Consider the following 68,791-nt stretch of genomic DNA (forward strand, 5'->3'; position numbering starts at 1 on the left):
GGATTTGCGCGATTAATGAAAAGATATAGTAGGTGAAAAGGTAGAAGAAAAAAAAAAGAGGCGAAACTCACACAAGATCCATGTGGCATGAATGGGTTTCGTTTTTCTTTCTATTGTACCAGTATCACAGTTCACGGTTTAGTCTGCAGGTTCTGAAATAAGATCCACGCAAGAAAATTTGACTTTTTCCCTCTGTTACTTGGGCATTAAATAGGAATCTTCTTGCTTGCATTTATGAAGATTATGACGGAGCTTTGTTTCAGAAACATTAATTTCAGGGTCTGATATAGAAACAGTGCATGGGAAATGAGAGAAAGCAAAGCTTATAGGTTTCCTTCACCATGCAACCTGAAGTCATATATACATGTATAGTAAGGATTTCGATTTTGGTACTGCATAGAGAGCATTGAGTTTAAGGGTATTTGATAAAAGGGTTAGCTATTTCATAGGGTTTTAATTAAGAGGTACATACCCTTTTAAGAGATGATCAAGAAGGGGCAAACAAAGACATTAACTTGAGGTTCATGCAACCTCCATAGATGAACCAATTGATTGATGACAGAAGACAGAAATTAATACAGGTGAGATGATGTAGAATCAACTTAGCGTGCAACGGAAGGCAAGAAGAGAGCAAGTTGTGATTGCGAGAGAGATCCAACACAAAGGAACAAGGCAACAGGTTTTGTTAGCTTTCATAGTGGCAGTCATATGTGAGAGAGAGAGAGATAGTGTTCTTGGAAGATACCTCAGAAAGAGAAACAGTGGGAAAACTGTGCACCCAAATGAGTGTGGGGGTGAGATTTTGGAGCCCATACCAATGTCCTTTTATTGGGTACAAATAGAAACCTCCAAGATGGAGGGCTAGTACTATATATCATGGATTCCTCCACCAAAGTCTCAATTTTTTTTTCCCTTTGTTAGTTTGGTGTCCATATGAACATGAAGTGGCTAGAAAAGTTGATGTGGGTGCATGTGGGAAGTCTTATTATTAGGCTCTGAGCATAGAAGAGCATCAAGCTCTCCTCAGAGCGTGGAATCTAGCTATTTTAAAAGAAAGGACGTGTGCTTAACTATGGGTTATGAAGTAGGGGGTATTATTTTAGAGGGTAGGTTTTTAATTAAATAAAATGGTTTGGCGCTTTTGAAAGCAAGAAGGCATGTGAGGGGGCAATTAAAGCAGGAAATGGGAGGGAGCATCATTTGATTTTTGAAGAGAAATGAGGCCAACGTCGCTCTCTTTGGTCAAGCGTGCATGATGTGGGGTTCTCGTCCCTCTTCATCATATTCCCTTCCCCTTTATACACAGAACTTCACCTTCCTCCGCTTTACTTTTCAATCCAATGCGATCCCACAGATCTTAACAGACGCTTAAGCTTCAAAAAACCACTCTCAGAAAATCCCACACAATATATTAATTAACATGGCTGACATCCCTTAAACCTACCCATCTTCTTAGTTTTCTAAATTATGAACAGGGGAACTATATATATATATATATATATATGAGAGAGATTAGTTGGGAGAGAGCAGATAATGATGATGTAGATGGGGGAATGCACATATAATGAAATAATAATTGAGGATGGAGTATTGTATGTTAGGTGATATCGCATTAAGAATGAGACACATAAATAGTTGGTCGTACGTACAATTATGAGTTATAAAAATGGAGGGAAGGAATGAATGAATTGATTGGCACGCACGGCATGGGGTGTAACCTGAGAATGAAATCCGCAGCTTTGGGTTGCTTTGAACTCTTTAAAAACACAAACATGAGGCAGAGCGTCACACATAGATATATAGAGATTAAAAACCACAAAGCATTACTTGGGTAGGTAGTATTACTGGAGGAGATGATGATGATGATTATGAAAATGAAAACCAGCGAAAGCAGATACCAGGTCACACGCAAGACCGCAATCATGTCCTACCATTTGCCCTTTTAATTATTATATTTCCCTGATTCTAAATATAAAATAGGTCAATAACCTGATTTTGTAAAACCTTAATCTGTTTTTCTCTCATATTTCTTATACTCATGCATAATATAATATTATGTGCAAATGATACATATTTTGTGAATATCGGTTATATTTATTATAATTAAGTATTTATTTAGCTTTTTTAATTTATTTAAGTTAATTAAGTAACTTTTATTATAAGAAATGAATGATTAATTGGTAAGAATATAACATGTTTTTACCCCTAATAAGATGGACTAGAATTTCACTTTCTAAATGAAATTAAAATCTCTTAAATAGCTTTTATAAATTTGTTTTTCAATTAATTTACTCTATACATGAGTAGAATTTGGAAATCCAATTCTCCGCTATTTATTGCTAAGGCCTAAAGGGATGCACACTAACATAATTTTCTTTCTTGAAGTATTATATTTTATAGAGTTGCATCAGCACCTTCCATTAATTAAGTAAATAGTGTCATCGTGGGCTGGATCACCCACCCAAAAAAAAAAAAAAGGCAGTATGCATGGAGATTCCACAATTACTTTGTTTACTTTATATGCTGCCTTTAATTTAATTGTTAGAATAAAATAAAACTGCAGTCTTCCAGGAAAGTTTAATGTACTGAATTATGAACTTTTATTGTCATATTAGCAATAAAACCACAATCTTACGTTGGCAATGAAATCACATAAATCATACTAACTTAAAAGAATCGGTCTAGTGATTAAGGAGTATGTGCTCCTTCTTAGATATAGGATCTGGTTTTGGTGGATGTGAATTGTGAAAGCCCGTGCAATTAAAAAAATAATAATAATGAAGGGCTAAGTTTAATGAGTAAAATTAATGACAAAGTCGATGCACACAAAACACTTGGAATTAAGAATCGAAAATATAATTACAGCACATTAAACTAATCGCAAAGCCTCCAGCCCCGTGACCTCATACCCAATTGTTAAGTCCGGCGACCTTCTGGATGTTACCGAATTTTCCACGCCTTCTTTCATTTTTCATTTTTATGTTATAATTATTCTATCCTTAATATAAGATCTATTTAACTAATTTAGTTAGATTAAAAAAGTCAAATAAGTTAATTAATTATAAAAAATATGATGTATTTTTTCTAAAATTCCATAATTATCTTCCTTAATATCTTTTATTTCTCTCCTATTTGATTATGGTTAAAGGAACATCATTAGAATTAATTTAGAAAAAATTAATAAATATGAAAAACAGGTATTATATCTAGAACCAAAATCAACTTAACAACTAGGTCATATATTAAGATCAAGAGAAGTAATATTCCGTCCAATCTGATTGATTTTAGGTCTTATATTTTGCGCTATTAGTGTTGCCCAAACACAATTCATGATTCCAAAGGTCAGTTATTTTCAAGTCTTCACTCAAAATTGGAAAAAAAATAATTTAATTATAACAAGCATAATCATAGCTAATGACCTTGATTGTTTTTTGGTTTCAATTAAGAAAAAGCAGAAAATAAATTTTTTTTTGGCATAGTATACGTATTAGAAAATTAAAATTTTCTATGCAAAATGACTTTAAGAAAATATAACTGAAGTCAATAAATATATAAATATATATAAGGCCGGGATTACTTCTATAAGTTAAGTAAATCAGAGAACCAAGCCAGGTTATGAGAATTCCATATAAGGAGTCAAACGTGAAAGAAGCGTTGACGTTTTTGGAACTGTTCTCTTCTATTTGTGGGTGACCATGAAAAAAACTATGGTACACCCCACCTCCATTATATATCAAAGTCATCCATCATTTACGTGTTAAAAGAGGTAGCTAGAAATTTCCGGCAACGACCCAAAAAAGTCAGAGACACAAACCTTATTCTTTTTATAAAAAATCTGTAATCAAATGTTTTTGTCTTTATTTTCTTCTTCTGTATGTTTCCACAAACATGCAAACTAATTATTTAAACTGCCAGCCTGCTGCTTTCTCAGTTGTAGGTTTTAGCCTTTTAGGTTTCTGGTCATATCATATATAATCATACCACATTACTACTATCTACTGCTTCCTATTTACTTTTTGTTTTCCTTCATCACCACCTCTCACCCAGTTCCCCCACCCCCTTGATTATTCAGTTTATTACGCTATTTTTTATCCCTTTTTTCTCTCTTCTTATGTCATCTAACACGCTTTAACAATTAAAAAATGGCAACCAAAAAAAATTACTCCATATCCTAAAATTTCAACCAATATTAACCACGCTGTAATGGCCTAGTAGTAACCTCACTTGTTCCCTTAATCAAGTGGTGGGGGTTCGAATCCCACTCTTGAACATGAAAATGCTCCCGTGGCCAGCCGTTTGCCCTTAAGTGGAGGTCCCCGTAGTGGAGGGATTAGTCACTGTTACCAGCGGTAGATATCCTAAAATGCTCCATATCCTAAATTTTTTTTTTTTTTGCTTACTACTAGTAGTGAGCAAAAAAAAAATTTCAACCAATATTTGTTTGTCTGATAGTATATAGGAAGTAGTATTAGTTAATTTAGTTATTTGTTATTATTTTTTAAAATTATTCTATTTAATCATGTGTATTAGGTGATTGGAATTATCTTTGGTTATAATTCATACCCATCAATAGGAATGTTTTTAAAAAAATAATAGACAAAGTAAATTGAGATCTTATATTTAATATAAAATCTAACTCATCAATTAGTTCCTAACCTTTATAAATTGAAGGTACATTCACATGAAATTCTATACGAAATTAAGATTCAGGACGTGGATGAGGAAAGAAATAACAATCAAATATTGAGCCTTATATTTAACTAATTAGTTTCAAAAAATGATAAACTATAGCGTCACTCTCTGGGGATAGAAAACAAACAAAGCGAGTTGTAAAAGAACCGATGCCTCGTTCCAATATCTCGAATCTCGGTTGAAATATCCCATATCTATATCCATCGAAACTCTTGAGAATTCTCTTGACTTTGTTAAAAGACGTTTTGAGATCGAGATTGGTGTGGTTAATTAATAGGAGTTAATATAATAATCAAACCCAGAACTACCAAACGATTCCAAGTTCCATCTATGGATTTTCACACATTGAGAACAAAGAAAGACAAAAAAAAAAAGTAAATAAAAAATAAAAACACACACAGCACTCATTTTTTACCAAACAGAATGGATATGGAGATGTAGTGGGTCTTTGGAAGGAGGGAAGAGATCTGTGTTTCACCAACTCCACACCTTCAGAACTTATCCATTTCACCAATACCCATATTTCCATTTCCCTATCCTCCCAATCATGCAAATATAAATCATTGTCCCTCCTTTTTTTCCTTCTTCCCTTCTCTTAATTTGTCCCCACTCATCATATTTATATCGGCCTTCTTCTAGCTTGATTTGCAAAACTCTTCACAAGTATTCCAACTGTCCACCTGCCTTATCCCCTCCGAATGCATAAATATATCCAGCTGAGACGAGTTTCGTTTGTTCAGATTTAATGATTGAACCAAATAATATAAAATTTGTTTTTGATGAGAAACGAGAAGAAGAAGAGTAAAGGTAGAAAAAGGTGGTTGATTAGTGAAGAATTGAAGTGGATGGAATACCAAATCCAATGGACTGTGTCTGGGATGGCTTTTAGGGATTACCATTCTACAACTTCCAGTAGTATTGAAACCATGATAACAACATATATCTGATTCTAACACATTCTTTAGACTTTGATCCACCTATTTATATTATGGACCAACGTGCCTAGCTAGCTACTTCTCAAAAAGTCAACTAAATTTCGATCAATTTTCACCACCACATTTTAAAAAAAAAAAACTATGGATATATGATTGAAATTTTCTTTCCTGTTAGGAGGTCAAGAGAATCAACATTATTCTCGAAACAACATGCGTCCAAAGCGGGAAAAAGAGAAGATCCACCACAATGAAAGCTAGATTTTCCCATTCCTTTTAGGAAAACAAAAAAACATTGTTAGTAATGTTCAAAATATACAATTTTCTTCTCGTCTCCGCTAAATATTGCTGATTAAGCGCAGGCTTGGATCTCTCCCCAACAATTAAATTGAAATTAAATTTTTAGCCTTTGTCACGAGCCAAACTTGATTATATGTCAATTATATTATAGATCCTTGCGTGTCACCCACAATTTCTTTTTTCCTTTTTCGCCAAAACCAAGATTCTAGTGCATTTATGTGTACTTAGCCTGCTAATTGTTAATAATAAAAAAAGGCCAAAAAAAAAAAAAGGCAGCATCAATCTCTTTTTTTATTTTCCCGGGAAAAATTAGAAGAATAATGGAAAGCATGTGAGTCCCTCTTGGAGTCTTGGTTTGTGGGGAAGAGCAGAATATAATTTTAACTAGAAAAGGAGAATATGGAAATATATTATATTCTCGAACTTTCTACTTGGCTCCCATACAGCTACCGTCTGCTTCCTTTCATCTTTAATCTTTCCCCAGGCGTTTCCGTTTCCTGTTTAGCGCGAAGTTGCAATTATATTTTCCTAAATTTTCATACAACTCGTAATTTTGATGTAAATGTCTCTGTTTTAGAAACTTTTAAATGTAACTAAAATGCTCAAGATTGCAATATGAATTTTTCAGCAATTTGATCCTTAAAAAAAAAAAAAAAGGGTTTGACCAGTGAGCGGGACGTCCCCTGTGGTCCGTTCAGAGGCCCCACCCTCAATCGAAAGAGAAATAGCAATTCTGATCTTCAACCTTGGAACGCTATAATTAGTCCCTCCTCTCTTTAAACTTCAAAAGCAAGCTCTATTTTAATATATAGGAAAGTTGAAGCCCCAGAATTCAAGTTCCTCACATCTTATACTCAGTTTTCTTCTGCGTGACCCTCCCTATTTAATTCTAATAGGAATACAAACAAATGCCTGTGATCCGACCCCCTTTACTCTCTCTCTTCCTATCTTCTTCGTGATACAAGGCCTCTCTCTCTCCCCCCCCACCCCCACATACTGTTCATACACCAGCCTGACCCCCGGCTGCTCTGGTTTTGCGTCTTCTTTCACTGTTCTTTTCCTTTTGAATGCGAATAATTTGCGTCGGAATATAATATGAGAAGGCCATTTAGATATTTCCGCAGATACGACTACTTCGATGCCTTGCCGGACGATCTTGTGGTCTCCGTTCTCTCCAAGCTCAGCTCCACTGCTTCTTCTCCTTCTCATTTCATCAACGTTCTCTTAACGTAACTTTTTATGCTCTTAAATCATGTCTTCTACTTCTTTCCCTTTCTCTCCCCATATTTTCCTTTTTTTGATTAATTAGTCCCTATTTTCCTTTCAACAGATGCAAAAGACTGAATCGATTGGCCCTTCACCGTCTCGTATTGGCCAAAGCTGGACCGAAAGTATTTACCGTGAAGGCCAGAAACTGGTCGGAATCCACTCACCGGTTTCTCAAACTCTGTGTCAACGCCGGCAACGTCCACGCTTGCTACGCTCTTGGAATGGTAAGTATGTATATAATTCATATCTAAAAATACCTGTTACTTTCTTTTTGTTGAGCAAGAAAAAGGGCACATGCTGAATTTTTCTTCTGGTTTTTATGGTTGCAGATCCGTTTTTATTGCTTACAGAATCGAAAGAGCGGGCTGGCTCTTATGGCTAAGGCAGCTATGAAGTCTCACGCGTCGGCACTTTACTCCCTCGCCGTGATACAGTTCAACGGCAGCGGGGGCTCGAAGCGTGATAAGGATCTTCGAGCCGGCGTGGCTTTATGCGCTCGAGCATCTCTCCTCGGTCACATCGACGCGCTACGTGAGTTAGGCCATTGCCTTCAAGATGGCTATGGCGTGCGGCAGAACATCGCCGAGGGGCGGCGGTTGCTCCTCCAAGCCAACGCGCGTGAGGTTGCCTACGTCATACGCTCCGTCTCGCAATCGTCTTCGTCTCCCTCCCGTTCCTCCTCTCTGCTGACGTGGCATGCTCACCGGTATCAAAACAGCCCATGCTTGGCGGATTCGACGTCTTCGCTGAGCAATCCAGAGGTCCACCAGCCGAACTGGTTTCTAAGAGAGTGGTTTGAGTCGGGTCGGGGAGTGCTGGCGGAGGGTCTGAGACTGTGCGCGCACATTGGATGTGGTCGTCCGGAGACGCGGCCTCACGAGTTTCGCCGGTGCTCTGTTTGCGGAAAGGTGAACTACTGCTCGCGTGGATGTCAATCGCTCGATTGGAAATTACGACACAAGATGGAATGCTCGCCGGGTGAACTGTGGATTGAGGATAACGGCGGCGTCGGTGATGGTGGAGGAGGACCAGCAGAGGCTGACGGAGAGGGTGGTGCGGACGTGGCAAATAACGTGGCCGTTGGATGAGGGAGACGGAATCTTCCGGCCGAATTACAGGGGGTACGGTTTTCCTTTCCCACCAGATGGGGCAAAGCCCAGTTTCTTGAGAAATTCGTTTGACAATTTGTCGTATTAATCCTCACAGTAAATATTAGAAAAAAAATTGTTAGATATTCTGTCTCGATTAACCCCACTGATCCTGCCTTCGTTTTCTTTTGCCGTCTTCTACGAATGTATGGATCACTCGGCAAGATAGTCAATATGGAAGTTATTTCCCTTCAAGGATTCTTGATGGATTTAATAAGTGCAGTGGTGCTGATGAATCCTGATGGAGACGGATTCCCCTTCCTAGTGCACGCACTATTGTGCATATTTTGGTGAATAATTAAAGCATAAAATTTAATTTTGTTATTTTATATAAGCTTTTAAATTGGTTTTTTAATTATGAAAAGAAAAATATTTTTTTCAGTTCTGACTTAACACAGCAAGTCTTACAGGATTATTGTCATTTTAAAAATAAAGCTTAATGTGTTGCGTCTTACAGTATTTTGTGTAGCATTTAAAATTTGAGCATGCGTTAACGATATTAGCATGAAATGATTTGAGAGACGCACTAAAATAAAATATGAATTTTGGGAATATGAGGGAATGAAAGTGTTGAAGAATTTAATAATTAAAACTAAACATTTTAATTTGCCATGAAAGCTGTGATGCAACGTGAAGATTCATAGAACTTGAGAGGGGTGAGTAATTTTAACGTGGAAATGCTGCATTATACGGAGGTCAGAAGGAAAAGAAGAAAAGCGGGAGCTGATGTCGTGTTGCGTGGATAGAGGAAAGGATTTAAAAGGGGAGAGGATAAAGTAGAAAATCCAAAAACGACTGTTTGGTTCGATTTATGCCCATTAGCCGCTGTGGTTGGAGTCGCACTATCAAACCAAGATCTCTTCCTTCTTGGGCTATGCTTGCTCCACGAATTAACGCCCCCCATTATTTGTCTCCTCTACCTGTCCTTTCCGTGTTTTGCCGTGTTCCTCAAATTTGAGTCTCACTTTGTACTATTTCATTTCAAATTACGACTTCTTTGTCTTGTCTGGAAGCCATGCCTTTAAATAGCTGCATCTTATTGGTTCCCAAATTTCAAATTTGTGAGACTCCCAGGCCATCTCCAGCACCTGTCGTTTTTCTCTTGCTCAACTAATATCATTCGTTGTTCTTGCCAAAGAGACTGCCCCACAAGTTATTTACAGCCCTAAAAATATTAAAATAAAAATGAAAAGGTCCATAATATTCTTTTCAGGATTTTTGTCCTAAAAAAATTAAAAATCTTGACAGGCTGTGAATGGAACGCATTCTCTTTTTCACATTCAGTTTTTTTTTTTTTTTTTGGTGTGTGGTGAGATGTTCGTTTTCGGCTGCATGATGAATAATAGATGCAGAAGTTGAAAAGTGATCATAAAAGCATGATGATCCTAGCTCATTATTGTTATTCTTTTCTTTATAAACCTTAATGATGAGTAAGCCGATTTCAATTCGATACATTTTTATCAAACAAAAAAAGAATTCCATGCCCTCTTTATTCAATTTCGTCATGAATATTTGAGGCTAAACTGAAAACTCATGGGCCGAAACAAAAGTTCAATTGCTTTCATGCATGCCTCTTTTAACATTTTTTTTTTAAAAAAATAAAAGTCCCAAAACCAAACGAAATCTTCCTTCCTCTAATACGTATCCACGTGTGAAGTTTTTAACTGTTATCTTATCTTATTCAGATAAGAGGCTATGGCGCTTCCGTCCATTGCGATATAGCACGTCCACTCTTCAACGCCATTAAACTGATAATATCCCTTCTTCAACCTTCTTCCTCCCTCCTTCCCTCTAAAAACTGCAAAACAATGGCGTCTTTTCAAGCCTCACTGCAATCCAATCACGTTCGTCCCGTGCAAATCCCCAGAAGCTTCCTCTCCCAAAAGCCTGTCCTCAACCTCTCATTCTCCGGCACCAATTTCCCTTCTCTCAAACTGAAGTTCCCCGGCACCGTCACCAACCGCCGATCCAACGGCGCCCTCGGAGCTAAGATGTCGGCAACCGCCGCCGCTAGCTACGCCCTCGCCCTCGCGGACGTCGCCAAAGCCAACAATACCCTCGATGCCACCACCTCCGACATCGAGAAGATCGAGGAAGTCTTCTCCGACCCTCAGGTGTTCGGCTTTTTCTCCAACCCAACTATCGATCTGGAGACCAAGCGCAAGGTAGTGGATGACATTGCCACCTCCTCGAGCTTGCAGCCTCACACTCGTAACTTCCTCAACATTCTTGTGGACGCCAAGAGGATTGATCTGATCAAGGACATAGCAAAGGAGTATGAGTTCGTCTACAACGACTTGACGAACACAGAACTCGCGGTGGTGAGCTCGGTGGTGAAATTGGAGGCGGAGCAATTGTCGCAGATAGCGAAGCAGGTGCAGAAGCTGACAGGGGCAAAAAATGTGAGGATCAAGACCGTGATTGATCCGAGTTTGGTGGCCGGATTCACCGTCAGGTATGGGAATTCTGGATCAAAGTTGATTGACATGAGCGTGAAGAAGCAACTTGAGGATATTGCGGCTCAGCTCGATTTGGGTGACATCACACTCACTGTATAAGCCTATCTATCTACTGTTTATGGTTCAATTCGATAAGGCGTTCCCATTCTTTCTCCCTCTTTCTTTTTGTAGTTAAAAGCGCGTCTTTGTGAAAACAATTTCTGGGTTTTAAATGGTGAGATTTTGCTGCATATACTACTCACTGCATGATGAAATTGCAAAACTGGCTCCCTGTACTTTTATAACCATATACTGGAAACGTGAATATCTCCATTATCTCTGTGAAGGGATTCCTCTTTTTAATGACTTTAGACAGACGTCCGAAGATTGCTTAAGTAGTCACCTGTCCCACCGATTAACTAGTGAGACTTGCATATTGGAGGGACATAGCATCTGGATGTTTAATTTGTTCACTTTCGTGTGTTTGTATGTTTGATTTTCCCTCACAACCATGTCTCATAAATTATGAATTAATTGATGCGAGAATAATATAATTGTGATAATATTTTTTTAATCCTTTTTTAATGTTTAACTTCTCAGCTTAGAGGAATACGAAAATCGCTGACCAGAAAGAGAAATGCTCTTTTTTCCTTGTAACCTGGAGAAAAATTGCGTTACAATAATTAAATACATTTTGTCAGTTGCGTTCTGTTTTACTCCATTTCTTATCGTTCAACCAAACACTCAAGAAATGAACATCTAATAACTCTGCATTCGGCGCATAATTAGTATTGGGAAAAAAGTAAATACTCCTCCGGTCCTAATTATAAACCCAATTGACTTATTTGAGGAGATTAAGGAAGTAAGTTAAGTTGGTTATTTATAATAAATAAGTGTTGTCATTCCTAAAATATCCTTGCTAATTAAGTATATTGGCTAAAACTATCATTATTAGAAGGATTATCTTGGAAAAAAATGCATAAATATAAGAGACAAAATGGATTGGGTCTTATAATTAGGACCAAATAAAAAGTCAAATTGGATCTTATAATAAGGACAGGAGGAGTATAATAGTGAAAACAAATTCAGAATTCTCTTCTGCAAAAGCTAAGGGTATGGCTCAAACTTGGGCTTAGGGCCTAGTTGCGGCGGCCCGCTACGATGGATTCTTATTTTGCTGGTGCTGACTCTGGATTTGTGTTGGAGCCTGTGCATTCCCGAAAAGAGAAGCTCCTGTTAATGAAGAAATTCAGATTTAACGTGGGACAGTTACTAGCCAACAATGCCTGCTTTAGAAGAGCATCAATATGTAAATATTTGTTTTTGGGGTTCAAAAATACCAATGTTATACACACACACTCCATGCAAAAGGGACATAAGAAGTGTGGCTATTTAGGTCTTGTTTGAAATAATTTATAAGTATTTTATAAGTAGTTTTTTAATCGTGATTTATAAAATATAAAGTAAATATATGTAAAATTTTTTATCTTAACTTACACGAACGTGATTATTGATCATGAATCCAAACAAGCCCTTATATAGTGTCTGCAAGATGATAACAGCTTTTTTTTTTTTTCCTCGTGATTTATAAAATGTAAAGTAAATATACGTGAACGTGATTATTGATCATGAATCCAAACAAGCCCTTATATAGTGTCTGCAAGATGATAACAGCTTCCCCCCCCCAAACTGGGCCTCCCACGCTCATAGGCCCAATTACGAACTACTGGTCCATGGCAATATGCCTCCACTTGTTTCTTGCTCGGTTCGTCTGTTTCTTTTCAGTGAAAAGTAAATGTGGGGGCCTATTTTGATGGAAAAGCCTGATATCTATCGTTGCGGTATATTTTAAAGCAAATAAAAAGGGAAGGGTTTTATATAAAGTGAATCCTGGTGTTTAATAATAATAATCATGATGATGATGATATTGGTTTGAAAGGTTGGCAGGATGCAGGAAGCGACCATTTACATATGATTCCACCATCCATCAACACTTAGGTTTTCACGTTTTCACAGTGAAGTGTGAGGATCAGGAAAAACGGTGACAAAAACAAAGTATCAAAACATGTGGGTAAGAAACAAGGAATTTGGTGGAATTTAAAAAAAGCATAGCTTTTAATAAGGTAAACGATGGGGAATAATGACAGCTGCAGCATGCCAACGGCACATTGGTTGAGCAATGAAAAGTCATCAGAGTGATCGTCATTCGGAGCATGTATTCTGGCTGCTCAAGTTCCCAAATTCCAAACGTAACTTCATTAAATTAAATTATACTCATCTGATCCTTAATATATAGTCTACTTGTTAAGTTAACTTGGGTCCTAAATATAAGACATATTTATTATATTTATTAATTTTTTTAAATTATCCCTGTGGATAGAGAGAGGGATATCGAGAAAGATGATTATAGTGTTTTAGAAAAAATATCATATTTTTTATAATTAACTAACTTACCTAATTTTTTTAATTTAATCAAATTAGTTAAATAGGTTTTATATTAATGATTTGAGGAGTATATATCTCCTTGTGTTGTAACGGATTCCATGTGATAAGAATATTTGGGAATTGGTCATGTCACGATTAGCCGCCTTCAAAAATATTGTTATTATAAATATGAACAGCCTACACTTTATATTAAAGATCGGAGATAATACTTTATTTTACTCACTACCATGTACTTTTTTGGTCCTTATCTCTTTTTTTTTTTTTGAAGTCTAAAAACCATCAGGTGGAATTTCTAGCACCACATCCTCCGATCATTTTGTTCCCCATTCCTCAGTTTCTACAGAGTAGGATGATTCATAAGGTCATGGAATGCTATGGGGCTGGGCTAATCAATGGTGCGTTCGGCCAAGTTTGAACTTTGAAGTGTACGCTAATTGAGTTGACCGCCATGTATGTGGCGTCCGAGATGAGTTCTTGTGGGCTTCTTGCTTTGTCAACTATGAGAGGCCCCCCACATTGCCCGCGCACATAGATATACATACACAGTAGTACTCAAACATATTTTCCGTTTTATTTAAAAATATTTTCAACATGTTTTATTTAAATCTTATTAATTATGTCCCAAAAATTAATAAATTTTTAACTCCATTCCTATTTAACAATAATTATCGGCTCATTTAAAAATTAATAATATGAATCATAACTAAGATGAAAAAAAGCACTCTCTGCAGTAGAATGCAAGGTAAAAGAATTTGTTGAAATTTGTTAGAGATAATAATTGTATAAAAATATATGTTTATTTATGAATAACATGAATATGAATGAGAAAGAACGTACCTATAAAAACACCTCTCCCAACAGAATTGCGTTAATATATCAGATACTATTGGATATTGAAAACATACTTAAAAAATAGTTAAGCCGGATAATATATCAGCAATATTGTTTAGATATTGTTAGGCCTGCATGACTTTAACTAGTACTGGTCTGTGCTGACTCCGGGGCTATTGAACATAAATACCCCGCACAAATTTAAATGATTCCTTTGATTTTGCTTATTCAAAACATTTACACTTAATTTATATTTGATTATCAATAACAAATTCGTTCGGATACTGATATCGGACGGAATCATTGAGCTAGATTGTCATAGTTTGCCACCTGAGGCAGTGTTTCGGAAAGGACAGGAGAATCCTGGAGTATAATTCTATTATCCTTCGTGCTCGCTCCTGCGTCCCCGCGTAAACTGGCTGACGCGTGGATTGAATTGAAGAACACTGTAGAGCGAGGCATATAAGGAAGGGACCGCACTGTTCTTTTGTCTATACATCTTCCAGTCAAACTCGAATAATTCGCAGAATCCAAACGGCATATTAAGCTAGATAGCTTACAGTTTACTTCACTCATTCATCTGAGAATTTCTTATGAATATGGGAAACCATCCTCCTCTTTCGTTTGAGTTCAATATGATCCTGCTATTGCTGTGCCTGGCCAACTTGAGCATCGCTTTTGCTCACATTAATGGCTTCGGTGAGCAGCCTCTCTCCAAGATTGCCATTCACAAGACTGTTGTTTCTCTTCACAGTAGCGCCTCCCTTAGAGCTTCTCCCTCACTTCTCGGCTTAGAGGTACCGTTTAATCACTAATTCCGCAAGCACTAAGTATTTCGACGTTTCCTTAGCTACTGTCATTGCTTTTCTTTAGTGTTCAGCAATCGTCTTCACGGGGCGATAACTTATGAGTTAACGCAGATTAGATGATAAAGTGGATTTTAACAGGTCCTTGGTTATATTGGATTCTTATTCGTAAACCAGTAGCTTCATTGCCTTTGTTTCATTTGAAATTCCCAAGTTTTTAGGTTAGGGATGTTTTAGTCGAATACTTGGATTTTATGTCCAGATTTTGTGATCCTCCTTTGATTTATATAATTGCAGGGTGAGGATACCGAGTGGGTGACTGTAGATCTTGATTATTCTAATCCATCGCCAGATGACTGGGTGGGAGTTTTTTCTCCGGCAAATTTCAAGTAATTCACTTTACATGGACTCGCTAGTCACTTTAATAACTATACTTTCTAAGCACTGTCATATACCTGTAAATGATTGAGTTCAGCGGTGGGCAAATTATAGTTGTTGAAGAGAACTAAGAGAAAATTTGCTTTTCATATGACAGCTCATCAACCTGTCCACCTATCAATGATCCAAAAGAACAGACTCCATACATATGCTCTGCACCAATAAAGGTAGGTGCCATAACTAAGCTTACAGATTGATTTTAACCATAGTGCATTACTCACGTGATGGATTTGAATCCTTGTACCAGTACAAGTTTGCGAATGAGACCAATCCAAACCATACAAAGACAGGAAAATCTTCCCTGAAATTCCAGTTGATTAACCAGCGGGCAGATTTCTCATTTGTCCTATTTTCAGGAGGACTATCAAATGTACGTCCGGGTTTTTTCAGTTGTTTCTTACATTTTTTTATCTCCATTCTTCTCTGACTACGTTTTGTTTTGTGCGGTGTGTTCAACAAATTCTCAGAGTGTAATTGTTGTTCTTAACACAAGCCTATTTTCATTAGTATAGGTTCATGCTTCTATCATATGCTAATTTGGATTTTTTTTTTTTGACAACTGCAGCCTAAACTTGTTGCCGTTTCCAATTTCATATCATTTGCCAATCCTAAAGCACCTTTATATCCCCGCCTTGCTCAAGGAAAGTCTTGGGATGAAGTAAGTTTATCCTCACTTTAAGGTCCTTGGTATTTAGTTCATTGCCTTTATTTCACCTATTGAGGTGCTGATATCATGTTGAAGTTCCTCTCTATAAAGGCATTATAAAGTCTTAAAAGTTACAAGCAAATCAAAATACATTACCGACCTTTCTGATAATGTAATGATCTGAATTGTTGAGCACACTCCTGAACAAAGAAGAAACTTTCTGAAAGGAACGTATAAAATTTGTTGTTAAAAGTTGCTGATTCTGACATGGTATTACATGATGATTTGATTATATTTCGTTTTACTAAGTATCCAAGAATTTCTAGTTGGGTTATGCAGTAATTTCAGCATTGTGAACCTAAACAGGCTAAACATTTTCTTGAGAATTTTTATCTTCTGCAGATGACCATTACCTGGACAAGCGGTTATGACATAACTGAAGCCGTTCCTTTTGTTGAATGGGGTCTTGAGGGAAAACTGTTATCAAAATCTCCTGCTGGAACATTGACATTTGGTCGTAACAGCATGTGTGGTGAGTTTAATAAACTTGTTCAATGGGTTGGTTATTAAATGCATGAAGCTGATTTACCTAGTATTCTAACAAAAGCTTTGAATGATATCCCTCACCACGTGGACGTTTATTCATAGATGGCATTTCTGTGTTATTTGATCCACTTAGTAGTTTTAAGAAAATTTGTGTAGCCTACTGAATTCTTTCCTAGCTTCCTTAATCACCTTGGTCAAGAGATGAATAAAAATCATTAATGAGCGGATTTGTGACTATATGTTCGAAGCTGTAAAACTCTAAAATATGGCATAGTTTCTATTTTATTATTACCTCTGGTTCTAATTATAAGACCTTATTTGTAGTCTACAAACGAAGTCTTATAATTACGACCAGAGGTAATATTTTGAAAAGGGCTCTCGTTCTTAATGAATTGAGGTTGGCTGATGGTTTGTGCAACTGTGTTACATAAAATGTTTTTCTTGCTACTCTGCAGGTTCACCAGCACGAACTGTTGGCTGGCGTGACCCTGGTTTCATACACACAAGTTTCCTAAAAAATCTTTGGCCAAATTCTGTGTATGACCTAAAATACTAGCACTCATATATGCTTCTAACATTATTGGAAATCAGTATTATTCTGATTTTCTTTACCAAAAAACTTTGTTTCAGGTACACATACCGATTGGGACATCTTTTGTCTAATGGAAAATATGTTTGGAGCAAGAGCTATTCATTCAAGTCATCACCTTATCCTGGACAGAACTCTCTGCAACGTGTTATCATATTTGGTGACATGGGGAAGGTAGTAATAAAATATAGATAAAAGTTAACGTAAAGAACCTCTTATTCTTGAATCTCGGGACATAGAATAATTGATAAGCAACTCACCGGAGACTGTCATAAATAACCATTCTTCATAATTGTTAATTTATGGCAATTTTAAACTTGATAAACTGGAAAAGCGTTTAATTATTTTTTTCCCCCTGGTTATATCAGGCAGAGCGTGATGGTTCAAATGAGTACAGCAATTATCAGCCTGGTTCGCTTAACACCACTGACCAGCTTATCAAGGATTTAGACTATATTGATATCGTTTTCCATATAGGAGATATAACATATGCGAATGGTTACATCTCACAGTGGGACCAATTCACGGCTCAAGTAGAACCTATTGCATCAAAGGTGCCATATATGATTGCAAGGTTTGTCCAATTGTCACTACCTTCTTCCATTGACATGTAAATAAGATGGTTTTATCTAAAGAGCTGAATAATACTGTTTATCTAATCCTGCAGTGGCAACCATGAACGCGATTGGCCCAACTCAGGATCTTTCTATGACACCATGGATTCTGGTGGGGAATGCGGAGTTTTGGCTGAAACCATGTTCTTTGTTCCTGCAGAAAACAGGGCGAAATTCTGGTAATTTTCATTAGTTTCTTGCAGAATACGATTCAGTTGTTTAACTAATTTAAATGTAATTTAATAGAGCTGTACATGCTTTTTGAACAATAAAGGGAGTCTAATGTCGAATATATGCAGGTATGCTACAGATTATGGCATGTTTCGCTTCTGCATAGCTGACACTGAACACGACTGGAGAGAAGGATCAGATCAGTACAAATTCATTGAGCATTGCCTTGCAACAGTAGACAGGCAAAAGCAGCCCTGGTTGATCTTTGCTGCGCATCGAGTGCTTGGATATTCATCTGATTATTATTATGGCTTAAAGGGCTCATTTGAAGAGCCCATGGGAAGGGAAAGCTTGCAGAAGCTTTGGCAGAAATACAAAGTAGATATTGCGTTTTATGGTCACGTCCATAACTACGAAAGAACATGTCCCATTTATCAGGTAAGCACGATAGCCAAAAGAAAGAAATAGTTTCTGAAATCAAACCAACTTGCAGTTATTTTCTTCACTCTAAAATGTTTCAAGATGTGTTCTCTCTTTTGTTTGCTCAACTTTTTAACAGTGACTACTAACTTGGGGATAAATGCTCGTTCATTTTGTGCATTCTCATACACTCAGTAATAGGTTTTGATTATCTTCATGTCATTTGCCTGACAATCCAAATATATGTGCAGAATCAATGTGTGAATACAGAAAGGTCACATTACTCTGGAAATGTTAATGGAACTATTCATGTTGTTGTTGGAGGAGGAGGGAGCCACTTATCTAAGTTCAGCCAAGTAACCCCAAGTTGGAGCCTTTACAAAGACTTTGACTTTGGGTTTGTCAAATTGACGGCATTCAATCACTCTGCTCTCCTCTACGAGTATAAGAAAAGCAGTGATGGAAAAGTCTACGATTCTTTTACCATTTCAAGGGATTACAGAGATGTCTTAGCATGTGTGCATGATGGCTGTGAACCTACCACCTTAGCTACTTAATTTGTCTTCTTACATACATTTTTTTGTACAGAAGTCTTCTTATATGCACTTCTTTTTTCTTTTTTTTTTTTGTATAAAAATATTGCAAGCAAGGTATATTTTGGTGTGAAGCAAATAAAGTTTATCGTTTCCTCTTCTGTGCAAGATAGAGGTTTGGCCTGTACAATTCCTGTTATACATTGATGGCCATAGCCATTGGTTAGATCGAATACATGCTTATGTTGCTGCTCCCAGAGCTGAAATAACCTTACAGACACCTCTGCTACATATACGGGAACCGACGATTTCTAAAATTTAACTCTATTATCTAACGTCAATAATAAGAGCAAAATGGAATAGAAGCTTGAATTTCGCAATGGGGGAAAAGAAAAAAGAAAAGGTACGTTGACATCGACTTTATCATCTGATTTATTTTTTCTGTTCTTGACCAGAGATTTTATCATCTGATGAGTTATGCTCCTTGGATTTTTTTTTTTTGTTAAATAAGAAAACCAGATTCAAACTGAATCAATGATTACATCAGGGTTATCCGAGACTCAGATTCTTTCTAGCTCCTTCATAGGCAAGGAAATGGCATAATATCCTGGCCAAAGTGTCAGTGAGTGGCGTGCCAGAAAGTCCGCCGCGTTATTGGCCAGACGAGGGGTATGCTTCACTTGAGATTCCGAGAACAGTCCACTCTCTGTTTTTTTAGGTATTCACCAAGTCGTCACATCAGTAGCTGTAATATTCAAACTCACAATGGATTATGAGCGGACGCCCTAGCAAGACCAGCTCTTGTTGGCATCCACTCTCTTTCCATCAGCCCTTTGACCTCACAAATCAGAACACAATCTGGATGTCGTGTCTCGACGCAAACTGCTTCGATTGAGTTCGTTCTCAGAATTAGGGGACGTTTAGCCGAGTTGCTCCGCGTGAAGACTATCTCCACTGATGAGGTTCTGTAAGAAGCCCCCCCTGAAGTTGCCTAAAGAGGCTCTCACAGCCTCTTTATTGACGAATTTCAGAAGATGCACCATCCACACGTTCACGCATACCCAATCGATGATCTGGTCGTTTCCAGGTTTTTTCGTTGCTTGGCAAATTATGGCCCTCTCAATGCCACTCACCTTCTTTCGTGCATGATTACGTGACTCAAGAGTTGCTCTCGCCTGCGCCAAGATGCATTGAACTGCACTTTGCCCTCAAATATACGTTCATTTCCAAAGGTGGCAAAGGATAGTAAAGATAGCGTCCTAGCTAAGTTAGCCGTCTCCCCTAATAATCTCTGGGTGCTGATATTTTTCTGGGTCTGATCGGAGTGGTTAGCGTTCAAAAATGCTTGGTGTGGCGATGGGTCAACTATGGACCTCCAAAGCCTCTCAGTGATGGAAAAATCACAAAGCACATGCATGGTATCATCAACATTTATGTTGCACCATCAACAAAGGCCATCCACCAGTGTGCTGGACTAATGACATGAAAGTTTTGCATCTGTATGCATGGGGTGATTAAGCTTCCATTTCCATCTCATTTGATCAGTCCCGTCGACTTGTTCAATGCCATTTCTGACATTTTCCCATGCACTTTTGATGCCCGACCAGAGATTAGAACCACTTCTTTTCTTGTCAACTCTCGGAAGCGTACTGGCCCCACATCGACATCTCCCGCCCAAAACCGTCGCCCGCGCTTTGCCTTATTTACCAAGCCTCAGCTTAAGGGTGAGCTGGGTTAAAAGTTGCAGCATAATGGGGTTTTGTTAATAGAGCAGGCCTAGCAAATCGCTTTCCTCTTGGTCAAGTGATGCTATGAATGTGACGATTATTCATGAGTGTGTGTGTGTGTGTGTGTGTAACACTAAATCTAATATAAACAATTTTACATAAAATTTAAAGACATTTGTCATACTCATTTTTATCGTTTCAGTCCTAATCACTACCCACATTCTCTCCATATATTGTCAAGGAAAAAAAATTATGTCTTCTATCCATATATTATTGGATATATAATATCCAAAATTTAGAATCCAATTCAACTTAAAATTACATATTATTTTCACCAACAAAAATTTTGTAATAGGATATAAATGACATTTTTATCGCTCGATCAATACCATCATATAAGTAAAACTTAGTTCAGGTCCTCTGGAAATACCATTTCAGCAGATTAAATTACATCTCCAATTTTAAGTCCAGAGTTGATCAACAGTAATAGACTGATCGCCGAAACGAATTACTATCCTCATGCAAGCTAGAGCAAGCCAGAAACTGACATAGGATATAATATAAAAAAATTTACAATTTACGATCATAATAAATTTCGAGCATCTGGGATACGATAATTGCTAGAAGGCCCGCAGCACCACAATCTCAACCAAAGACAATATATACCAGCAACAAAGAACCCCCGGGCTGGTGGATCACCATCTTGCTGACATGAAATTGCTCACCGCCTGGGTTAATAATTATATCTGCAACTCTCAAAATATGACTATGAGCTATCGCTTCTTCGTATCTGAACATGAGTGGCAGCTTGCAAATTTGTAGGATCCTCCACTATGGAAGCCCTGATCACATAAGCAGCACAATGAATTTCACGTATCTATTGTGTTGTCAATTCTCACTGATCACTACCAAGTATCAGCCATCCATCTCAATATCACATGGTTTGGCTCCTTGATCAACTGCTGCGCTGACAGATGCCAGCAGATCATCGATTCTTAGGGGAGAATGCCGAACACTGTACTGGAACATAACCTGCAAGTGCAAATCGAATTAACATTTTAATCAAAATCTCCACCAATAATGTCGAAAATGAAAAATGTGATTGCAAATTAATGGTGGTTCTTAATTTAGTGAGTTTATGCAAATAAGCACACCAAACATAAGGGGCCTATGAATCAGACTGTAAATCAGCTTAAGCGAATGATCCAGCACAACAGCCTTATACTTTCATGTCGCGCAACAATTCGGAGCTGGGAGACAAGTGTTGTTATTTGTTGCTAAGTTCACAACTTAAGGGTGCAGTTGCTTTACTACTTTTTGGATTTCTGGTAGAGCACAAACTTGATAAGCAGTGACAAATAACTGAAACTGAATTATGTTATGGCTGCAAAGAAAAGATTTTGAACTCCTGTCATTGATCCAAACTGAATACTTCATTAACATTCCCTTACTATTACATTTTCCTGTATCAATTTGCCCATCGATCTGGACGAAATCATCAGATTCAATAATAACAGGATGTGGAATCTACTTAAGAATGTCATCAGACGTAGCCCTTTACAAACCTTGGAGAAACTATCAGCAGAAGCTCGAGCTCGATTGGCCTTGCCAAGATAATGTAGATCAGCTTTCTCAAGCTTCCCATCAACAAAAACCAATCCTCCCTCTCCAATTGCAAATCGTACCAGACATCCTGATTTTAGTCCTGACTGAAAATTGAAGAAACTTAAATCAGAAATTAATTGGCAAAAGATAATGATGGGAAACAGTCCCTGTGATGTCTAGGACGCATACTCCTTCATTGCCCTATTTCATGGCAATCTGATGATACTTCCAGCAAGGACAACCAGAATAGTAGATTTTGTAAGGGAAACATCACTGAACAATAGAATTTCATAAAGAAGCCTCTCCCAAGCATACCTGTTCTATAAAGCTTCCATCCAAGCAGCCAAATACCGTTGGAGGATCATCTGATGTAGTCAGTCTCCCATCCTCTTGTAGCTCGAAAACCACCTAGTTTAGAAAATAAGCACGACCGATTAAGCAAATTTCAATTTGATGTTGCAGTAATTGTGTGCTTTGGCTTCCAAATTCAATTTGCCCAACGTCTAAAGAGCATAGACAGTTGCAATGAAAACGAAGCAAACAAAACCAAATAACTAACTAAAAGCATTGATATAGAATCACTTCAGAGGCACAAGCATATCCGTTCATGTGCATACACAGCTCAATCACACAAGGGCCAAGTATCCATAGACGAATATTTATTGAAATAAATAAGAAGTAACAGAAGGAAACTTTTGACAACACCTGTTGTTGGCTTGGAACATGGCCTTCATTATTTGTGTCAATAACATATTGACTACAGTTTTCATCCTTCCAAACCAAAGCTAATGGTGTAATTCCTGTCTGGTAATGCGCGTGCCTAGGAAAGAAAATAGATCAAAGGACAGTACTAAAATCGAGTCAGGAAAATGAAAATAACAAGAAATCTTAGAAACTGAGAGCTTCTTAGCAATGAATACTATCTTTATGCTAGGAGCATCATGCACCTGTCTCCAACTCCAACTAAAGAGAAATCAATAAAATCTTACACAGAGATTAACCTAAGAAGGAACAACACAAGACTAATCCACTTATCCACATATTTAGCAAATTTTGCAACTAGAAATGGGGGAAAGGCAATAGAATACTAAGGTTCCTCACACCAAAAATTTACATATTTAAAGGAACCAGTTCTTTCTATCATTAATTTTGATTTCTACTTCTACAAATTAAGTCTAAAGGATGCAAGGTAAACATTTCAACAAGACTCAGTGACTAACTATAAAGTAGTTATGCATATGTTCCAATTGCACAACCTGATGAAAGCATTTTCACCTAGGTCGTCATTGATAAAATACTTTTCTAGCACTTTGCTTTATAGGTCTACTTCCACATGAGAAAAAACTAGTGTTGAAGAGGAGTTTTACTTGTTATAAAAGAGAAGGCCGTCTTTCACATATGGTGCTGCTTCTGTATAGGCTGCATATAGACCATTGTGGTCGCAATTATATACTGGAACCAGACTGAACTTGTACTTGTGATAATGTGAAGGCGCGTTGCAAGCACCACTCTCTGCAAGCTTGGAATTCAACCAAAAAAACCTGAATTCCGCCGTGCAGTCATAAAGAGAGTAGCCCCGCCAGCAGACCATGTCAATTACATAGTAAGTTTGATCGAGCTGTGGGTCAAAGTCACAGGTCACCAACAGTATAATTATAACAGAAATTTACTGATAGATACAAAAAGGCTAACCTCATGAAAGATGCAGTCCAATATAGAATAAGATTGAGCAGAACCGGAGACATCCTTTTTCCTTGCCCCGTTTGGAAGAGCAGACGGGAAACGATGCAGTATAGATCCATTCCTTAGCCTACTGATAGTTGTTCCGTTACAGGAAACTACAAAACACCGTTTACCTGATGGCCTAGCAAATACATACCTGGAGAACAAAACTCATTTACAAAATGGGGCGTAAGTGATCAATTATAAAACACTTCTCAACGCTAGAAGTACAAAATTCGGACGGACAGACTGACTGAAATGATCGTTTTAGAGCGAAAGGGGCGGGTTATATTAAGTAACGAAACTCAGATAAGATTCATAAGAAGAGTGAAAAAATAGTGAATGAATACCAGTCTTGACTAAGTCCATCAGGAATATCGATCATCCATTCAGGGTGCATAAGCTGTTTCGCAAACCATTTCCTCGCCTCTGCGCCTTTGAGCTTGGAGGCCCGAACAACATCGAAGTCCTTGGGCGAAGGCTCCTGTTCACTCTCGGGCTCATGACCCGGATGGGATTCGGGTACAGCTTCAACCTCGAGTTCAGATTCTGAAATAGGTGCTTCAAGGGTTTGGGAAGCAAGAGAGAAAGCAGTGGAAGCCAAACAGCGAGCTTGGTGCTGAGCATCGCGGCGATTTTGTGCCTGCCGGAGAAGCGAGAGTTCCCTGCGTCTCTGTTGATCGGAGATGACCGGCCTTTTGAAGGGACGGCGGATGTCATGCGGCGCCATGTCGTCAAATGAGATACAGCGCTCCCTCTATGCGTTCCTTGGCTGCTTCTTCACACAGAAATGTGGGCGCCTAGGCAGGCTTGAATTTTGATGTCTCGGAAATAGGGATGAAGGTGAGAATGGGATGGAAATGATGATTTAAAATTAATTTTGGGATAAAGTGATATTTAGATAAAATAATAACATTAATTTTATTTTTTACAACCATCATCATCCCCGCCTCGGTCCGCCTCATTCATCATCATCGACGTCCGTGGAAGGCTGGGGAGAGAAATTGAAATTAAGGACCAATGGGGACAAATCAATGGGCACTACGCAACAAACTCAGATTCGGATCAAACTCATAAAAGCACAAATGAATAGACACTTAACCCACATTCAGAGAAATCCACAAGCCAGCATAAACCATATATGCAGGAGAAAAATACAGGAATTGGAGAACAAATCTGACAAACTGAGTTTTGGTCTTGGTCAGGATCGAATTTAAAGGATGTTTTATTTTAATTCTAATTTTTTAGTTAGAACATAAAATTACAGTCTTATTTATGCGCCGTTAGACTTTTATGCCCGACAAAAGACTATCATGAAAAAAATGTTTCTTTTTTAAATTAGAAATTACTTTCAGTAATAATTATAAGAATTAATTGTCTAATTTAAGACAATTAAAAAAAAATTAAGTTAGTTATTTATAATAAATAAGTAGTATCTTTTATTAAAATATCTTTACAAATTAAATGTATTAATTAATATTAGTAAAAAAACTATTTTAAAAAATATATATATAAATACGAAAGAAAAAAAATGAATTTAGCTATTAGAAAGTGTGTTTTCAATGCGTGCTTGTAGAGCCGCCATCCGATAGCGGGGAGCACCGTCCGAGGTCGCTGCGTAGAGAAGAAATCGAGGGGGTGAAGACGGTGAATGGAGCAAACTGTATGGGGTCACTTGCCGCTACTGGTGAGGTCTAATTCCAAAGATTCCGTCGAATACATTCTTCAAGCTCTATGGAGAACCCGGAAAACCGGCCTGGACGCCGCCGACCGCCGTGTCATCCTTAACATGCTCCAGCTCCCCAACGACTCCGACCTCGACCCTGTACCTAGCCCCCCCTCTCTCTCTCTGTCTCACCGCTTACTTCGCTAATTTACAAGCGTAGTTATGCTAATTTCTCGGGAAATTTTGAACTGGTCTGAATTGGACCTTGGGGTTGGGTTTATCTCTGATGCGTACGGTTGGTTGGGCAACTTGAACTTGTCTAACTTCACTTCACACTTTCTTATTTTGACTTTCTGAATCTGGATGTTTATTTATGTCTCTGCTTCGTTGGTACTTGGACTAGAAGGCCTGAGAATGAGCTCGGAAACGCTACTGTTTTGTATCGGCAAAATGGTTGTGTGATTTCGCTGATTTGTATTTGAGAGTGTTATGATCAATGAATACCAACTTTGTGCTCTCATTTCTAGCTTTACATTAGATAAGGTGTAAAATTGTTTAATCTTCCAGCTTTTTGTGGGAAGGGGAGGAGTTGTTCTTCAGTTAGATTTGAAGCTACAAATCCACATGGCATCTAGGAACTAAACCTTCTTAGATAACTCCTGCTACAGATTATAATTTATTCATTTCTATTCTCTACCTGCAGCTTCTGGTGTGTCTTCGAATGTTAATAAGGAGGTGTGTTTATGAGAATATCAGCAAGGATGATATCCAAAAGCTGTTTCCCGCTGAGGTGCTTCCTGAATTGCAAAGACTGTTGACACTTCTTTTGCAGAAATTCCAACGAGAGTGGCAAGAAGATGTGCTGAAAGACCAGGTCAGTTATTGGTCGGCATACTTTATCTAGGCACTGGGTTGGAGCAATTAATCTGACATTGTATTGGAATCAAATTTTATTCAGAACACTGTGCCTCGTTTAAAGGCAATGACATGGAATATGGCAAATCCAGACAAAGAATCAACAGACCCTTCAGCTGTTATTAATCTGAAGGTATGTACCTCCTTTCGATCTTTATTAGAGGAAGCATCTATAAATGCCTTATTTATTCCTCTCTAACTTATCGTTTTAATTTTGCATATGTTTAAAGTACATAGACATTACCTAATTTAAGTGAAATGTAAACTTTGATTTTATGTGGTTGTATTATTTCAGCTTCAAAATGATTCTCCATTACATTTGGGAGAACTGGATGTAAAGTTCCTGTTGGCTAAAGATAGTCTAGAGATGATGCTGAAATCCATGCACAGCATCAAAGATCAGTATCCAACATTGGTAAAAGTTATGCCTCGTTTCTTATCTAGATTTAGTTAATGTGATATAATATGCTTATATTAGTCAATTTCTTTTTTCTAATTGAGCTCAATTTTTGTCAGGATGTGGCTTCAAATGGACATTAGTACCAGTAAAGTGGGAAACCAATGTAATTGTTTCCAGTAGTTCTTTCATAGAATGGTATGCTTGAAATATGTTGCTTTTACGTTTCACTTGGCTTGCTTATCAGTGGACATAGCCGGTCTAGTTACCAGCTAGATATAACATTTAGAGTTTGAGATTTTAATATGAGTGTTGGCTATCTGCTTAAATGAAAATGCATTTTCTTCACAGGTTTGTCTCGTACCCTGTTACGCATGATGGTTATCCGGGCATGAGTAGTGTAGTTTACTTGGGATAAAATATCATTCAGCTTGAAGTTACAGTCTCAGCCAACTTAGAAAGGCTTGTCAATTTGAAGTCACAATGACTGACTTAGAAGCGGTAAAACGCTCCAGGTGCCGGTTACGGGTCAGCTCGCCACGGGCTCAAGATCATGTGGGTCGGTCCTAAAAAGACCGCTGCCTGGCGGGCTCATATTTTGCCAGCCCGCCCCGCTCTTTTTTTTTATTTTAATTTTTGTACACATATATTTTAAAAAAATTTAAACTAAATTATAAATTTTTATAGACCAAATTCTTCTTATTCTTATATTTTCATATAATTATATAATTAAATTAATCTCAAAAGTTGAAATCTAAACATATAATTCATTGTTAATAATTATTTTATTAGTATAAAAATAGTAAAATAATAAAGAAAATGAGAAATCAAATTTAGAATCAAAGTCTCTAATAAAATACATAGTTATATGTAAATTAAGTGAAAATAATAAAAAAATTTCTTATTAAAATTAAAAAAATTATTAAAAATTTTTTTTCAAAAAAAGCTAGCAAGCTAAAAGGAACTGCGTCAAATGGTTCTTATTTTTTCAACCTAACTTGTCATTTTATGACAAGTCGGCGGGTTGAGCCTGCTGGCTCTAGACTGATTGAAGTCTTTATGTATATTTCATAATGCCACCTAAAAAAATGGACAAGCCATTTACTTCTTCTTTTTTTTTGGGCCAACATGAGTCCATAATCACTGTGGAAAATAATTCAACCCAAAAAGGTTGTAATGCCTATTTGAAATTGGAATAGATGAGATGACGAGTGGGTTGGCCAGCGTCGTGTGGTTATATACGCCTAGAGTACAGCCTATCTCGAGGCCTCTTTGACTGAAGGATGAAAGGATTGGAGTGAGCTCTAACGCCTCAAAGAATAATGCTTTGAAAGAAAGGTTCAAGAGCTTCGTCCATACATTCTTTGAAGACATATACAGGAATCAGACTGTATGCTTAGAAGGTGCCAGATGCTCAGCTTCGACAGGAATTACGAATCTCTGCATCAAAGAATCTGATTCCTGCATGCCGCTCCTTTTTGGGAAGGTTTAGTGGTCAGCTTGAGGCAAGGCATGCTGGCAAGTACATCAAAGATGCCCTTGAGGATTTGGAGAACTATTTATTGAATTTATTTGAAGGAGATCCTCAAGTAGTGTTTGCACCACGTTAGGAGAAGTGGTATGGAATTTTAACTTGTGCAAGCTGCTTTTGCCGGGGAAACTTTTTCTTTTCCCCTCTTAATCTTGCATCTGGATAGAGTCTACTTGCATTAGCGTCTGGTAAACGCAACTAGAAAAAAATCCGTGTGACTTTCTAGAACATTACTGTAACGCAATGATAGCTCTCATGATTCACTGACTTTTAAGATAATCAAATCAGTGTCTGTGAAAATATTTCATACCATCGCACATTAAAACATGAAACAGGAAGCTTTCCTATTCTTATTAATTTTGTTGTTTAAATCCAACTTCAAATCCTGTCTTCTCTAGCAAACAAGGTTTGGGGAAGAGAAAGTAGCTAGAGAATGGTGAAAAATTCATTTAACATTTGTGTAATAATATAATTTGAAGTATTTGCAAGTGTCTGATATCATCATGCCATTGCCATAGCCGCCTATCGTCCCATCCATAAAAATCAAATGGTCTATAAAAAACAAATTAATTAATTAATAAAATGCCGTCGTCCTTTCATTTCATATGGGAGAGCAGAATATTTTTGTACAATATTCCATATTTGTTTATTTATTTATTTATCTATTCATAGCATCCTAGTGTGAAACCATCACAGGATTCCACACAATTCCGATCGACACCACGAGGGATTGAATGTGACTCTTGACCAGCATTTTGAAATGCAAAATTCAAATATTCCTAAAGAATTAAAAAAGAAAAATAAAGATCCAATCTATCAAAGGTCAACGCCCTATTAATAATATTAAACTGACAGATTTACACGTTTATATTTTCCCCCTAAAATTCTACACTCACAATCATAGGGAAAGAAATAAATTTCAAGATAATCATTATGAAAACAAATATCAGCTCCGTTATTTACCTGACATGTAACTCTATTCTTATGTGTTTAATATTTATTCCCAGAATTGAGTGTGAAACCTTAAGCTATAATTTAGATAGCACACCAGGAACAAATATCTAATTTGTTGGAAAGGGGAATTATTTTATGAAAAATTTAATAAAATATAGTGTCACGTCATTATTATTATTTGGGAAGAATAATTAAAGTTTAGCTGGATAACTTAGCCCACAAAAGGGGTTAGTTAGATAAGAATTTTTTCTTTAAAAATAAAGTTCCGTAAAGAATCCAGATTTCAAAGGCAGCCTAAGCCATATGCATGTTAGGATTAGGATGTCTAATATTCGTATAACATAACAATATTAACAAAAAAACTGTATAATAATAACAACAACCACAATCGTAATAGAATTCCATATTTTATTTGAAATATCATCTTAATCTGATTCCCATCATCCAAAGTTGTGGAAGAGAGCACAAACAAAAATTCCTCAAATTGAAAGGGAAAGGATATGCTGCCAATTCACTCACATTTCAAGATAGAATATGATATAATTATTATTAATTGCGAACATATACCAAGTTTGTGTGTTTGTGACAAAGATCACCAGTTGGAAAGCGATATTAACATCTATCTATTCATAGGAGAATCATAATAAGCTCTAAAAAAAATAATTACTAGAAAGTTCTAATATCAATCTAAACAGTTTATAATGATAAGTTTTAAGATTTATATTGCAATTTTTTTTAAGATCTTAATGTAGTTCTCCCATCTATTCACTGCCTAATAATTTTACAGACAGTTGAATTGAGCATCCTGAAACAATTATGGGATTGAAATTTCATATCAGCTGGGTGGGGGCACTCTTAATCTGGACCCATTCAAATATCACAACATGACTCGCAAAAAGTTGACGTCGCTGTTAGTAGAATGACATGCAGGGACAGGGTCCTTCAGATGATAGACATGAACTGTTTTAAAAATTATAAATGAGATGAAGCCGAGGCCTAACCCACCAACTGATCATAGAAAAAAGGGATAGAAACTGGCAGTTTGTTAGCTCGTTAATGTGTAGGCTATTCCAATATATTACTTTCTGTATTTGGTACAAAAGTTAGTTGACTAGTTTGAGCATATTCAAAAAAACTAATTAAGTTAATTATTTGTAATAAATAAGTATTGTCTTTTATAAAATATCATTACTCATTAAATATACTCGTTGAAACTATCATTATTACAAGGCCTATCTTTAAAAAAATAGATAAAAATAAGAGATAAAATAGATTGAAGTCTTATATTTAGAACCAATATAAAAATCAAACAAGTTCTTATATTAAAAATTAGAGATAGTATAACGTATAATTTATGGTCCATGTCTATAACGAGCTAATATGTATCAATGACTTTAAGTGTACTCATCATTGTCTACTAATAACACAGTATTTGTACTATTAGCTTATAGGTATTAGTATTTATACTTCAAATATCAATGAAGTTTGAGTCCTTTCATTTTATTGGTGGGTAGAAACGAGAAAGAAAGAAAAAAAGTGTTTTGGTTCAACATTTCACACTTGAGTATGAGAGGCAACTAAATTATTATCGGCCAGCCGGCCAGCCAGTTCAACACCACACGGACATTCTCTCACACGATGGTGAAAATCTGGCGAATTCCCAAAAATTTTGTGCCAACAACAAATCTTGATTTCGGGAGTGTTTGGATGAAACCAAACCATGGTTTGGAGAATAACTTCTGGAGAATAGATTTTGGGAAAATAGATTTTGTGAAGAATAGATTTTGTGAAAAAGTGATTTTGATAAAGTGAGAGTGTTTGGATAGTTGTTATTAGAATCACTTTTTATATGTGCAAATTACTAAAAAGGGTATAAGTTAATATGATAATTACATAAAAGAGAAATTTTATAATATATTTTAATTTGAAGAAATAAAATTGTTAATAATGTATTTTTACTAACATAATTAATAATATATAAGATAATATAATTAATAAACAATTAATATGTGTATATATATTTGATTTTCTCGGTCGAACAATCTAATCCAGGCGGAAAGGAAAAATGATAACATTTGCTAACAAAGCCATGAAAACTAAATGATATTACTTTTTTTTTTTTTGGGTCAAAGGGAAAACTAAATGATATTATATTTAGAAAATTGGTTCAGCTTCATTAGCGTTCCAGCAAGAAATGAAAGTCCCAGAGTCCAAGCAATGGCAGGATCAAAGGCGTCGACAGGTGAACAGGCGTGAAACAATTCTTGTGGGTATTTTTGTCAAATAAACGATTGGCAGCTTCTGACACTCCTAATAATCACTCATATGACTCATTTTCAAGCCCAGAAGCGAAAAATTCTCACTTTTCAATAAACCATGGTTTCACTAGTCAAAACCAAGGTTTTCTCTCAAACTAAGGTTTTGATAAAAATGAGGCTGTTTGGATATCACTTGGTCCAAACCATGGTTTTGACTCTCAAACCATGGTTTTGAGTGATATCCAAACAGGCCCTTCATCTATAATCAATCAGACCTTCATATTTAATCACTACTATTAGTTTTGGTTGTTCCTTATACCGCTTTAAAGCTAATCCAACTTTGGGGCGCAAACCCCAAAACAAAGAATAGCTAATTCAACTTTTACAACGCCTGACCCAAAAAAAAAAAGAAAAAACTTTTACAATGGCTTATTTTGTTTTTCGTATATTTTTTTGCCACAATGGCTTATATTTTGTTAGCACTGTAACCTGGTTATCATCAATTAAATTTACCACTTGTTTGTTAAGTTTAACCTTAGAGAAAAAAAGATTTTCAAATTATTTAGAAGAACAACGGTTAACTTCAACCCATACATTTTTTTTTTGAGTAAAATACTGAATTTCATCAATTTAACATAATACTTATCTGATTCTTAATATAAAACCTATTTAACTAATTTAATTAGATTAAGGAAGTTAGATAAGTTAGTTAATTATAAAAAATATGACATACTTTTTCTAAAACACTATAATCATCTTTCTTGATATCCTCCCTCTCTTTTTTACTTGATTATGGTTAAAAGAGTATCTATATGATTAATTTAGGAAAAATTAATAAATATAAGAAATATATATTATATTTAGGATCAAAATCAATTCAACAATTATGTTCTATATTAAGGATTGGAAGAGTAATATATAGAAAGTGAAGGAGTATCTGCCTCATCAAAATCTTTTATCTAATAACTAGAAGGTAATTAAAGATAACAAAATTATCCTTTATACTCTTCCGGTCTTTAATATAAAACCTATTTAACTAATTTGATTAGATTAAGAAAGTTAGGTAAATTAGTTAATTATAAGAAAAGTAGCAAATTTTTCCTAAAACACCATAATTATCTTTTTTAATACCCCTATTCCTCTTCTACTTGATTATGATTGAGGGAATATCCATAGAGATAATTTAAAAAAAATTGATAAATATGAAAAATATGTCTTATATTTAAAACTAAAACCAATTCAAAAATCAGGTCATATATTACAGACGTGAAGAGTACTATTAAGAGATTTAGCTAAATAATCATATGAAAGATGATTCCTATGAGAGTGGAAAATGATGACCTACTAGTTTCTATGTAATAGCAACCTAATATCTCCTGTAACGTCTCTAATCCTAGTGGCCATATATTCTTTGAAATTGTGATAAAAAGAAGTTTAAAACAATAAAAAAGAATTAGAGAGGGACCCCGGCCAACAGTAATAACATATGTAAGGGCGAGGCAGAGAGGGTACGTCACAGAGTACAGCCAACGAAAATGTCGCGAGTCCCGAAAAGTCTAAAGGCGTGAATTGCGAACAAAGGCCTTATTTAGGCGCCCCAAAACCCAAAAGCTTTATCTTACAGCCGAGGGACGGCCCCATCCTGTGTTCGCTTCGTTGATCATAGCATCCCCGCCTTTCTTTCGGTTTTCATTCTGATTCTCCCCCTCCCTTTCTTCTTCACTGGTTTTTCTCAGCTCTCCCAATTCGAAGAAACCCTAAAAATTTAGAAATCTGATTCTTGCGCGCTGATGGCCGCCACCACCACCACCCCCACCAGTCTGGGCGATGGTGCCGATGATCGACTCCTAGCCACGGCTCAGCAGATCGTTAGGAGCCTCAACACTCCTAAGGAGGTCCGTGAAGACATGCTTTTGATCTTCTCTAGCTTCGATAATCGCCTGTCCAGTATCACCGATCTCATCAACGGTGAAGATTCCAAGCCTTCTGCGACTGAAGAAGACCTTGACCGCTTCCAAGCGGCTGAGAAAGTCATCCTTCGCTGGGACGGGTCCGGTTCTGGAGCACCTTCCCGCGAATCCAACTCGCTTCTCCATTCTCGGGGTGACGTTGTCGAGTATTTATGTGCGGTCGACGACATTATTCAGTGGATTGAACAAATTTCGATCGCTCCCTCCGGTAAAGAGACTCAAATCCTGATCGACCGGGCGGATAACGCGATCCAGCTCGCCATGTCGAGGCTAGAGGACGAGTTGCGACATGCCTTGATTAGGAACACGGTTCCACTTGACGCTGACAGGCTCTATGGGTCGATCAGAAGGGATAGTCTCTCGTTCTCATCGAATTATGGGGAGCTTGGCGAGAATTTTGAAAGCTTCGATGAGGTCAATGATTGCGATTCTGCACGGTTTCATGAGCGCGGTGCCAGCTTGGCCGACGATGTCTTCGTTGATTTGATAAATCCAGACGGGGTGGAAGAGCTAAGAGAGATTGCTGACCGAATGCTCAAGTCTGGCTACGAAAGGGAGTGCCTTCAGGTTTATAGCAATATTCGTCGCAACGCCTTGGATGAGTGCTTGGCTATCCTGGGGGTCGAGCGACTGAGTATCGAAGAGGTTCAGAGGATTCAGTGGTACTTGTTGGACGAGAAAATGAAGAAATGGATATACGCTGTTAAAATTGTTGTCAGGGTGCTCCTCACCGGCGAGAAGAGGCTATGTGACTGTATATTTGAAGAATACAGCGATGTCTGTTTCAACGAGACTGCAAAAGGGTGTGTTATGCAGTTGTTGAATTTTGGTGAGGCCGTTGCAATTATTAGAAGATCACCGGAGAAGTTGTTCAGGATATTAGATATGTACGAGGCTTTGAGGGATGTGTTCCCTGACCTGGAAGCTTTGATTTCAGATGATTTTGTGATTAGTGAAGCCAAAGGATTGCTAACTGTGCTCGGTGAGGCAGCTAAAGGTTCATTTGCTGAGTTTGAGAATGCTGTTCGTAATGAGACTTCCAAAAGGCCAGTCTTAACTGGGGGTCTTCATCCAATGCCACGTTATGTGATGAACTACATGAAGTTGCTAATGGATTATGGTGACTCTCTAGACTCACTTTTAGAAGTAAGTGAAGAGGATCTTGATCGGTTTCAAAAAACCCACGGCGGTGACAGTTCTCAGTTGGAGACCATGTCCCCCTTACATCAGAGAATGCTGTTTTCCATGTCAGAGCTGGAGTATAATCTTCAGGAAAAATCTAGAATCTATGAGGACAGTGCAATGCAGTATATATTTTTGATGAACAATATTTACTACATTGTGAGAAAAGTGAAAGATTCAGATCTTCGGAACGTCCTAGGAGATGACTGGGTTCGAAAGCGCCGGGGTCAGATACGCCAGTATGCGACGGCCTACCTCAGGGCCTCTTGGACCAAGGCATTGTCCTGTTTGAAGGATGAAGGGATTGGAGGGAGCTCTAGTAATGCCTCAAAGAATGCTTTGAAGGAAAGGTTCAAGAATTTTAATGCATGCTTTGAGGACATTTACAGGATTCAGACTGCTTGGAATGTGCCGGATGCTCAGCTTCGGGAAGAATTACGAATCTCTATATCAGAGAAGGTGATTCCTGCATACCGCTCGTTTGTGGGAAGGTTTGGTAGTCAGCTAGAGGGAAGGCATGCTGGGAAGTACATTAAGTATACGGCTGAGGATTTAGAAAGCTATTTATTGCACTTATTTGAAGGAGAGCCTAAAGTATTGCACCACGTGAGGAGAAAGAGTACATAGGATATAGGATTCTCATAACAGGTGAATTACGTTTACCAGGAATATTTGGAAGACATTTCTTTTGTTATGTGTATCCTGCATCTGGATAGGTGTTTATTTTCCAGGTCCTTTAATCTCTAGACTTTGTCATACTGAACTCTCTTCCCATCCCTCCCCTAACAACCAAAAAAGAACACAACACAACGCTTTGCTACATATCTGTAAGTTTGTGACGGTAATAATAATATTCTGTATATGCGCCGTAAACTATAGTTTGACATGCATAGTGTTTTAACACATTTCTGTATAAATAGTTTGACTGAAATTGTGCCTTTGCAGCCGAAGACTAAATATTCTAATATTCATCCATGTATCTGGCTTCGGGTGGTGTTATCATTTCCTAGACGTATTTGTGTAACTTCACTGCAATTTTCTTAATTAGATTGTTTAATGTTTCGTTTAAGTATGGAAATGAGGGATAGGTAAAGCTGAAACTGCGGGCTGGCTAGAAAATTGGCTGCACATTATTGAATATTCCCTAACCATAAGGCTTGCATGATGATCATAGTCTCGCAGGTAAATGGAGATGAAGGATGAATATATCACCGATATCTTGATAGCATGTAACAATGATGTGTGGTATTAAATATTAATCATTTTGGTGATCGCAAGTCATGCGTTTGTGGGTAGGTCAAGCACACAAGCTCAAGAGAAAAGCCTTGGCACTGAGTGCTGTGTTTCACCCAGGGCGTCATCGAGCTCCTATTATTGGCGTGTTAAATGTAGATGTAGTTTACGAATGCGTTTTCCTCCATTGTGATTAGACTCTCATATGCATACTCTGTTTTTTTTTTTTTAAGTTACTATTACATGTACTTGGCTAAGCTCAAGCTTGAATCTGCACTTCGCCATTTTAGTGCATACAGTGGCTTTATATGAAACCTTTTTAATCAGTCATTACCATTTTCTGACAGCTTGTCTTTTCGAATATACCAGCCGATGTTATTCTTCATCACTGTTTATCAACAGTTGTAGTGCGATATTTAAACTGTCCCATACAACCAAAGCCACTCCGGTGCATGTTTTGGGGTTTTCTGCATCATTTAAAGTTCACTCGTGTTTGCTCTTTCTTGCTGCTGAAAACGGTTTATCCAAACGGTTAGAGAACGGTTGCTGTTGCATTTGCATATTCGTCCTTGTATTACTCTGCATTTGTTCACTTTTTTGAGCGGACAATGGAGAAAGAAAACCGAACCATTGTTCACAATAATTCATGTCTCACAATATATTGGTAAACCAGGTGGAGGAACCTCTACAAATTAAATGTGTTGAACTGTTTTGAGTCAGGATACTGTAATCAGAGAGTCTGTTTGACTTGCTCGCTCCTTCACTTTGTCGTTTGGATTATACAGAGTAGGAACGATGGAGGATATATTCATTATGAGCGGAAATCACGTCTAATTTGAAACACGAGAGGAGAAATTCACAACTGGACCTCTGTTTCGCTTTCTTTTCTTACCATAAAATACGGCGTATTGCCAAGGGTAGAAAAACTAATAACTCAGTAAAACACAGTCGCAAGAAGAAAGTGATCGACTCTTAAAAGAGGGAGAGAAAAAACTCGCCGAAGCTCATGGTTACAGAACTGAGGGAATTCGTTCTCAAATTTACAGCAACCCTTGCTCGTACAGGTTAAACACGTTCAACAAAATTGCAAATTGCTTTGTGCCTTTGCTACAAGTCTTCACAAAGCAAAAGATCAGCTATTAGGCTCTCTGAATTAAGAGAGTTTAAACCTGAATGCGACTCATAACCCATCCCACTTAATAAATTAGGCTCAAGCGGCCAAGTTATTGGTTTTTAATGTTTGCTAAACCCGGCAGTTTGGAGGAAGAGGAAGAACACCATCAAAGAAATCACCAAAGTAGCCTCGAGGCTCGTGTACTAGCCTTGAGATGATGTCTCTGAGTGTGATCACTCCTTCCAGATTCCCGTTATCATCCACCACATAGATTCGATTAATCTTCTTATTGTCAAGCAATTGAATCAGTTCTTTCACTGTGCAACCCTTTTTGCATGTAACCAATTCACTTAATTTTGGGAATACCTCTTCATGCTTCTCTAAGTAGCTTCTAACGGCTGTGAGGAAGTCTTTTACTGTTATATTCCTGTCACAATACAAACATCCAATGAGTTGGTAAGATCAAAGTGAATAATGGTGATAGATGAAAATGAGCAACTACGAGATCTAATGTGATGAGATGACAAACCTATAATCGTGAAAGATTTCAGGAGCAGTTAGCAAGAATTGAACATCTCGTAGGCTTATGGTACCCACTGCTTTGTCATCACTTCTCTCGATTACAGGGACCCCTCCAATCCTATTTTTCCTCATCGCTTTAAATGCTTGAAGCACCGGTTCATCCTCATAAACCTAAACAGGGAAGGAGATTTTGTGAAGCTGATCAAAATCAGTCATCTCACTTGAAAGGGATAGAAAGATAGAACTTGTCTAAAGTTATGGCAGTATACGGTTAAGGTGATGGAAACCTCCAAAATTCATGTATTGAAATACTGAAATATATGAAGCAAATCCACCCGCAAGGGCAAAAGGGCATAATATCATAGAAAATGAGTAACACAGAATTGCAACTGCCAACAGGAAGATAAAGCCAAGATTCGCTCAAAATCGATCTATCATTTTTCCATGCCTATTCCTTAATCATGCCAACTTTTTGTCGATCCTTTCTTAACTAACTCTCGAAAGAAACCCATACCAAAAGTCAACACTCTTTGCTGTCAAAGTTAGTTCAACACCCTTTCTCATGTAGCCTAGCCTATCTTTTCCTTAATCTCCTCCTTACATCGTCTACAGTATATGGAGGATCCATCAAGAGATGTATAAAATGTTACATTTGAGACATCAGGGAAAGCTGTATCGCCAGATGACCTAGGCTTATGGAAATGAATATGCGACACGTTTCAGACACACTGAAATGCTGTAGTTCAGTGGGTTTTTATATATGCCTGTCCCAGACGTGTAATTGACAACTGCTGTGGTGAGGTTTAGAATTAATTGACTACCCCTTTTCATATCAGTTGACTCAGAACTCAAATTTCAGAACCATAACTTTTTTCTTCCTTCTTAGGAATTTGAAAAGATACCTTGATAATCTGATTTTCTGTCACCAGAGGAAGACCAACTGCAGATAGCATCTTGGTTCCCCAACTCTCAAACCACTGAAGTCCAGAACATTCAGCCAACATATGAATAACAGCAGGCTGTGTAATAACGTTATCAATCCTGCCTGCACCCAAATCCACCACAGGAATACTCTTCATCTTGTACTTTGAAAGCAACAAAAGCATGGTCAAGAATGAATTTGATCTCTGCAATGCAAGGAATGGGGCCCAGCGGAATGAACCTGAAATATCACGGACCTGTGTGCTAAAGAGTTAGCATAACAAGGTCGAATCCTGCAAGTGAAGAATTGGGACGAAAACAACAAGGATTTCTTAGGATAAGACACAACCTTGGCACTCTTGTAAAGTTCAGAAGATGTCAAATCCTCAAAAAAGTTTCCTGAAGTTGCAGCAGCAGAGCCAAGGCCTAAGCCCTCAAGTTCTCGAGCAGCATTACATCCATTAACTGCAGCTGCAATAGCACTTCCACTTGTTGGACTCCTAGGAGATGGAGGTTCAGACTGTCAAGAAAGTCAGTTCCCATATTCACTTAGCGTGAAAACTGAAACATCCAAGAAAAAAAAAAAACCTTAACAATGACAAGGTATCATATCATTTTATTCAATTATTATTATTACTTTCACATGCTGCATGACTAAGTTGAGAGCAATCACTTCTCTCCACCAAAGAGAAAATATCTTTTTTCCTATTCAGAGTCCTATTCTTCTCCAAAAGAGAGAAGCATGTGAACCACTCTATATTTGAAAATTGAAAATGCGGTACTTGAAAGGCCAATTGAACGAAGGGTATTCAGATGATCATATTCTCTGAACATGTTTAGGTAGGATATTATGCTTCTGTTTAAATAATACTTTAGACTATATACTTATTATAACCTCCATTCCATGAGAGGTTCAGTAGAATATATGATATGTTTGTTGCACAGGAAAGTGATCCACTCCTTTGAGAAAACAATAAGTAGGTTTACTGAATTTAGGCTATTCTTCCCTTTAATCTTCATTCGTGATCTTAGAAACTTTTTTCCTTTTGGTTTTTTTTTTGGGGGGGGGGGGTTCCTTTCACAGAGAGATAACTTAAACCTCAATTATCTGCGTCATATCGCCAATTTTGGAAGCAGACAAAGAAATCCTACATTCAATAACGCAATCGATTTATCATGCAAGGAAAAATAATTAATATCCAAACTAATGGATATTTTATGCCCCTGATTTCATGTATACCTGTTGCAGAATCCAAACAGCAATTCCAGCAAACTCAACAATTCCAATATATCTATCAATCCAAGTAGCATCTTCAGATGCCTCGACATCAACAACAGGTGCGCTAAGAATATTGTGCTGTGACAATATTTTAACAGCCTCAGACAGGGTGGTGTCTGATTTTATCTCAATCACTGAAAAAAAAAAATGGAAGTCATACATGTTGAGGCCAAAATAGAGAAACAGAGAGGGGGAAGAGACACAAGATACCAAAAAACTATATATATATTTATTTATTTATATATGAAGAAGAGACAGGCATGAATTATGATCGAGTTTGTTTTACTGCTAGCCATGTCATCAAAACTAGATCAATTTTTTATCTGCTTTGATCAAAATCATGAAATCAAACATCTTTAGAACATGGCTAGCCTTCATAGGTAGATCGTGTATATAAAGACCATTACACACCTTGGTTAGAAGAAGCTAGGGGAAAGGCAGAGACAGGGATGCTTTCGAAGCAAGCATTAAGCTTTTCAGTAGGACTCAGCTGTGGCTCCTGAACGTCCCACAGATCCTCCACTCTCATTCCCAGCTTCGCCTCTGGGCTCCTCGGACCCATCTCCTGCAAGGTAGCCATAACACAACACACTCACACTCTCTCTCTGCAACTCGTAATGGTCTAAAACCTCAACGCACCCAGCACGTCCCATAAAATAACCCAAGGGGAGGACACTGAAGCCTACCATCACTATACAGAAATGATGTTATATACGTGAGAATGAGATCTTCACCGTTGAATCCGTATACTTTGACTTCAGTTCCCTTGACTTCTGGGCATGAGGGCACGTGGACGGGTGTGATAAGGTCACGACCATTTTGCTGTCAACGTAATGGTTTTGTCGGGGCGCCCCACTCGCAATGCTTATCTGAGTTCGTGCATGATTTGGGCAAAACATCCTTATCCGGTTTTTACTATTGGCCACAAGAGCGGGCGACACTAGTGTGCGCCAAGGCGTGCTTTGCGCTCATGGGATTGAGAATTTGACGTCTGTTGAGAGAGAGACTGCAGGCTAAGCCTTTGTTCTAATCGAAGTCATGATTTACAAACACTCACCATTATTTAATGCAAAATGCATTCTCCTTGTTTGTAGGAAAATATGTAAGTCAGCCCATGAGAACTGACCCTTGCCATTTTCACTAATAACCGTCGAAATTTGGACTTCATCAAAATAAGATGTTCGTTCCAATCAAGTTGACCTTCGATGATTTGTAAGGTTTGGGTTATAATGCTGAAGATTTATGAAAGCGTGCATGTCTACTGCGTCACTTGAAGAGAATTAGGGATTCGCCGATCAGCATTGCGCAAATTTTATTTTTCCCTGTGGGGTTGGGGCTTTTCCCTCATGCATCATTTTTGTGATTGTTTGATCTCTGATATAGAATTTGTATCGTTGACTGTCATTGAAATCTCTTCGGTAACCCATAGCAAGTGAATGAGTGGCAGGCGTTGAAATTTTTTTCCTTAACTGGGGGTGGCGGGGGACACATGGAGGCACTGACTTGACCAAAGTTTTATTTTGTGTTATGTGCAAAGTAAAACCGACTCTAGCATTTCACAAGGCAAAAAGAGATGCTGATTAGTGAACCAATTTTTTACATCAAGATTTCAACCAAACAGAATCAGGCTGCGGACAACAAAAAAAAAATTAGAACATACAATCACTAAATTCTTTCTTTTTTCCCAACTCCAGCTCATTCTGATTTTTCTTTCTTCTTTTTACCACCTCTCAGTCGGGTAAAACTGCCCAAGTTTACATAAATTTTGCATGTCCCGTCCTCTTCTTAGTTTACAAGGAAAGAAGCCCGTGTTCAGGCAAAGTGCAACCAAGACCTGCGAGCAACGGTAGAAGATCTTCTTCTACCATATATTTTAGGTGCTTCTGGGAGCATTATTTTTCAGCAGTTTTGCGATTCAGGTAACGAGTGACAGCGTGCTCAACCCTGAAAGCATTATCAGAAGAACACAAAATCCATCACGAAAGTATTAGGCGGGTTGGAACACCAAACACGGTTCTCAGAATGTTAATCAAGCTCGATTTCCCTAGAGCCTAAAAAAGCCAAATCTGACATAAAAATTTCAGTCTCGAGAACTATTTATGCAGCGATTTCAGCAAGCCAACAGGAACATAGTGCAAGCCATGGAAAAAGATAATACCAATTTCAGTGGCTGCCACTCTTTTCGACCGCCATTTTTTAGTTTGATAAATGAAGAAATTTCAACAGGATTAAGGAACTTCAAGTTTCCAATATTAATACCATCATGGCCAACTAAAATGTGCATTCTGAGCATGAAACACTCCGCAAGAACAAAGATGAAGTAATTGAAGACTTACCATGGTTGATTGTAGAATTCAGAACGTCGTTCTCTTTCTGCATAATGGCTGGCATCTCCAGCAACAAGCTTTAAATCCTTACTCTGAGAAGCAATCAAAGCATTGATAAACTCTGCAGGGGAATGACTAAAGCCAAGAAAGAAAGCTCGCCTCTTGCAATGCTCATGGATCTTCTTTATGGCAGTAGAGATCACTTCATCGCAAGCATCTATCTCTTTATGCTTCTCAATGCTTGACAAGAATGAAGACATGTCCTTCTCTAGCGGAAAAGGCACATCAACCTGCACATCATAACATCCAGTACTGGCTGGACAAACTCCAGAAAGTTTGATTTTGTGCTGCAAATGTATAGGTTGGGGTTGGGATAAATGCTGTGATATCTTCTGAGCAATCATGGAGAACTTTATCTTCTCTTCACCAAACACCCTTTGAAGAGGAGGATCACACATGAAGAATGAAGGGTCATTTGGGCTCTGCAGCTTCTTGGACTTCACATAGTGCCAAAGAGCAGCTATTATTCTTGGGCGAGTCTCAACCTCAATCCCTAAAAGCTTAGACAGTTGTGCTGAAACCATGAACTGCTCAGGTACATAATTCAATTCTATTCTGATCACTGCAGTGAATTCTTTGTCTCCTTTCCTCTTTACCTCAAAACCCTCTTGTTGGGTAGGTGAACGAGCACTCTCCCATAAGATGACATGATTATCGGGATAAAGGCTCTGATCCAAGTATATGGTCATTTTCTTGAAAAAGGATGAAAATTTAGGATACACGGAGCTTGATTTCTGTGAGACTCCAGCTGCCACAGGATCCTTACCGTCTTCTAATATCCTTCCTGTTATCTTAAGTGACCAAGAAGGCTCCTCTGCATTTTTCTTCTCAGAATCTATTTGTACCTGATTTGAAAATGTATTGTACACATAAATACGTAGAGTTCTTCGAACACATGGAGGATTTTTAAGAGACTCCCGTACGTCAATCTTCTTCCTGGCTAAAATAGCATCTATCTGAGCTTCATATTCAAGTAACTGAGTGTAGATGGCGGACTCCGGCAAAAGTGCAGCCACCTTTTCCGGTATTTCTTTCTCTGGTAATTTCCGCTTCTTCCGCCTGGCAGCTGGGGTCAATTCCATAGTCTTAAATGGCGAGGCTGGATTAGCATTGGAGGAACCGCCAGGCCTAGAAGGTGGCTTTTGAGTAGCCCGCTTCGCACTTGCTGTGCCAGGCGTTGAAACAGATGGTGGAGTCATGTTCGCAGTGTTAGTATTAGTGCTATGCAACTGGGCAATAGCAGGTTGCGTTTGAGGTTGTACATGACCTTGAAGTTGAGCATGGGGAGCCTGAGATTGCACACGGACATGAGCTTGTGGATACTGGGCATGAGCAAAAACCTGGGCTTGGGGTTCAGAAAGCTGAAAATGACCAGGAAAGTGAGATGCACCTTGTGTTGGAGGCTTTGACTGAGAAAGAAGATGGGGCTGCTGGCTCGTGGGGTTAGGCTGAGGGGCGGTTCCAGGATTGCTCAGAAGGGACGATGCCCCAACGTTCTTTACAGGATTATTCATGATAACGTCGCTTCTAAAATAGGACCCTAGTCATAAGCAAACTCCCTGAAAATGAAGTTTCATAAATATCTGATCTCCAATAACGGCAAGCGGCCAAATTTCATGAACTAGGTATTTCTTCATAAGCTTCCCCTTTCTCACCAGCCCACTTCTCCAAAAGAACACAGATCAGAAGGCGAAATCAGACTCTCCATAACCTGCTTTGTCAGAAACAAGACGTCTTGGATCTAAAATTATTCAGAAAATTCAAGAATAAAAACCCTAACTACAATACCACATTGTCGAGTGTTAAGACGCACTGATTCAAAATTGAAACCGGCCACACCAATCTTCGATGGGGGGTTTGTATAAAGAAGCAAGCAAACCGAGGGAATCTTACTCGCAATATTCACTTCCGCTACGCTCTCTAAAATTTGAAGTTTGATATGGGAGTCGAAGCGCGACTACTTGGCGGTCCCTGCGATACCTTTCCACTCCAGGACGTATATTTTTTAATTATTTCTTACCAAGATTCCATTTGGTTTTCTTACGGGAAGCAATCTTTTTGGTTTTCCCTCTTCTCGTCTCGGTCGGGAACGAACCAAATGAAACGGGTAAGCCCCAGAGGAGAGAGCCACGGGGTCTTTAGTCTCAACCTTGCGACGAATATCCAAGACATGTACATATCAACGACGATGTTAATAAAATTTACAGCACCACTTATTTATTAATTGATGTAATTTATCCCATGAAAATTTAGTCCAAATTTTTATAAGTCGTATCTTACAATAGGTGAGAATTCAAATGTTGCTTGTTGGGAAAAAAAGAAAATTCAAATTTTTCACATGAAATTCTTGCTTGTTAAAATAGATATGATGCGCAAAATTTTTTTTATAGTAAGCAGCCATAAAAAAAAATATTTTTTGTACATTTTTATCAATAATTGTACATTCTCTCTCTTTTTTTTACCAGCTGTACATTCTCTTTTTTTACTCAAGGTATGCCTGCCACTTGTTATATTATTAGTCAACACTGTATATAAATTTTTTTAATAATTTAAAATATTGGATTTATATCCCTATCCCTTTGCGTTAGTTTCATGTAAGTTTTAAAGAACTTAAATGAACTTATAACATAGTCTAAATCAATCTTCCCTCTTGTTTAAAGTGCAAAGTAGCCCATGCCCCTTGGCCGTTGCCCTCACTCCTCACCTTGATTAATCATCCCAGAAATCAAAACCCAACATTGAAAATAAAAGGCATTTAAGTCATCCAAAAAGCATAAAACCTCTAGAAAAGTTGTCTACTTTCCATTAGTTTTCTGTCAACCAAAACGGGGCCGTAGATCAGAATAGAGACAAACAACCCAAGACGGAGATGACAAGAACATAAGTATAGAGTCATATCAAAAAAATCGTTTCATATGTAGTTCTGGATTGCCCATCCAATATACTACCTCCGGTCCTAATTATAAAACCTCGTTTGTAGATTACAAACGAGGTTTTATAATTAGGACCGGAGGTAGTACTTCTTGGACCTTGTCAACAAGAGGAGAAAATGTAAGGAAAGTGAAAGAGTTTCACATTCAAATCGTTCTACTGATGTGTTTCCTTTGCTTTGTCTTCCTTTTGTTGTAAGTCTTTACTCCTAACTAAGGTTTTGTTCTTCATATCAGACCATGCACTCTCGCAGTTATGGTGGTGTTAACTTTAGTCAATCAAAATTCATTTGTAGGTTTTGGGCCGTTGTGGGACGGAGTGTGAAGGACTAGACACCCTGTGCATAACCAACAAAGGCATGCTCCATTACTAAGCAGATGATAGCTTCATGATTTCTTGCTCGAATGTCCTCCCTATATATGTAAAGTTTATTACTTTTCAGATGCTGATAAGATGGTTGGTTGGGCTTTAAAGCCACCACCTGATGCAAAAATCCTGCGGCTGATCATCCTGATACAAAGATTGTATTGTCTTGTGAGAGGTAATTCGTTGCTTTCATAGATTTCTTTGGATATACGATATCTACTATATTGTGACCTTTTTTACAGCAATGCGATGGTGCTATTCCACCAGCATTCGGTATGCCACTGGGATCTTGCTGGTTATACAGAATGAGCCCGAGAGCTTGAAGAAGTTCAATTTCTTAAAGTGATTGTTGTTAAGCTACTGTCAAACACTTAATGTAAGCATTTTTTTCCAGCAGAAATTTGAATTTTGGTACACCGTGTTGTTGTGAGGAATTAATCTTTTTGGTTCTGTCTACTGTCTAGCTCCCCCAAAGTTGGTTTACTGGATCTTTAAATATATGCCAGAATTCAAATATGCCCCCGAAAGCGCAAGTGTGTCATGGTCGCTGAGGATTTGGGCCCGGATGAAGGCCCAATGAGGAGCCCAAGGCAAGAACCAGTGTAAAGACAAAGCAGTCAGTGGAGGAGGCAGAAAGCAAATGACGATTTTGTCATCAAAAGGGAGGGGTGGGTTGTTATGAATTTTCCCTCTGTTGTGTTCTCTCTTCTCCTTTCTGCAATTCCTTTCTTTTGGCACTCTCTCTCTGAGATTGTGATTTCCTTCATTTCTGTTATCTCCTTTTCATATTATAGTGTAATCGAAATCCTGTTATTCCAATATTATACTACCCCCGGTCCTTAATATAAGATCTTGTTTGACTTTTATTTTAATCCTAAATATAAGATCCCAATCCACTTTATCTCTCATATTTATATATTTTTTTTCAAAACAACCCTTCTAATAATAAGAGTTCTGGTCAATACACTTAATTAGCAAGGATATTTTAGGAAAGACAACACCTATTTAGAACAAATAACTAACTCAATTTACTTTCTTAATCTTCTCAAATTAGTCAACTAGTTCTTATAATTAAGACCGGAAGTAGTATCATATATCATCAGACTTACAGACAAGCTTGTGACAGTTATCCCCTGAATCGTTACATATGACTGAACGTTATGATAAAATATATACACATATATTAGTGAACTTCTACCAATCCCATAAATACTCCCACTTTTTCTTCATCAAATGTTCTTGGTATACAGATTCTAAAATTAAAATTTGGATTTGCAGCATGTCTTCGTATTTTTCTGGCCGACACGCATTGGGTCATTCTTGATGATTGTTAGCCACGCGGCTATATATGGTTCAACCTGAAAACCTGCGGACCAGTGGACTAAAAGACATGATATTTATTATATTGTTTACACAAGTTCCAAATACAAACATAATGAAGAGCACCCCAGCTCAAGCTATTTACAAACCACAATACTCTAAAATAACAAAGCACAATAAAAATGGAAATAATAGAGTGGCTCGCTCACAGCAAACAATCACGTACAAGGCATTTCTAGGTATGTGTACAATTATCTGCAACAAATATTTGAAGACATGGCTGTAACTCGACGCCCCTATTCCCAAGTGAAACAAACAACACGCAGGTGATCAACATATACATCATCACGTACTCATCTACGTATTTGAATAGTCAAATACTCGTGAATAATAGTCATAATAATATAATATTTAATTAATAATAAGAGAAAATTGTTGCGTGTGATGTGAGCGTTTGGATGAGTGAGCAGAGCTGGAGCTGCGTTCGCTGCAACGCTGCTTATCTCAACACAAAATATTGGACCCAGTCAACACTCGTCAGCTGCCACAGCCAATCCACGACAGCAGATATGGGTCAATTCTTGACTTGCGGCTTGTGATAACGTACAATCACATTATTAGACATTTTGTTAAGCATTTTTATATTAATTCATCCACCACCTTAAACTTGATTATTCTTTTGTTCTGGATTTTGTTTCTGACGTTTCCAAAAATAACAAGTCTTTCTTGTACTTATCTCCCGTTTTGGTATTTTCGATCGATGCCGTACTGTAACACCTTGAATTTTACAACGTACTCTGCATATATATGGGAAAGCATTTGCACTTTCCTTCTCATTTTGCATTCTGAAAACTGTCAAAATTACGTTTAATTCTCCTTCATATATATACTCTTTTCCTACATGGAAACGTGCTCAAATTCACTCCTTAATTAATTGCTAAGTACTGTCTTACCCAAACTTATCTATGTCCCCTCCCAGAACAAAAAATTCCACTCCGATCCCCTTAAAACTACTCTGCATTATTTTCTCTTCTTTCTTTTGCCTTCAGCGCAAAAGTGCTTCCCAGGGTTTCAGGAAAACTAGGCATCAATATAAGCGCAGGCCCGTTTTTGTGCCATTATAGAGAAGAAGCTGCTAGCTAGAAAGCAATTGAATTTACAGGACATAGAGTATTACAGAGCAGAAAAGGAGGATCTGTACAAACAAAATTAAATTACTGCATCATGATGATGAACTCTTCAAAGCTAATCTTGCCATCCCCATTCAAATCAAACGGAGCGATCATCACTTTGCATTCCTCAATCGTCTTTGATTCCCCTAACTTGCTGAGCATCCTCTTCAAGCTTTTGGGAGTAATAAAGCCACTTCTTTCAGTGTCATACAAGTTGAAAGCTTCTCTCATGTCCTTCAACTTGTCATCCTTCCCTCCTCCTTCCATCAACGCCATCAAGTCCTCCATACTCAGCAACCCATCGCCGTCTGAATCCAAAGCCTCTATCGCCGTTTCTGCTTCTTTCTGCAACATCTCCTCACCCATCAGGCCAAGTCGGTGCCGGAGCTCCGACGGAGAAATCTTTCCATCGCCATCCTCATCGAAATATTTAAGAACAACTTCAAACTCAACCGTCCTCTTCATATTATCAGTCAGAGAGAGTGAACTGAGGTACTCTTTTGTATAAGGAAATGAGAGTGACTGGAATAAGAATGTGTTATTGTGATGAGAAGTTTGGTGGGAACTGAGGAAGCCTTATAATAATGAAGGATGGATTTGGCGCGTTTTTTGATGTAGTCTGTGGGGAACGAACAATGACGTCATTCCCCATGTGGTCTTTCCGAAAGAAGATAGGCGCAAGGAAAAGTGGAGAAAACGCGGCGCACACAGGGTTTTTCATACGGTTTAGACTTAGAAATTGGAATGCCAAATAGTTGGTCAAATGTTCTTTTTCATTCTTTTTGAAAGAAACTGACATAACGGTCAACGACTCGCGATCTCTTATGTATAAAAAAATGAAAACAAAAATCAAAAGAAGGCTCGTGAGGTTTTATGTTTAGTAGGCGACCGGATAAGAGAATAGAATGGACAGATAATCATTACGTAACCCTTTATTGCGCTTTATCGGCATCTCATTGAGGCCTGGGGTTAAAGCCCCACAGTTCTGTTTCTACCGCTTAACGCATCCCCCTCGCTGCCTTAGTGCTCATATATAATCGACCCTCCACAGTCCATATCAAATATTTGTGTGATTTCTAGTGAAATTTCATCAACACTAATGATAAATTAATTAAATATTGTTCCCTTAAAATATCTTTAAATTTAGGGCATTTATGTATTCATGTGCGCGATTTCAATTTCAAATAACTATTAGTTTTACTACTTTTATTTCTTAATATAAGATTTAATTTGTAGTTTAATTTGAACTATAAGTTAGATCTTAGATTAAAGATAAAGTAGTACTCCTCCAGTCATAAATAGAAGATTTACTTTATAGGGTAAATTACACTACAAAGTGCATTTTATATTTAGGAGCGAAGAAGTATTATATTCTATGAACTATAAAAATTTTCTAATCAAGAAAATATCTGATAACTATTGACTTTAAATCTAACAGCACCGTAACAATATTTCTCTCGAGAGAATATAACATTCATCACAGAATACTTTCACAATCATTCCCCGACTTTTTCCCCCACAAGTACAGTGATTCAGTAACTGAAACTTATTTCCTGATATATGTAACCAGAAAAATAGTTGATTTTTTTTTTTTTGAAAAAATAGTTGTAAATGGGTTTGAAACTTGGTAAATACCCTGTTACTTTCCGTTCAATCAATTCACTCTTTTCATAACATGGACAGCAGTCCCTTGTAGCGGGAAAAGGTTAAGATGGCTCAAAGCAAATTATCTATATCAACAGAAACTCTGTATGTCATCAATTAGTTGCAGAAGGTACCTAAAAAGAATTTGAATTTATACAAATCAATCAATATATCAAGATATAAATGGAATCCTGCTAGTCATGTACAGATTCGACTAACTGATATGTATATCAGCTTTTGTGTATGTTTTCCAATACATTGATGCAGTGCGTAGTAATCTGCCAGATGGTGTAATCAGTAGAGAAGATGGATCTCAAATATTACTGCATCATCAGAACGAACTCATCGAAGCTAATCAAGCCATCCCCATTAAGATCAAACTGAGTGATCATCATTTTGCACTCTTCAATCGTCTTTGATTCCCCCAGCTTGCTGAGCATCCTCTTCAAGCTTTTTGGAGTGATAAAGCCACTTCTTTCAGTGTCATACAAGTTAAAAGCTTCTCTCATGTCCTTCAATTTCTCATCCTCTCCCCTCCTCCTTCCATCAGCGCCATGAAATCCTCCAAACTCAGCAACCCATCGCCGTCTGAATCCAAAGCCTCTATCGCCATTTCTGCTTCTTTCTGCAATATCTCTCCTCCCATCAATCCTAGTCGGTGCTGGAGCTCCGACGCTGAAATCTTCCCGTCACCATCTTCATCAAAGTACCCAAGAACACGCTCAAACTCAACGGCCCTCTTCATAATTTCAAACTGATCAATATAATCGACAAATCGCACCCTTGTTTGGATGATTTTGTTTGTGAATGACAATAGCTTTGGGGGCGATAGCGTTTTTATATTGGTGGTGGGGGGTGTTGGGGGCGTTTGAGGTTCTCTGTCCAGCAAGTTGAGACGAAGTTTCTGGGGTTGCTCGAAAATATCAAAGAACAAGGACGTCGATGAACACGGCGAAGAAAAGAAGACGAAGGACCGTGAGACGAAGTTGCTGGGTTATTCGAGAAATGTTAGTGAACAAGAACGTCATGCCATAAGCAGTTTTGGTATCACGGCATTGAAGCAGACGAAGAAAAGGAAAACGTGAATAACGCGGGCTCGACACAAGATTCTCATCTCGAAGTCTGCGAATATGTAAACGGTCAACGTCTCGTGAAATTTTAAAAATGCGGGGGCAGCGTCAAAATGAATGACCTTCAATCAATCAAGAACTAACACGTGTCCGTGGAAATTTATTCTCCAACGAACAGCGCTTCTTTGTTTTGTTTTTTAACCTTCACGCAGCAAAGGAAAGCGCGGCAACCATGATCTTTCACCTTCACAAGTGAAAAGAAAGGACTTCTCAAAAACCACAGTTTTCCATTCCCAAACCATGATTTTCAATACATAAGTGATTTTTTGCCTTTTTGCCAAAAAAAAAATATGTTTTTGTTGGCTTCTTCTTAAAACCATGATTTTCTTTTGACAACCCCCTTTTTTTACCCCATGTTATCGATATTGGCAATGGCGCGTGGCAACTGTCGGTGTACTGCACACTGCACAGAATCTGATTCATAGACTAGGAGTTTTGCCACATATTTGATATATTTTAGGGCATGTTTAAAATAACGATAGAATTATTTGCAGAATACAAAATACTATCTTCGGTCCTAATTGTAAGAGTCAATTGGCTAATTTGAGAAGATTAAGGAAGTAAGTTGAGTTAGTTATTTATCATAAATAAGTATTGTTTTTTCTAAAATATCTTTGCTAATCAAGTGTATTAACTAGAACTCTTATTATTAGAATGGCTACTTTAGAAAAAAAATGTATAAATATGATATACAAAGTGGATTTGGGTCTTATATTTAGAATCAAAATAAAAGTCAAATAGAGTCTTATATTAAGAACCAGAGGTAGTATAAATATAAAAAAAATCTTAATTTGAGAGAAAATAATTATAAATATTTAAAAAGAAACAGATCCAAACAATTCCCAAAGTGATTGCAGTGACAAGCCCTTACAACGGCGGCTGAAATTTGAACAAGTCACGCTTGGTGATTTGATAAGTTCTCCAAGTCCCTATCAGTTGTCTTTTGTTTCGATGTCTTTTACTTAGGTTTGATGGGATGAAATTTGGTAATTGTCTTGCATTCGTAAACTGACGTTGTAGAAGGAAGTTTCATGACGCAGTGTCCCAAATTTCTTGAACCGTACCTGAAGTTGAAAACCGTATGTGAAACTTGTGTGCGCCGCGTTATACGCCTTTTCCTCACTCCTTTTTGCCGAAACTGCTTATTTGGTGCCGCCTCTTTTCTGCTTTTTTCCCCCCACCTCTTAAAAAGTGTTTATTACTCCTCGCATATTTTCGTTACAAAACCATTATGGATATTCGTTTATGAAAAATCATCTTAAATGTTGATTACAACCCCCCCCCCCCGGGGGAGGCCCCAAAAAAAATGGAGTCTCATGATTCTAATTATAATATCATCTTGTCACAGAAATTTTTTTAAATTCTTAATTTTTTTTTTCTCATTGCGATGCAAGACTAAAAAGTTTGGCGATCACACACTGACCGTCACCAACTGTTGCACCATAAATTGATCCTCCAGCCCACCCCGCAGCTTCCTTAATCAACACCTAATGCTGTTGGGATCATGGAATCACCAATTTGACCCAAGACCTTTAGGCCGGTTATAAGGCAGAGAAGTTGGACTAACCTGGGCCTTTCAACCGAATCTCCATTTAACACTTGTATCATCAAACTTGGGCCCTCAATGAGCACCCTGCAGCCAAGCCCATATAAAGTTCTTTTTATAACAATTGTCTGCATCAAGTTCATAATCTTTGGAATGAATTGAATGCAGCGTCCTTCAAATTACTAATGTTGTATCATGTATCCTAATGTCTCGGTGGAGGCCTGCTTCTTTCTGAAGAGAAAACTGTGAGCGTGTAGATCCCCGATTATATCATTATTTGTGGGATATTAAAGGTGAGATAGAGCAAATTTTTTGCATTTTCCAAACAGCCAAACAGCTTGGACGAATCTGCAGCGCGTTCACATACATTGAACCCTCAATACTACGTCTTCATGTTCCAAAATTCCCTTGTGCCATTTGAAAAACTACCACTTGTATACCACATCCATATCTACCGTGCTCTGATGAATTACTCGACTCACTGACTTGACTGTACAATCATTTTGAGCCAACCCCTGACGGTTTTCTCCCTCCAATATGCAGACATCGTATCAATTCTGCTGCTCCAAGCAAAATATTAAAACAAGAATTTAGAGACAGCACAAGCCTAGGAATGAAAATGGCGAGAGGGTCGGGCCATAAAAAACTGATTTGCAGTCAACTTCATTGTACAGAAATTAGTCACATGTATCCATTACACCAAGATGCAAATCTAAAGCACTAATTAACAAACACAAGATTGACTTGATCAGGGAGTTAGCAATTATTGCTACGAAAGAAGTCCAGTCTGGTTACTTCTACAAGTTCTGCATGCATTCCGGTACAGTAATCAATTCAAGGGTTCTGTTCAAATAATTCTCATGTTTGGTTTGTGACCACGGGAAACCATGGCAATCCTGATTGAGCACACTGTTTTGTATCAGGGATTGGAACAATAGGTCCGAGAAAGATGCGCCACAAATCAAGTATTATTGTGACTAGCATGGCAGCACCCAATGCATCAACAGCCACTCTCGGCAAGTCCCATTTATTTCCAGATTTTTCATCAATCCTGCACATTCACATGAATCATCATCAGGAAAATTAAAGCAACATTCACAGAGTTCCATTTCATACGTTTGGGTCAGCAAATATTCAGAGACAAGCATACATGGTTAAAACTCACCTCAGAAACATGGGGAAGCTAACGAAAAAGTAGATGGCGTAAAACAAACATCCAACTTTGTACATAGCTCCACGATCCACAAATTGATAGTAAGGGAACTGCACAAAATACCATTTATAAATGATCCTCATAAATAAGCAGTTTGTTTTGGAAGTCAACTACAGCGCTGAGTATGAGACTCAGCATTTTAACTAGAGTACTTTACATGACAACATCAACATATCTTGCAATAAAGCAAATTGAAAGGCAACGTGTATAAAATTGCAAGTCCTACAGTAACGACAATCAATCTCTGTCCACAAAAGAGATAAGGCGATTACAGAGCCCTTCCAGGCATTGCTTTAGTAAAGTAACAAGAAGGAAATGAATCTTAGGAAAATAACTGATGTATAGAAGAAATGGATTCCAGTGATATCTCAGTGTAACAGCACTATGCCTGCACGGTTACATCTATGGACTTCTTTACGTCCACAGGTACATGAGCTTAACAGACATTGTTGAAGATGATGCGGATTTGACATCCAGAATGTGTTCCTCTAAGATGCAGAATCTTGAGACACCAATAAGACAAATATAAAATGGTTCAACAACAACAACAAAGGATGTAGCATAATAATCCAAGGATTCTGAGAACAGAAAACAACATATCCACCTTCATGAATTAAAATAAGAAATAAATGTCTAAGATGCTTTGACTTGTACAATCAAGACATTAAGTTGCTGTGAACAAAAGCAAGAAAACTTAAGGGTGGCAAAACATTGAAAGAAGAGAAAGGAAACAAGAGTACCAGGAAACAAATCGTTGTCAAAAAGAGTAAGATCCCAAATGTATCTGAATAGCCCAAACAAACAATGAGAACTACCAAAATAAATTATGCGAATATTACTGAACTTGCATTTGGGTTGGGTTTTATGTTATATATATATATATATTTGATGACTAATGTATGATTTATCATAGAAGAAAATTAGACAAACTTGAATAACAAATCAGGAATACATAAATGCTAAGATATCTACAAATCATGTCTTGCAGATACTGAAAATATTAAAAACTACGCATGAACCATCAATCTTTATCCAACAACAGGCAGAATGGTTTGCTAAAACATACATTGGAAATAGCTAATGTCTCTAGGTAGGCTATAAAATAAGATAGAGCAAGAATCCACGCAGCCTCAGCAGCCCATCTAACTTTTTCCGGTAAATCAGCGGTAAAATTCCTCAGTCTGCGCAGTGTCATGTTTGATACAACATGATAAAGTAAGAAGCAGACATGAGTGAGCAGAAAAGTTGTGTGGGGTACCTGTCACCACCAAATAAAAATAGAGCATTTAATATAAGAGTATATGATTATGGTCTCACTAAAAGAAAGTTTCTTGCCCTTAGCTTACATTGTTCATTTTCCATGACGGGAAGGTATAGGATGCACCCAGGACTGAAAAAAAATAATGAGTCCAAAAATAGTTCCCAACATAACTGAAGATTATTATCCAGAGGCTGGCCTGCCAGCATTGTATAAAACGAGTTAGGCTGGGCATAATCTAACCACTTAAAAGAAGATACGTAACGGGATTCGCCCACAGGCCCAAAATGAGGTAAAGAGCAGCAAGTAAATTTTTTTACTTGACGGAAAACTCAACACAAATAAAAAGCTAAAGACAGCATTGTTCCAAATGATTTATACAGTTGAAAGCAGTGTTAATTCATGGAAAAAAATCAACGCTCCCAATATCACTTAATATCTCTTATCAACTGATAGTACAATAAGCATTGTACAATATCCATAATAATTTGGAATGTGCACGCTACCCCGCACAGACACTTGCCTTGACCCAATAACGGTCCTTCCAAGACAGGCTTCTATCAGCCTGCAAAAAATTGAGACAATGAATTTAAAAACAAAAATTGTGATTAGAATGCCACAGCCAGACGTACTAAAATGCTTTCCATTATGAGTGGTTGGGAGGACAGTAGGTAATCTCAACATACCTTTCCAACAAACAGCATTGGAATCAAGAAAGAAGGAACTGCTGACACCAACCCAAGAAGCAAATACTCCAACTCTGTGAATCGCTGCCAGTTACCAACATTTTTTTGGGATCAGATGCAAACATAAAGATATAAGTAAAATTGTTCTTTCAATATAAATAAATGAAGCAAACGAAGTAATCCTGCCAAGAAGAAGCAAAAGGATATCATCTAAAAAGGTATCTCCATAGTTTTTATCACACGTAAATAGATAGATATAAACGGACACCAATGTAATTTAGCTTCCGTTGTTCCCAAATTGTTCAGTGTTAACCGAACATTCACGCACATCTAGCTCACACCTTGTGAGGGTCACAGTAACGCAGTCCAAATATATGCCCAATACAACAGAAAGTTTTATTTCTTAGAATAGTTTATCAGCGAAGAGAATCTCAGGTCATTCTGCACCTGACAATAGCGAAAACAAGAAACTATAATAGCTCGTTTCTGAATTACAAATGCAGTAATCCAAATAACATTGCTTAAAAGTGGCAGAAAGAATTATCATTAAAATAACCAGAGATTGTTTGGATAAATCAGATTACAGGTAGCACAATGTTCAATAATGGCGTCAAAACAGGTCATGAGCGTAAAATAACACCAAAGCTGAAAGTCATCAGCCCAGACGAACTAGTATTTTACATGAATCCACGCGTTTCGTTATAAACGATGCGTTGTTAAACACAAGGGGATTTCAAAGAAGGAAACCTCGTATAGATTGAAGGGAACAACTATTCCGAGACACAGAGTGAGCCAAAAGGGGGTGTAGAAAAGGAAAAACAACTCGCCCCATCGTTTACTCGGATTAGGAGCAAGCCACAAGCTCGGCGAAGCAGAAGCTGCTTTTGGGGAACCTGCGCATTTGCCAAGCACGGTTCCAACAAGTTAATCAAGTTCAGGTACTGGAAAAAAAAAAGTACGAATAGCTCAAATCTTCAACAACACAGTTAGAAATGGAGTTACCGCCCATTCTGTTACTCTGATCTGAGGTCGCAGGTGATCAGAAATACGGACGCGGATAGCGCTCGCAGGAATGGTGTCCGGCGCGCAAGAGTGAAGCTGAGTCTGAGAGTGAATCCACTCTGAAGAACTCTGAGCCTGCAATCCGCACTTTACGGTTCACGTGGCACACTGGACACGAGGCCGCCAAATAGTTAAAAAAGAAGAAGAAGATGGAATTCCATTTTTGCCCATGTGCATCTTTTTTATAGACGCCCATGTCATGTGAGTTTTTTTTTTTTATAAGTCGGAAAACAAAGGAAACTAGCTATTGACATGGTTGAGAAGACTCAAAAGGGAAGATGGTCCTAAGACTTGGAGACCATGCAGGCTATTAAGAGCTTTCTTAGCAAGATTGTCCGCATCACTATTGTTTTCACGGCTGATGTGGCAAATCTCCACGGTTTATGCTCTGCTCAACATATCTTTGATATTCATGATCAACCTCCAGTCATCGTGCATATCATTAATCTCATCTTTGATTAGTTGGACTGCATCTAAGGAATCACTTTTTAAGATTAAATCACGATGTCCACTATCCCAGGCTCGTTTAAGGCCAATTAGGCATCCCCACGATTCTGCTGCAAGACTATCGGTTGTCTCAACATTCAAGAGGAATCCTTCCAGATAACACTGATTGGAATCTTTAATAATTCCTCCACAAGCTGCTACATTATGAATATAAGAGAACGCTCCATCTACTTCCACTGTAATTCTTTCTCTGGTGGTTGTACTGTTTGTAGTATCATTATGTCTAGCTTGGCCCATATTAGTTCCCTTGATTTTCTTAGATGCACTCTGCATGCTTCTTAGGATAATTTCCGCTTTGAACACAATCTGATCCAGCTCTATTGGGGTTCCTGAATGGTAGCTTTCATTGCGCACCCTCCAAAGAAGCCAACATATTATAATGAAGCGTCCTTTCCAGTAGCTATCTACGCATCCCATTTTCCAATGTAAATTCATGTGAACCCAGTCATGCATGTTAGAAGAGAAGAATCGATCATGGTAGATAGGTTTGACTATAGCTTTCCACATGTTTTGGACGTGTCCACAGTCTCGCAGTACATGTAGCGACTCTTCCATTTCAGAGTTGCAGCTGCTGCATTTACCATCAGGATGTAATTCTCGTCGCCATTTAATCTTATTTGTCACCAATCATTCATGTACCATAAGCCAAGCAAACATGCGACATCTGTGAGGGATTTTCAGTTTCCAAATTTGCGTCCAGTTGGTATTCGGAATTCCATGATCTGGATTGAGAGAATTATAAGCCAACTTTATCATGAAATTACCATTTTTTTCCCATTTCCAACGGATATTCTCGCGGCCATGACGATCCTGGAACTGTTGTAGGCCATTTTGAACATGAGCCCAGTTCTTTTTAATTCCTTGCCACGTGTTTGACCCTGCCTTTCGAATATCAATTGTTGGGATCATATCATTGCCACAGCCATATTTTCCTTGTATTACTTTGACCCAGAGAGACTCCCTATCTTTCGCGAGTCCCCAACCGAGTTTCACAAGAAAGGCCTTGTTTTGTTGTTTGATGTGCCTCATACCCAGCCCTCCTACTTTTTTCTCTTCACATACTCTTTGCCATGCCATGAGATGCATTTTCCGTTGTTCATCTGAAGAGCCCCACAAAAAGTCTCGAGCTTTCTTTTCAATAGCGTCACAGGTGCTCATGGGGAGGTCCACAGTCTGCATGATGTAATTGGGAATTGTCGTAATGACAGACTTAATCAGAGTGTCCCTTCCTGCAAGAGAGAGTTTATTAATTTTCCAGTTGTTAAGTCTTTGTTTAATTTTGTCAATAATAAATTGATACATCCCTTTTGAAACACGTTCATGCTGTATTGGAACTCCAAGGTATTTGCCTAAGTCTGCAGTAGGTGTGAACGCCAGCTTTGCACTCAGTTGTTCCACCCTAGTATGGCACACATTTTTGGAGAAATAAACTCTCATTTTGCTAGCGCTAACTCTTTGACTAGAAGCAATACAAAATCTGTGCAAGCAACTCTTGATAGTCTCTACCTGATCTAAACTTGCCTCTGCAAATATTAAGAGATCGTCAGCAAAAAAACAAATGAGAGATAGGGGGTTCATTCTTACTTAATGTAATAGGACGCCAATGCCCTTGGTCAATTTCATTTTGGATAAGATGGGCCAATTTCTCCATGCAGATCACAAAAAGATAGGGAGAGATAGGATCGCCTTGTCTGAGTCATGTGAGTCTTATGCACATGGAAATATATATAATCCTCCGGTTTTTAATATAAGACCCATTTAACTAGTGTGACTAGATTAAAAAAGTTAAGTAAATTAGTTAATTATAAAAAATGTCACATGTTTTTCTTAAAATACCATAATCATCTTTCTTAATACCCCATCTTTTTTTTCTATTTAATTATGGTTGGAGGAGTATCCATATCGGTAATTTAGAGAAAATTAATAAATATGAGAAATTGGTCTTATATTTAAAACTAAAATTAACTCAATAATTGAGTTATATATTAAAGACCGAAAGAGTATATATATAATTAAAATTAAGATAATAATTCATTATTTTTTTTGCCAGTGCCTAGGGAATAGTGCCACATTTTCTAAGTTTGCCCAAAATGATATCCACAGTATAGAGGGCACGGGGAAGAGGCCTTTTATTTTTTCACATGCTGTGAACAACTATGATTTTAGATAATTATAAATATTATAAGTAACACTAGTTAATCATAATTTTTGTTTGGATTTTTTTTATAAATGATTTTAAAACTTGTGATTATATTTAGTTTTTATTTATTAAAATCACTTAGGGGTGAATAATTACTAAAAAGGACATGAAGTTAATAAAGTTGTTTACATTTTCATAATTATTATATTTAATAATAAATATTATTTTTATTTTAAAATTATTATTATTTAAAATCACTTAGCAATTTATGTGTAGTAAATATTAAATAAAAGACCCTATATACTTCCTTTATATATAAAAATGAGCTGAAAAATTATTGGTCATCATTATTTTCTTAATTTAATGATGCTCCTCGAATCAAAATATTACTTGAATATTTGATTGCATTGTTTCAATCATATGTCATCAGGTATCTGATTTTTTGTAAAATGTCTTTTAGGTAAAATTAAAAGAAAAACAGTTTCATATTGTATGTTTTTTTTTTTTAAAAAAAATAACATTAGAATGAGAGGTAGATTGGAGCAAATTTAGTTGCTAGGTAGAAGGTTAAAATCATGATCTATTGGGATTTTATAAAAATTATCCAAACACCCTAAACACCCTAAACATGTTTCATAAGTACTTGTTTATATTTAAACGGGTTTATTTGAGATCCCATCACTTAACCAAACATGCTCTTAGGAGGTGTTTGGATATCTGAAAAGTCTTCTCATAAGCACTTTTTCACAAATCGAGATAAACTCCTCTATATATTTACCTTGTAGACTGTAAAATCACTTCTGAAACCATAGTATGGTTTATATTCAAACACCCCTTTGATTTGTATACCCTGTGATTTTCAATGTGCAGGTTCCCCGGCGAAGAGTTTTCTTTTTTTTTGGACGGACCCCGGCGAAGAGTTGATCCGAGCGGCTTTGTATTTTTCGCCATCTTTTCGAGAGCACTGTAGAAACTTCTCCAAGACTCCAACAAAGAACAGCATTTAAATAAATAAAATAAAAAATATTTAATTATGTGATGTTTGAAATGTCAATCTCAATCATACGTCAACATAAAATAAACATTTTTAATCAATGATTCATGCCCTACAGAGGGACCACAACTTTTGAAAAAGCCACTTTCGTCCAAAAAAATAAAAAATAAAAAAATATTACAAATCTCAAAGGGGTCGATTTCGCTGGGCCCAGGTTGAGAACAATGCTTTTTAGGCCGATTAGATGAAATTGCGAGGCCCTCCGTGTAGACGTTGGGGCGATCTTATTGAGGAATGAGGAATCCCTCTCGGAACCTGGTCAGCTCAATCAAATGCTGCCTCGTCCCACGAAAACAATTCCAACATCATTTGCAATTTGCAGAGAACACAAATTCGCGAAGTACGCTTACTGATAGGTTTTAATTTTAAATGCTTTTGGCTTGACATGCTTGAAACTAGTTTTGGGAATGAGCATGTTCTATCAAATTGGGAATGAGCATGCTTTTGGCTTGACATGTAACATAGTTTATCTACAGTTAAAAGATTACATTTATTTTGGATTATATATCTATTAAAAAAATATTTAAAAAAACAAAAACATTAAATATTAAATTTTGGTCGTTCATATTATAATTAAATGATTGAGATTTGATAAGTATCATGGTGATCATCAGTGTGAGAAACTCATTCCATTCCATATAGCTTGGGGATACCTTCTTGAATTACAAATAAATAAAAAATCCATCACATGCAGTACTTGGGGTTTTCGTCTATTAAGCCACTTTTTTGTTACGAGGGTACTTGTTGCAAACTCCGGTGTTCCGCTCGTTTAAGCAGCTAATTTTTTCATCTAACCTTTTGTTGTCTTTAAACCACGATGATTGGGTAAATTTGGTTCCAAACAAACTATTAAAACAAGAACAAGATAAAGCAAAAGCGTAGGAACGAAAATGCAGAGATGGTTGGGGTAGGGACACTCAAAATTTAAAAGGAAAAAAAAGTATTTGCAGTAAACTTTATTGTACAGATTTTATTTACAGGCATACACCACACTCCTCTGATGCAACTGTAAACACAAACTTGGTTTGATAGGTAATTGGCAATTACTGCTACGAAACAAGTCCAATCTGGTTCTTTCTGCACATACTGGTTTTGCATTCTGGAACCATAATTACATGAAGGGTTCTGTTCAAATCATCCTCATGCTTCAATATTTCCATCCAGATGAAACCATGGCAATCCTGACGGAGGGCACTGCTTTGAACCAGAGATTGGAACAATAGGTCCCAGAGAGATGCGCCACAAATCAAGTATTATCGTAACAAGCATGGCGGCACCCAAAGCATCAACAGCCACTCTGGTTAAGTCCCATTTGTTTCCAGATTTCTCATCAATCCTGCACATTCACATCAATTGTACATGGGCCCTTCCACATTTATAAATATATGCGTGTTTGCATTATTAAACCTAACTCTATCTGATACGACACTTTCCACGTCAAGTCTCACACTTGACATCTTAACTGACACAATACTATTTTATGTGTTTGTGTCTGTACATATCATGAGACGTATATATATTTAACTAACTGGCAGGGTAAAACTCACCTGATGAACATGGGGAAGCTTACAAGAAAGTAGAGGGCATAAAACAAAGATCCAATTTTGTACATAGCATCGCGATCCACAAACTGATAGTAGGGGAACTGCATACAATATATCTTATATATAAGCAGTTTGTATTGGAAGCCAACTACGATGCCAAGTATGAGATTAAGAATCTTAGCTAGAGGATTTTCTGGCACTAAAGCAAACAAATTGAAAGGTTTGTTACTACATACGTCGGAAATAGCTAATGTCTCCAGGTAGGCTATAAAATATGACAGAGCAAGGATCCAAGCAGCCTCGGCAGCCCATCTAAGTTTTTCAGGCAAATCAGCAGTGAAATTCCTTAATCTGCGCAGTGTCATGTTTGATGCAACGTGATAAAATAAGAAGCAAACATGAGTGAGCAGGAAAGTTGCGTGAGGTACCTGTCACCACCAAATGCAGATATGCACAACAATTAATAGGAGAGTGTATGGTCTCAAATAACAGAAACTTTAATTTAGTGTCCTTTAGCTTACGTTGTTCATTTTCCATGATGGGAAGGTATAAGATGCACCCAGAACTGAAAAGAAATAATGGGTGCAAAAGTAATTTCCAACATAACTGAAGATTATTATCCAGAGATTGGCCTGCCAGCATCGTATAAAACATGTTAGGGCTGAGCATAATCTAGCCAATTAAAACAAAAAAGACATCTAACTGGTCCAAGATTAAGGTAAAGAGCTGTAAGTGAGGTTCTTCTTGAAGGAAAGAATACACAAGTAAAAAGCCAAAAACATTATTAATCCAAATGAGTTATACAGTAGAAGGTAGTGCTAAATGATGGAGAAATTAACATTCATAGTATAACTCTATTATTTCTTATCGATCAATTGATAGTAGATAAGCATCATATAGAATTCATAAATATTTCGAATATGTATGCTAGCTAACACTTGCCTTGACCCAATAACGGTCCTTCCAAGACAAGCTTTTATCAGCCTACAAAAAAGAATTGAGACAAGGAATTTAAATATAAGTTGTTGATGGAATTTCAAAGTCAACAGTACTAGTTAAAAGGTAATCTCAACACACCTTTCCAACAAACAGCATAGGTATCAAGAAAGAAGGAACTGCTGAAACCAACCCAACAAGCAAATACTCCAACTCTGTGAAGCGCTGGCGATTACCAACATTTTCTTTTCGGCATCAGATGCACATAAAAACATGTATCTAAAATTGTTTTTACATAAAAAATGGCCCCAGAAGAAATATTATTAAAGCAAACAGAGATATTAATTCTCTGGGTAAATCAGATTACAGCAGGTAGCACAAATTTCAATAATGGTGTCCACAACAGAGGTCATGAGCGTAAAATACCAGTGAAGTAGAAAGTCAACAGCCGGATGAACTAGTATTTTACATGAATATAATCAACGCGTTTCAATGTGAATGATGCCTTGTTTAAAAAAAAAAAAAAAAAGGAGGTCTGAAAGGAGGAAACCTCGTATAGATTGAAGGGAACGACGATTCCGAGGAGAAGAGTAAGCCAGAAGGGAGTGTAGAAAAGGAAAAACAGCTCGCCCCATCGTTTACTGGGATCAGGAGCAAGCCACAGGGTGGGCGAAGCAAAAGCTGCTTTTGGGGAAGCTGCGCATTAATTTGCCAAACAAGGTTCTACACTGGTTAATCAAGTTAGAGGACTACCAAATGAAATCCGAAAAGCTCGAATCTCCAAAAGTAGGGTTAGACACATGGAATTATACCGCCATTTTCTTATTCCGATATGAGCTCACTGGTGAGGCCTCTCAGGAAATTTATTGTTGGCAGCGTAGGAGAGAGTCCACCTGAAGTGAGTTGGGAGTCTTGCGAAACGTTGTCTGTGCATGGATACTACGAGATGGCGCCAAATATATAGAGGTTGTTTTTTTTTTTTTTTATGGTTTTAAAAAGTAAAAACCAATAATTTTTATTTTTTTTCTACCATACCCGGTATATTGGCCAATCTTTTAAAAAATTACAAACCAGACTAATTCAAATCCGATCATGATTTAACCCATATAAGCGGCAATCCTACTGCCCACACTGCTCCGTTTCCAAAAAAATAAAATCCATAGCCTTTGCTAAGGTAAAACAACTGGCACTAATTGTCCAAGTGGTCATTGGTTGAACAAGTTTTGATGTTATCAGAACAAGTTTTGACTCTATAAATTAAAAGCAAAAATCTATTTGAATAAAAAAATATATGAAATTATGAAATAAAACGTATAATATTATTGTTGTAAAACACAATATCTTCCCCCTATTCTCTAATTTTTTGCCCGAATGAACAGTAATAAATATTGAAATGTTATATTTTTTGGAATAAATTTTAAATTTTTGTTTTTTTTTTTTTAAAATGAAAATACTTTTAAACACTTTTTTTTTATTTTCGAAATAAAAATATATTTTTAGGCGAAAATCAGGCAGGGCCTTGCCTCCCGTCAGCATGATATCCGCTATACAGGACCACGTGGACCACGATGAGGCCCTTGTGGGGTACGCTTTTTTAACATTTTATTTTTATGGTCTAAAGAGTTGGACGTCATCGGCTGTGTCTTTTTAGCCAGCATTATCCGGGAGGATTATAGAAACCTACCGAAAATATAGGGTATTTAAATAAGTAAAATAAAAAATAATAGTAGTTTTAATTATTTAATTACGTTATCTTTAAAATTTCCTTCTTGATATTTATTTTTTTACCTAGTCATGAAAATAAAATAAGTATTTTTTTCATCAATGATTCGTGATTTCGTATCCTAGTTAGGGACCACAATATCTGAAAAAGCAACTTTCGTACAAAAAATAATTAAAATTGAAAATTATTTGATAACTACGGAGTAAACATGACATGATTTTTTTTTCCCTAAGATGGATGAGTTTTGTCGGGCCACGAGAAAAGATATAACAACTTTTGGGCCGATTGGGCAAAATTATGAGGCCGATAAAACCTATTCTAATTACAAAGTTCCTGGGTTTTGCCCTTTAAAAAATTGAACATTATGCATTGCATGAGCTCTCTTAGAGTCCACAAGCCTTCACCTAAACTTTTTCTCATTAAAAAAAAATCCACGGGCCTTTGATGATTTGATCAGTGAGGGTTTATTTCTAAATTTTAGGCTTCGACCAAATTGGCTTTCCATGCGCAAAACTGTTATTTTCTCTCTTAGTTTATTTGTTTTTTTTTTAATTGATCCGTCCTGCGGGAAAATGATGAATAGCGAACATGGAATAGAATTGAAACACAAATGTCAAAGACCTTGAATTTATGAATTCACTACCAAGGATATTAATCAACTTTTATAAATATATGTTGCAACTGTTTCCAGACACCCTTTAATAGCGGGGCTACGAACCTTTTTTTTTTAGGTTGCCACTGTCACATCAAAAATTCACAAGTGACGCTCTCGATGTGCATGTAAGTTTATTTTTAAAAACTTGCAAATGCCACGAACAAAATTAACAATTGCCATCCCTATTCACAATTTCACCAATCAATTTTAGAGGTTGGACGACAATTTCATACACATTTTTTCATGTAATTTCTGCAATTGCCATTCCGCCTTATGCGTTGTCTGGTTGCTCATTCCGTTGAGCATCTTAAGACCTGGTTGGGAAGGTTTAAGAAATTCATGATAAGCAGGTTTTATTCGTACAGTAAATCACTATTAAAAAATTATTTATAAACTGTTTTAAAAAAGTTCTAAACAAGTTCTTAATTTTGTTGCTCTTTCTGCTTACTCCGAGATAGTTTATTGAGTTTAAAATGATATGGATATAGATTTTATAAACGCATTGTTTTTTGCCAGCATTTTTAAACACATTATTTTCTTTGCTATTATATAAACACATTAACATATTAATGTATATGAAAATTAAAATGTAGATATATAAACTAACAAATGAAAATGACATAAAAAAAAAGTCAAGGTCATGGATAGCAAACAGTAGCATTTTAGCGCGGCCGTGCTATAAAATCGCGCGGAAGTGCTTCGTCCTCCTAAGCGGAAAGCCCTAAACCCTGTTAGAAGCAGAGCCCCGGATGCTCGCCTCTCTCGACCCCTTTGCGGCTTGCTTTTAATTCTCATATTTCTGAGTCTTTGGTCTTCAATGGCCCTCTATTTACTTCATGAATCGGCTTCTGGCTTTGCTCTGTTCCATGCTCATGGCCTTGACGAAATAGGGCAGAACACCGAAGCGGTACGGAACTCTGTTTCGGACTTGAACCGCTTCGGGAAGGTCGTGCAGCTTGCGGCTTTTCTTCCATTTGAGTCCGCACTGGATGCCCTCAAACAGTGTAACGCTGTCTCTGAAGGTAGTCACCCTCAGGCTCCGAGCTTCCATTTTATACAATAAATTTATAGTTTCAAAATCTTAAGCTATTACATAGTTTATTCCGTTTTTATTCACCTCGCTTCTTTCTTCTTCAATGCTCTGTGTTACCAAATGCTAATAAAATGATGGTGCATTTTGTCTTCATGACTAATTCTGTAATATTACTGCTGAAAGGTCTTATATGAGCTTGCAATTGAGGATCGCATGATTCAAGTTAATATTGAATATAAGACACACAGTTATAGCTGTCATCAGAATGGCTCACGTGTCGTGCTTTTCCTCGGCATCGAGCTTTGATATGTAGTCTTTGGATTATCTGGCTCACTTAAAATTTCAGATTTCTCAGCGTCATTAGCATCGACTTTAGGAGGTCGTCAAAATGTGTATCCTTGTCAAATTGAGATCCTATATGAGTTTTCGCTCTTCCACACCCTATATCTCTTTTTTAGAGTATGGAGAAGCAGCCAGGACATTAAAAGCTTGAACAGAAGCATAGGTTAATAACATATTATAATTCTGAAAATTTGGAATATATGACTTTACTAGCTAGGAACATAATGTCGCCATTTTGTCAGGGTTAGTCGTGATTATTACAAATTTAAATTTGTAGTTCTTGCCTCACGACTGTTGGTATTGGTCTTCTGAGTACATAATTGAAATGTGATCCTCGTGTTTGTTGTTCATAGTGTTCATTTCTAGCTCTTACTTCTGTCTGATTATCAGGCTTATTGACTGATGAGTTGAGGAGCTTTCTGGAGCTCAATCTTCCTAAAGTCAAGGAAGGTAAGAAGGCGAAGTTCAGCTTAGGAGTAGCAGATCCTAAGATTGGTTCACAGATTGCTGAGCTAACTAAAATTCCTTGCCAAAGTAATGAGTTTGTGGGTGAGCTGCTTCGTGGTGTGCGACTTCATTTTGATAGGTTTATGAAGGACCTCAAGGTTAGCATTTTTTTCCTCTTGGGATTCTTCACTGTTTTTTCACCTGAGGTCGTTTTTTTTTTCCTTGGGTGAAAATGAGGTCATTTATCTTCTCAGATATTTCCTTCTTTTTATTATATTTTTACTTTTCTTCTACTTTCTTTAATTTCATAGCCAGGAGATTTGGAAAAAGCACAGCTTGGTCTGGGGCACAGTTATAGCAGGGCAAAGGTGAAATTTAATGTCAACCGAGTTGACAACATGGTCATTCAAGCAATTTTCCTTCTTGATACACTCGATAAGGATATTAATTCCTTCGCAATGAGAGTCAGGTATTGTTAACATTGATCTCCAAATATAGTCGATTCCTGAATTATTGAACCATTTTATACCATTAGAGATTTTCCCCTTAGAAAATATAATAAATTTTTATAAAATCAATTTGAAGAACTGTTTTCTATTTTCATTTTTAAGAAAATGAGTATAAGCTTTATCTGAAGCAAAAGTGTGGATTTTTCACAGAGAATGGTACTCATGGCATTTTCCTGAACTTGTGAAGATTATAAATGACAACTATCTGTATGCCAAGGTGGCAAAATATATTGAGGATAAGTCGAAGTTGGCAGAAGACAAAATCCCGGGCTTAACGGACATAGTCGGAGATGAGGATAAGGCAAAGGAGATAGTTGAAGCTGCCAAGGCATCTATGGGTAGAATTGTTGTAGACTCTTTTGCGTGTAACCTTTGTCCCAATGTGTTCTGAAAATTGCATTCTCTTTAATTTTCTTCAGGCCAGGATTTGTCCCCAGTGGACTTGATCAATGTCCAGCAATTTGCACAGAGAGTAATGGATCTATCTGAGTATAGAAGGAAGCTTTATGATTATCTGGTTACTAAGATGAACGACATTGCACCAAACTTGGCCTCTTTGATTGGCGAAGTTGTTGGTGCTCGATTGATTTCCCATGCCGGTAGTCTCACAAATTTGGCTAAGTGCCCCTCTTCTACTCTTCAAATTCTTGGTGCAGAGAAGGCCTTATTCAGGTCTTGAACTCAATCCCTGGTTCTCTGTTTTTTTTTTTTTTTGGGGGGGGGGAAGTTGTAGCTACTTGCTGTATCTTCTGAAAGTAAAAGGATTCAGATGTAAATTTCCCAGTCCTTCTTTTTTCTGCCATGTTAGCATATGCATTTTGTGAAGACAACAATTGAATTGATCTTCAATTTCAACTGCTAATTTATGTTGCATCCTGGATGCTGTTATTTCTTCTAATCTTTCACTCTTCCGATGGAATTCATTTCTTTAATAAGTGTCTTTGCCTATATATTTCAGGGCATTGAAGACCAGAGGAAACACTCCTAAATATGGCCTGATATTCCATTCATCTTTTATCGGTCGTGCATCTGCTAGAAATAAGGGGCGAATGGCACGATATCTTGCAAACAAGTGTTCAATTGCATCACGCATTGACTGCTTTTCTGGTTAGTATTTTGCCTAAAAAATATTTAGCATTGTTTATCTCTTATGATGTCTCTTCTGTCTTGGCTATTCCCTCAGTGTTTGATCTGATTTTGTTCTGCACTTCTACTGTGATGCAGAGAGTGGCACTTCTGCTTTTGGGGAGAAACTCCGCGAACAAGTTGAGGAGCGACTTGACTTTTATGACAAGGGAGTTGCCCCACGTAAAAACATAGATGTCATGAAGTCTGCTATCGAGAGTGCTCAAAACAAAGGTTTGTAGCAATG

General features: G+C 37.4%; 10 protein-coding genes and 2 pseudogenes across 15 annotated transcripts in view; 6 read left to right on the plus strand and 6 right to left on the minus strand.

Annotated features, from left to right (window-relative positions):
* Positions 1-6,722: 6,722 nt before the first annotated feature.
* Positions 6,723-8,579, plus strand: LOC114724083 (F-box protein At5g50450-like). Its single transcript, XM_028910360.1, has 3 exons — positions 6,723-7,153; positions 7,255-7,417; positions 7,523-8,579. Exons 1-3 carry the CDS (start codon positions 7,020-7,022, stop codon positions 8,279-8,281), a joined length of 1,056 nt encoding a protein of 351 aa, XP_028766193.1. The 5' UTR covers positions 6,723-7,019; the 3' UTR covers positions 8,282-8,579.
* A 1,435-nt stretch (positions 8,580-10,014) lies between these two features.
* Positions 10,015-11,129, plus strand: LOC114724084 (ATP synthase delta chain, chloroplastic-like). Its single transcript, XM_028910361.1, has one exon. It carries the CDS (start codon positions 10,150-10,152, stop codon positions 10,897-10,899), a length of 750 nt encoding a protein of 249 aa, XP_028766194.1. The 5' UTR covers positions 10,015-10,149; the 3' UTR covers positions 10,900-11,129.
* Positions 11,130-14,359: 3,230 nt separating this feature from the next.
* On the plus strand, positions 14,360-19,005 carry LOC114724066 (probable inactive purple acid phosphatase 27). The gene is made up of 12 exons (XM_028910333.1): positions 14,360-14,852; positions 15,159-15,250; positions 15,397-15,466; positions 15,547-15,669; positions 15,865-15,957; positions 16,348-16,477; positions 16,947-17,028; positions 17,122-17,254; positions 17,449-17,654; positions 17,748-17,873; positions 17,994-18,303; positions 18,537-19,005. Exons 1-12 carry the CDS (start codon positions 14,649-14,651, stop codon positions 18,840-18,842), a joined length of 1,875 nt encoding a protein of 624 aa, XP_028766166.1. The 5' UTR covers positions 14,360-14,648; the 3' UTR covers positions 18,843-19,005.
* Positions 19,006-21,112: 2,107 nt separating this feature from the next.
* LOC114724090 (snurportin-1) lies at positions 21,113-24,693 on the minus strand. The gene is made up of 7 exons (XM_028910373.1): positions 24,223-24,693; positions 23,843-24,029; positions 23,518-23,768; positions 22,856-22,970; positions 22,466-22,558; positions 22,111-22,254; positions 21,113-21,577 (listed from the first exon to the last, which is right to left on the minus strand). The coding sequence occupies exons 1-7, from the start codon at positions 24,600-24,602 to the stop codon at positions 21,461-21,463; spliced, it is 1,287 nt and encodes a 428-aa protein (XP_028766206.1). The 5' UTR covers positions 24,603-24,693; the 3' UTR covers positions 21,113-21,460.
* Positions 24,694-25,434: 741 nt separating this feature from the next.
* LOC114724091 (uncharacterized) lies at positions 25,435-27,288 on the plus strand. 6 transcript variants are annotated; one of them, XR_003738292.1, is made up of 6 exons: positions 25,435-25,697; positions 26,242-26,412; positions 26,497-26,586; positions 26,749-26,874; positions 26,970-27,048; positions 27,202-27,288. XR_003738292.1 is itself a non-coding variant. In XM_028910376.1 (6 exons), the coding sequence occupies exons 1-5, from the start codon at positions 25,524-25,526 to the stop codon at positions 26,991-26,993; spliced, it is 585 nt and encodes a 194-aa protein (XP_028766209.1). In that variant the 5' UTR covers positions 25,435-25,523; the 3' UTR covers positions 26,994-27,016; positions 27,202-27,288. The 6 variants fall into 6 exon arrangements, 4 of the variants coding, with proteins under 4 accessions (XP_028766209.1, XP_028766211.1, XP_028766208.1 ...); XR_003738293.1 differs by having other exon boundaries at positions 26,749-26,868; XM_028910376.1 differs by having other exon boundaries at positions 26,970-27,016.
* A 5,916-nt stretch (positions 27,289-33,204) lies between these two features.
* On the plus strand, positions 33,205-35,814 carry LOC114724089 (exocyst complex component EXO70B1-like). The gene has a single exon (XM_028910372.1). It carries the CDS (start codon positions 33,384-33,386, stop codon positions 35,370-35,372), a length of 1,989 nt encoding a protein of 662 aa, XP_028766205.1. The 5' UTR covers positions 33,205-33,383; the 3' UTR covers positions 35,373-35,814.
* Positions 35,815-36,972: 1,158 nt separating this feature from the next.
* Positions 36,973-40,394, minus strand: LOC114724073 (SNF1-related protein kinase regulatory subunit gamma-1-like). The gene is made up of 6 exons (XM_028910346.1): positions 40,226-40,394; positions 39,776-39,948; positions 38,885-39,055; positions 38,517-38,792; positions 37,622-37,785; positions 36,973-37,519 (listed from the first exon to the last, which is right to left on the minus strand). The coding sequence occupies exons 1-6, from the start codon at positions 40,392-40,394 to the stop codon at positions 37,222-37,224; spliced, it is 1,251 nt and encodes a 416-aa protein (XP_028766179.1). The 3' UTR covers positions 36,973-37,221.
* Positions 40,395-41,368: 974 nt separating this feature from the next.
* Positions 41,369-44,292, minus strand: LOC114724110 (SWI/SNF complex component SNF12 homolog; annotated as a pseudogene).
* A 3,599-nt stretch (positions 44,293-47,891) lies between these two features.
* LOC114724111 (putative calcium-binding protein CML19) lies at positions 47,892-50,508 on the minus strand (annotated as a pseudogene).
* A 2,436-nt stretch (positions 50,509-52,944) lies between these two features.
* Positions 52,945-56,630, minus strand: LOC114724068 (cycloeucalenol cycloisomerase). Its single transcript, XM_028910337.1, has 8 exons — positions 56,470-56,630; positions 56,215-56,360; positions 55,468-55,551; positions 55,305-55,346; positions 54,870-54,980; positions 54,590-54,781; positions 53,476-53,573; positions 52,945-53,361 (listed from the first exon to the last, which is right to left on the minus strand). The coding sequence occupies exons 1-8, from the start codon at positions 56,474-56,476 to the stop codon at positions 53,169-53,171; spliced, it is 873 nt and encodes a 290-aa protein (XP_028766170.1). The 5' UTR covers positions 56,477-56,630; the 3' UTR covers positions 52,945-53,168.
* Positions 56,631-61,275: 4,645 nt separating this feature from the next.
* LOC114724057 (cycloeucalenol cycloisomerase-like) lies at positions 61,276-63,816 on the minus strand. Its single transcript, XM_028910324.1, has 8 exons — positions 63,813-63,816; positions 63,261-63,406; positions 62,852-62,935; positions 62,717-62,758; positions 62,296-62,406; positions 62,011-62,202; positions 61,778-61,875; positions 61,276-61,566 (listed from the first exon to the last, which is right to left on the minus strand). Exons 1-8 carry the CDS (start codon positions 63,814-63,816, stop codon positions 61,371-61,373), a joined length of 873 nt encoding a protein of 290 aa, XP_028766157.1. The 3' UTR covers positions 61,276-61,370.
* A 1,971-nt stretch (positions 63,817-65,787) lies between these two features.
* Positions 65,788-68,791, plus strand: part of LOC114724116 (nucleolar protein 56) — a 3,955-nt gene continuing 951 nt past the window's right edge. The window contains exons 1-7 of the mRNA XM_028910409.1: positions 65,788-66,110; positions 66,854-67,068; positions 67,222-67,379; positions 67,570-67,757; positions 67,839-68,091; positions 68,378-68,526; positions 68,644-68,778. Coding sequence (XP_028766242.1) covers positions 65,906-66,110; positions 66,854-67,068; positions 67,222-67,379; positions 67,570-67,757; positions 67,839-68,091; positions 68,378-68,526; positions 68,644-68,778 — 1,303 coding nt within the window. The 5' untranslated portion in view covers positions 65,788-65,905. The remainder of the gene's footprint in view (positions 66,111-66,853; positions 67,069-67,221; positions 67,380-67,569; positions 67,758-67,838; positions 68,092-68,377; positions 68,527-68,643; positions 68,779-68,791) is intronic.

This window comes from Neltuma alba, unplaced genomic scaffold (genome assembly GCF_004799145.2).
Source record: "Neltuma alba isolate B1F8T4 unplaced genomic scaffold, ASM479914v2 tig00012167_pilon, whole genome shotgun sequence".
NCBI classification, from domain to species: Eukaryota; Viridiplantae; Streptophyta; class Magnoliopsida; order Fabales; family Fabaceae; genus Neltuma; species Neltuma alba.

Excerpts from the sequence above, each read along its gene's own strand:
- LOC114724073 (XM_028910346.1), bottom strand. The coding sequence starts at position 40,394 with ATGGCTACCTTGCAGGAGATGGGTCCGAGGAGCCCAGAGGCGAAGCTG. Across the intron at positions 37,786-38,516 it reads CAGAAAATCAGATTATCAAG|GTTTATGAGGATGAACCGGT; the intron begins GTATCTTTTCAA and ends TTCCCTGTTTAG. Across the intron at positions 37,520-37,621 it reads GAAATCTTTCACGATTATAG|GAATATAACAGTAAAAGACT; the intron begins GTTTGTCATCTC and ends GTATTGTGACAG.
- LOC114724068 (XM_028910337.1), bottom strand. Across the intron at positions 55,552-56,214 it reads TTCCCTTCAATCTATACGAG|CGATTCACAGAGTTGGAGTA; the intron begins GTTTCCTTCTTT and ends GGTAACTGGCAG. Across the intron at positions 53,574-54,589 it reads AGACATTAGCTATTTCCAAT|TTCCCTTACTATCAATTTGT; the intron begins GTATGTTTTAGC and ends TATTTTGTGCAG.
- LOC114724066 (XM_028910333.1), top strand. The coding sequence starts at position 14,649 with ATGAATATGGGAAACCATCCTCCTCTTTCGTTTGAGTTCAATATGATC. Across the intron at positions 15,670-15,864 it reads TTTCAGGAGGACTATCAAAT|CCTAAACTTGTTGCCGTTTC; the intron begins GTACGTCCGGGT and ends TGACAACTGCAG. Across the intron at positions 16,478-16,946 it reads TGGTCGTAACAGCATGTGTG|GTTCACCAGCACGAACTGTT; the intron begins GTGAGTTTAATA and ends GCTACTCTGCAG.
- LOC114724084 (XM_028910361.1), top strand. The coding sequence starts at position 10,150 with ATGGCGTCTTTTCAAGCCTCACTGCAATCCAATCACGTTCGTCCCGTG.
- LOC114724057 (XM_028910324.1), bottom strand. Across the intron at positions 62,759-62,851 it reads CTATGCTGTTTGTTGGAAAG|GCTGATAAAAGCTTGTCTTG; the intron begins GTGTGTTGAGAT and ends TCTTTTTTGTAG. Across the intron at positions 61,876-62,010 it reads AGACATTAGCTATTTCCGAC|TTCCCCTACTATCAGTTTGT; the intron begins GTATGTAGTAAC and ends TATTGTATGCAG.
- LOC114724083 (XM_028910360.1), top strand. The coding sequence starts at position 7,020 with ATGAGAAGGCCATTTAGATATTTCCGCAGATACGACTACTTCGATGCC. Across the intron at positions 7,154-7,254 it reads TTCATCAACGTTCTCTTAAC|ATGCAAAAGACTGAATCGAT; the intron begins GTAACTTTTTAT and ends TCCTTTCAACAG. Across the intron at positions 7,418-7,522 it reads CTTGCTACGCTCTTGGAATG|ATCCGTTTTTATTGCTTACA; the intron begins GTAAGTATGTAT and ends TTATGGTTGCAG.
- LOC114724091 (XM_028910376.1), top strand. The coding sequence starts at position 25,524 with ATGGAGCAAACTGTATGGGGTCACTTGCCGCTACTGGTGAGGTCTAAT. Across the intron at positions 26,413-26,496 it reads AAGATGTGCTGAAAGACCAG|AACACTGTGCCTCGTTTAAA; the intron begins GTCAGTTATTGG and ends AATTTTATTCAG. Across the intron at positions 26,875-26,969 it reads AGTATCCAACATTGGTAAAA|GATGTGGCTTCAAATGGACA; the intron begins GTTATGCCTCGT and ends AATTTTTGTCAG.
- LOC114724090 (XM_028910373.1), bottom strand. The coding sequence starts at position 24,602 with ATGGCGCCGCATGACATCCGCCGTCCCTTCAAAAGGCCGGTCATCTCC. Across the intron at positions 23,769-23,842 it reads TGGACTGCATCTTTCATGAG|CTCGATCAAACTTACTATGT; the intron begins GTTAGCCTTTTT and ends TTTGACCCACAG. Across the intron at positions 22,255-22,465 it reads ATGGAAGCTTTATAGAACAG|TCAGGACTAAAATCAGGATG; the intron begins GTATGCTTGGGA and ends TTCAATTTTCAG.
- LOC114724089 (XM_028910372.1), top strand. The coding sequence starts at position 33,384 with ATGGCCGCCACCACCACCACCCCCACCAGTCTGGGCGATGGTGCCGAT.